Source organism: Desmodus rotundus, chromosome 3 (assembly GCF_022682495.2).
Source record: "Desmodus rotundus isolate HL8 chromosome 3, HLdesRot8A.1, whole genome shotgun sequence".
Classification (NCBI taxonomy): domain Eukaryota; kingdom Metazoa; phylum Chordata; class Mammalia; order Chiroptera; family Phyllostomidae; genus Desmodus; species Desmodus rotundus.
In genome coordinates, this window is record NC_071389.1 from 89,956,682 (window position 1) to 90,013,537 (window position 56,856).

Genomic DNA, 56,856 nt, shown 5'->3' on the forward strand with positions numbered 1-56,856 from the left:
CTAGTCCCTGAGTGCCAACCACTCAGTAGAGACCATGAACCTGACTCTCTATGCTCATCTTGATAAATCAGCATATTAAAACACACTTGGACAGCTGGCGAATATTCTACTGAGATCCTCCCCTCAGACATCCCCCCCCCCAAATTCCTGCTTTCGAAAACAGATAAAAGCCCTTAAGACAGAGGACCCAGTGCTTGTGCTCTCTCTTTAGAGAGCATCTCACACCTTCTCCCTGTAACAGGGTGCAGCCAAGATGGGGCATCCCAAATAGGAATTTGTAATGGGTTCCAGAACTCAAGGTGTCCAGGAAATATTAGAAAAATATATATAGGATGTCCTCACTCCCACAAGCCTGAGCTGGGGGAAGGGACACATGAAGCAGGGTCATTCGGAGCTGTTTTGTACAGCAACAGCTATGCAGCTAACGTCTGGCATGGTCATTTAACATATCTATAACCTTTAACTGGTTTCATAGATGTGTTAAATAGCTGTGGACATGCTTTGAGCCAGGGGGATGGGAGTGACTTCAACCCAAGATGTAATTGGGAGGCAACTCCCCCTGGTTACAGTGCCTGTGTGAGAGCTTGGAGAAGATTGGCTTCACGCCATGGGGCCACACCTGCCCAGACTTACTATGGCAGCCCAGTAAAGCTGGAAGAATACGGGAATGCTGGCAGGTGTAACTGACTGTAGGAGGAGTTGGAAATGGGACTGCAGAGGAAGACTGGCACTGGGATTTAAACCTAGGCGTGACAACCATACTCGAGAGTCAGGACCGCGCAGCTTTGGAAGTGCTCCCTTTTGCCATGTGGATGGTGCTGGGAGCCTGAATTACGGACTTCTATTTCTTTCCTGAGATACGGTACCCCAGACTGGGCAGAGGGAGAAGGAAGGACTATGTGTGTTTGTGGGTATTCTAAAGAACTTTAGTCTGCATAACTTTTAAATAAATAATTCCTTTCCTTTTCACCAATCTCTGGCATTGAGAGATGTCTTTCCCCTGGCGGCAGACAAAGCGAACCTAGTATGCGGGAGGAACCCCTGGAGAAAAAGGGGGGGTCTTTTATATCGTTCAGTCCCCCCACCCACATCTGTTCTGTAACATCCCTTCAGGTGCGTATCTTTGCTTTCTTTCTCCTAAGTTCTGAGGCAGGGGTGTCTAACCTCTTGGTGGTTCTGGGCCACACTGCAAGAAGACGACTTGTCTTGGGCCACACATTAAATACACAAACACTGTTGAAAACTGATGAGCAAAAAAAAGGTTTTAAGTAAATTTACGATTTTGTATTGGCCACATTCATAGCCATCCTGGGCTGTATGTGGCCTGTGGGCCACGGGTTGGACACCCCTGCAAGGTTTCCCACAAGATTTGCAACCAGGGGAGCAGTGGGCGGTGGTGACAGCTCCTTTTAGGTTAACCCTTTGAATCTATTTCCAAGAACCCCATTTTGCCTCTGTAACTTGTTTCCAGACTCCATTTAGCCCAGCTGGCTTACTACTTCTGCCTGAATGACTTTCTTTTTAAAAGGCTAGGGCAGCTCTCTGAGCAGCCTCCTTGAATATTATCTTTGAGTGTATTTTCACTTTGTGTGCTAAATAAACTTCCTTCTCTGCTAGAGTTCTTGGCTCTGAATTCTTTGCTGAGCTCAAAAACCAAGAGGCAACATCACCAATAACATACCTGTCACAGTCAAATGTTCTGGGTTATGAGAGGAGCAGCCTTTCTCCGCCTTTTGTATTAGAGCTGAAATCTCAGCAGAACAGAATGTACTGATTCAAGGTGATGTTTCAGTTGCTGTTCTTTAATCTGGCCATGGATGAGTTACTGTGAGCTTGGCTCAATTGGCAAAACCAACTTGTGCTAATTGAGCTGGATATGGATTGCAACATGCTTTTTAAATGTGTTTTTGTCAATTTATTATTTCAAACATTTAAAAGAGATTATTTTCAAAGTAAAACAGCAAAACAAAAATATTTACCTGTAACAATCCCAAATTTATAAGTAAAATGAACTGCGTTTAATACTCATTATTGAGATCCCCAGTTAATTTTTATTTCTAATTTGCTAATGGTAAATTCATATGGCTTCACAAACACCAAAAAGGCTCTATTTACTTTTTGTTTATAGGAATAATGCAGTCCTGTTAATCCAAAAATAAAAAGCCAAAGTGAGAGGCAACAAGCATTTGAAATCCAAAAGAATAGCTTTTTCAGAAGCACCAGTTCAGGAAGAAATCCCAATATCATTCTAACGAGGGGGTGAAAGCATGGGGTATTTACGAGAAAAGAAAGGAGAAAAATGACATAAGTGGAAGAAATTTTTATAGGTGTCAATAAGCTAACATAGTAATGCTATGAGGAAAGTCTTTAATTTTCAGTTTGTTAGTCAAAACAGACATTTGTTTGGGATCCAACACCTCTTTAGGCTCAGTCCTCGGTTACTTTGCCCCATTTTAATATTTCCACAGTTTGAGGACTAATGTGTGCAAGGTGGTTTCTCTGGGATGGCAGCTCCAACTCTATCTTAAAGCTGTTCTGTTTTATTTTATTTTTCACAGTCCTTTGAATCTCAAAATGAAGCCAGTCCCCCATCCAGGGAAGTTTGGGGGGGGAAGGTGAGAGTATTTTTATTCAGGGCAATAGCAGAAACCAATTAAACTGGGATTCAAACACAGGGAGGAGGGGGACATTCTGTGGAGTCAGATGTTTTGCAGACATTATTGCTATTTTTTTCCCTCACTTGACATTTTTTCATTGCTTTTAGAGTAAGAAGGATAGAGAGAGAAGCATCAATTGGCTGTCTTCTTGTATGTGCCCTGATTGAACCCGCAACCTAGGCATGTACCTGGAACAAGAATCAAAGCTGCAACCTTTCAGTCCATAGGATGATGTTCCAACCAACTGAGCCACACTGATTAGGGTGACATTATTGCTAATTTTGAAGTAAATTTTCTAAACATTAGACTCCAATGAATCACCAAGCACTATTGAACAACGTTTTGTGTGACCTTCTTCAAATGGTCTGGGGTACTCTTGCCTTCAACTTTTTACTGCTCTCTGACTGCAACTCTACCTTCTTTTCCTCCAGTCATCACCTGGGATTGAAATACCTTAGACGCCCCCAAACTCAGCTTCCAAGACAACTATGTTGGAACATTCTGTGAGTGAAGGCCAAAACACTGAAAAGCCTTGAGGAAAATTGAGTGCAGATGAGACAAAGCATTTTCTTGATTCATCTTGCTTCCCTTTCTACCCTCTCTCTGTGCCCTTGGTTTTAGAGAGAATGACACTCTTGATCAGGGAATCGGTACCGAAACTATATTTAATGACTGAAAAATAGGAATGAGGAAAAAAAGACAAAGAACACAGAAGATACTAAAAACTACAAAGAATTATTAAAAGAGATTTAAAAAGACACACACAAAAAAATGGAAAGATATTCCATGTTCATAAATTGGAGTAATCAACACAGTTGAAATGGCTATATTATTCAAAGCAATTTGCTGATAATGAAATAACCATCAAAGTTTCAATGTCATTAAAAAAAATAGAACACAAAGTTAACAGATTTGTATGAACTCACAAAAGTCCCTGAATTGTCAGAGCAATCCTGAGAAAAAAGAACAAAGCTGGGGGTATTATACTACCTGACTTTAAGTTATACTACAGAGCTATGATAATCAAAAGAGCACAGTGTTGGCAGAAAAACAGACACACAGACCAATGGAAAAGAGTTTAGAGCCCAGAAATAAAAAACACATGTATATAGGCAAATAATTTTTGTCAAAGGAGCCAAACACACACAACTGACAAAAGAAAGCCTCTTCAGTAAGGTGCTGGGAAAACTGAAAAGCCACATGCCAAAGAATGAAGCTACATTATAGTTTGTCCACATGCACAAAAATTAATTCAAAATGGATCAAAGACCTAAATATAAGATCTGAAATAATAAATTACATAAAAGAAAATATAGGCACTAAACTTATGGACCTTGATGATGGAGAACATTTTATGAATTTGACACCAAGGGCAAGGGAAGTCAAGGCAAAAATAAATGAGCAGGATTATATCAAACTAAAACTTTCTGTATAGCAAAAGAAACTGCAAACTAAAACAAAAAGTCAAGCAAATGAATGGGGGATTTTGCGAACAACAGCTTTGACAAGGGGTTAGTATCCAAAATATATAAAGAACTCATACAACTCAACACCAAGGAAACAAACAATCCAACTGAAAAATGGGCAGAGGACCTGAACAGACACTTCTCCCAAGAAGACATACAAATGGCCAACAGATATATAAAGAGACATTAAACTTCACCAGCTATTAGGGAAAAGCAAATCAAAACTACAATTAGATACTACCTCACACTTGTTAGAATGGCTATTATCAACAAGACAGGTAATAAGTGTTAGAGAAATTGTGGAGAAAAAGGAACCTTCATTCACTGCTGGTGGGAACATAAACTGGCATAACCACTATGGAAAACAATGTGCAGGCTACTTAAATTGAGAATAGAGTTACCTCCCTGGACAGGTGTCTTTGTTGGAGAGCTGTTCCATACACCAAAATGTTGCAAGTTCAAATTCTAGTCAGGGCACATACATAGGTTGCAGGTTCAATACCTGGTCAGAGTACATAACAGAGGCAAACAATCAATGTTTCTTGCTCACACTGATATTTCTCTCTCTCCTTTCCTCTTTCTTTGAAGTCAGTGAACACATCCTCAGTGAGGATTTAAAAAAAAAAAGAGTTACCACGTGACCCAGGAATTCCTCTTTCAGATATCAAAAAAATTGAAAACATTTATTTGCAAAGACATATGCACCCCAATATTCATTGCAGCAATATTGATGGTGGCCAACACCTGGAGAAAACCAAAGTGTCCTTCGATAGAGGGTTAAATACAGTGTGGTACACATGTACTATGAAATACTACTCAGTCATAGGAAAAAAATGAAATACTGCTATTTGTGACAACATGGATAGACCTTGAGAATATTATGCTAAGCAAAATCAGTAAAAAAAAAAAGGCTAAGAACCATATGATTTCACTCATATATGGGAAATAAAACTGAAACTTGTAGCCACAGACAACAGTATGTTGGCTACCAAAGGATAGGGAATGTGGGGGTAGTAAATGAGTAAAAGGAGCCAAATATATGGTGACAAAAGATGATTTGATTTTGGGTGGTGGGTACACAGTGCAATATATAGATCATGTATCATAGAAATGTACAACTGAAATTGATTTGATCTTATTAACCAATGTCACCCCAATAAAAGTGAGGAAAAAAGGGAAATAAATACAGAAGAGGTTTTCAGGACTTCTGGCCAAGATGGAGGCATAGGAAGACACACTGTGCTTCCTCACACAACCAAAAGAAGGACAACAACAATTTAAAAACAAAATCAACCAGAACTGACAGAAAATCCAACTGTATGGAAGTCCGACAACCAAGGAGTTAATGAAGAAACATTCATCCAGACCAGGAGGAGGGGTGGATACAAGCAGCTGGGCAGAGAGGACTTGCAGCAAGGGAGCAGCTGGTGGACCTGGTGAGGCGGCAGATTGTGGAGCGGGGCGGACAGGGCTTCACCTGGCCAGCAAGGCGGACCCAGTGAGATGGCAGCTGGTGGAGCGGGCAGTCCCACATTCGCATGCAGATAAACTGGGAGGAACAACTCCGGAGCAAGACAGAACGTGCAACCCAGGGTTCCAGTGCAGGGAAATAAAGCCTGAAAACCAGAAGGTGATTGAAAACACCTGTGGGGATTGAGGCAGTGGGAAAAATTCCCAGCCTCACAGGAGAGTTCATTGGAGAGACAAACAGGGTCCTAGAATGTACACAAGCCCACCTACCCGGGAATCAGCACCAGACGGGCCCAATTTGATTTTGGGTAGTGGGGAAAGTGACTGAAAACCAGCAGAGAGCGGAGCAAGTGTCATTGCCCCTCTGAGACTCCTCCGCTACATACAGTGTCACAACATAGCAATGTGGGTTGCCTCACCCTGGTGAACACCTAAGGCTCCACCCCTTATTACATAACAGGCATGCCGAGACAAAAACCAAAACAAAACAGGCACAAGTAAAAGAACAGATCAAAGCTCCAGGAAAAATACAACTAAGTGATGAAGAGATAGCCAACCTATCAGCTACAGAGTTCAAAATGCTGGTAATCAGGATGCTCACAGAATTGGTTGAATATGGTCACAAATTAGATGAAAAAATGAAGGCTATGTTAAGTGAAATAAAGAAAAATGTACAGGGGACCAATAGTGATGGGAAGGAAACTGAAACTCAAATCAACGGTGAGGACCAGAAGGAAGAAAGAAATATTCAACCACAACAGAATGAAGAAACAAGAATTCACAAAAATGAGGAGAGGCTTAGAAACCTCCGGGACACCTTTAAACGTTCCAACATCTGAATCATAGGGGTACCAGAAAAAGAACAGAAAGAGCAATAAATTGAAAACTTATTTCAACAAATAAAGAAGGAAAACTTCCCCAGTCTGGTGAAGAAATAGACATGCAAGTCAAGGAAGCTCAGAGAGTCCCGAAGAAGTTGGACCCAAGGAAGCACACACCAAGGCACATCATACTTAAATTACCCACGATTAGAGATAAGGAGAGAATCTTAAAGGCAGCAAGAGAAAAAGAGAGATTAAAGGAGTTCCCAGAAGACTATCAGCTGATTTCTCAAAAGAAACCTTACAGGCAAGAAGGGGCTAGAAAGAAGTATTCCAAGTCATGAAAGGCAAGGACCTACATCCAAAGTTACTCTATCCAGCAAAGCTTTCATTTAGAATGGAAAGGCAGATAAAGTGCTTCTCAGATAAGGTCAAGTTAAAGGAGTTCATCATGACCAAGCCCTTATTATATGAAATGTTAAAGGGATTTATTTAAGAAAAAGAAGATAAAAAATATGAACAGTAAAATGACAGCAAACTCACAGTTATTAACAACCACACTTAAAAGAAAAACAAAAACAAAAACAAAATAAGCAAACAACTAGGACAGGAACAGAATCCCAGAAATGGAGATCATATGGAGGGTTATCGGTAGGGGAATAGGAGGGGGAAAAGTTACAGGGAATAAGAAGCATAAATGGTAGGTAGAAAATAGAGAGGGGAAGGTTAAGAATAGTATATGAAATGGAGAAGCCCAAGAACTTAAATGTATGACCCATGGACATGAACTAAAGGAGGGGGGGAATGCTGAAGAGGGCATGCAAAGTAGAGGGAGATAAAGGTGAAAAGAAAATGGGACAACTGTAATAGCATAATCAATAAAATATACTTAAAAATTATAGGCCAATATTTCTGCTGAACAAAAATGCTAAAATTCTCAACAAATATTAGTAAACCAGATCCAGTAATACATTAAAAAGATCATACACCATGAACAAGTGGGATTTATTCCAAGGTTGCAAGTTTGATACAATATCTGCAAATTGATAAATGTGATATACTACATAATCAAAATGAAGCGTAAAACCACGTGATCATAACAATAGATGGAGGAAAAACTTTTGATAAAATCCAGCCATGGATTTTCATAAATCCATTCATGATAAAAATGCTCAGCAAAGTGTGAATAGAGGGAACATACCTCAATGTAATAAAGGTCATATATGACAAACCTACAGCCAACAGCATACTCAATGGGTAAAAAATAATGCATTTCCCTTAATATTAGGAACAAGATAGAGATGTCTGCTTTCACCACTGTTATTCAGCATAGTACTGGAAATCCTTGCTACAGCAGTCAGACAAGATTAAGAAACAAGAATCATTCAAGTTGGAAAAGAATAAGTAAAACTGTCATTATTTGCAGATAACATGATATTATAAATAGAAAACCCTAAAGATTCCACTAAAAAACTACCAGAACTGATGAATGAATTCAGCGTGTAGTAGGATACAAAATAAATATCCAGAAATCAGTGCATTTTTATACGCCAGTAATGAACTATCAGGATAAAGAAACTGGGAAAATCTCATTCACAATTTCTTCAAAAATATGTATAATAACTCGGAATAAATTTAACTAAGAATGTAAAGGAACTGCACTTAAAAAAGTAGGAGACACTGAAGTAGTAGAATGAAAAAGATACAAATAAGTGGAAGCATATACTGTGTTCATGGATAGGAAGAATTAGCATCATTACAATGTCCATATTACCCAAAACAATCTATAGATTGAATGCAATTCCTATCTAGATACCCATGGCATATTTCACAGCACTAGAACAAATATATTAAAAATTTTATGGAACCACACAAGACCCCGAATAGTCACAGCAATTTTGAGAAAGAAGAACAAAGTTGGAGGAATCACACTGCCTGATATCAAACTATACTAAAAGGACGTAGTAATTAACATATGCAATTAACATAGTAACAGCATGAAACTGGTATAAAAACAGATATTTAGATCAATGGAACAGAACAGAGAATCCAGAAATAAATCCATGCCTTTATAGACAATTAGTATTTGACAAAAGATCTAAAACATAATAGGGTAAAGATAGCCTATTCAATAAATCCTATTGTGAAAATTGGACACATATGTGGTAAAAAATAAAACTAGAACATTTTCTTACATCATACACAAGAATAAACCCAAAATGGATTAAAGACTTTAGTGTTAGACTCAAAACCATAAAAATTCTAGAGGAAAAATAGGAAGTAAAATCTTGGACATTTCTTGTAGCAATATTTTTTCCCGATATATCTCTTCAGGCAAGGGAAACAAAATAATTAAACAAATGGGACTACATCAAACTAAAAGTTTTTTCCAATGCAAAAGAAACCATCAACACAATGAAAAGAAAACCTAATCAATGAGAGAACATATTCACCAATACATCTGTTAAGGGCTTAATATCGAAAATTTATAAGGATGTTATAAACTCAACACCAAAACACAAACGATCCAATTAAAGAAATGAGCAAAGAACCTGAATAGATACTTCTCCAAAGAGGATATACAGATGGTAAATAGACATATGAAAAGATGCTCAACACCATTAATCATCAGAGAGATGCAAATTAAAACCATAATGAGATATCATCTCACACCTGTCAGAATGGCCATTATCAATAAATCCACAAACAACTGTTGGCAAGGGTGTGGAGAAAAGGGAACCCTCATGCACTGTTGGTGGGAATAAACACTGGTGCCGCTTCTGTGGAAAGCACTATAGAGTTACCTCAAAAAATTGAACGTAGAAATTCCTTATGACCCAGCAAGTCTACTTTTGGGAATATATCCAAAGAAACCCAAAACTTGAAGCATATATGCACCCTTATGTTCATTGTGGAGTTACTTACTATAGCCATGATTTGGAAGCAGCCCAAGTGCCCATCTAGATGACTGCATATAAAGGCTATGATAAAATTACACAATGGAATACTACTTGGCCATAAAAAGGAAGAAAACCTTACCTTTTGTGACAGCATTGATGGACCTGTAGGGTATGATTCTAAGAGAAATAAGTCAGTCAGAGAAAGACAAGCAACATATGATTTCACTTATATGTGGAATGTAGTGAACAAAATGAACTACCAAAAGTGGAGACAGACTCATAGATACAGAAAATAGACAGACAGCTGGCAGAGGGGAGGGTGTTGGGAAGGGTAAAAAGGGTAAAGGAATTAAGAAAAAAAAAGACTCAGACACAGAGAACAGTATGTTGGTTGCCAGAGGGAAAAGGGGGGTGGAGGGGGGTGTAAGAGTGCGATGGGGGGATAAATGGTAATGGAGACTTTTGTGGGTGGTAAACACACAAAACAATATACAGATGATGTGTTGTAGAATTGCATACCTGAAACCTATATAATTTTATTATCAATGTCACCACATTAAATTCAATTAAAAAAAAAAAGATTTCTAGCAACTTCCTCCCCTCTGTAAATCAGTGGCTCAAAGGAGAGGAGAACAGTCCTGGGAGCATTTCCAGTGATGCCACATCAAACTGGTGCTTTGTGTTTGGTTATAGACAACTAAAATCCAGGGCTGCGTCACGTGAACTGTGATCAGAGTAGTTAGTTTTTTAATTGTGTGTTCATATTACTTATTCTAAAATATCTGATTCTTTCAGTTTTGATTCTATTTTTAATTATAAGACTTTTAGGAAATTACTATAATCATGAAAATGTGAAAAACATGCATTCAACAGCCCCATGCTAAGATAAATATTTTTTGGAGAATCCTGAGCCTAGAATTACTAACCTATGTAATTTGGAACCAGTTCAACTTAATTTAAATCCAAGCAGAACGGTAAAGAATACTGGTCTACAGACCCTTGTCTATGCTTCCCTGCCAAGTAAACCTATTTTATTTAGAAAAAGCAAATGAGGTTAAGAATGGCTTGTTCCTTTGTGAAGCTGTGCTGGCTTCTTGTGCTCACTTTTTTTATTTTATAAGTATTAACATCACAACTGGTTAAGTAATTTACTCTCTTGGAGGTGTTAGCCAATGCAATCAAATAAGAGAAAACAAAGGTACGAAAATTGGAGGAAGAACTTCAGCTATTTGAATGTGCATGATATAACACTGCTTGCAGGACTCAAAAGAATCAAGGAACAAAAACCTAAAACAAATAGAAAATTCAACAAGGCACCAACCTATAAAGTAATACATAAAAACAGTTAATTTTTTTCATATACAAACAAAAGAAAGTATAATGGAAAAAGTTTCTACCTGTAATATCAACAGAAAGAAAATAAGTAGGAATAAGCTAAACATAAAATGTGCTAATCTTATATAAAGAAAACTTTATATTTATTTAAAAATATTTTCATTATTAATTTACAGAGAGAGGGAAAGGGAGGGAGAAAGAGAAGGAGAGTCCTGGTCGGTGTGGCTCAGTTTATTGTTGCATTGTTCCATACACCAAAAGGTTGTGAGTTCGATTCCTGGTCAGGGCATGTACCTAGGTTGATGTTCAATCCCCTGGTCAGGGTGTGTACAGGAGGCAACTAATTTGCCTCTTCTATGTGCCTCAACCAGGGATGGCAACCCAAGCAGGTGCCTTGACTGGGAATTGAACCCATGACCTTTTGTTTTGCCAGGATACCCAACTGAGCCATACAGGCCATGGCTATAAAGAAAACTTTAAAACAATGGTCAAAGGACCTGAATAGACACTTCTCCAAAGAGGACATACAGATGGCCAATAGACATACGAAAAGATGTTCAAGGTCACTAATCATCAGAGAGATGCAAATGAAAACCAGGATGAGATACCATCTCACACCTGCCAGAATGGCTACCATCAATAAATTAACAAACAAAAGGTACTGGTGAGGATGTGGAGAAAGGGGAACCCTTTTGCAATGTTGGTGGGAATGTAGACTGGTGTAGCCACTGCGGAAAGCAGTATGGAGATGCCTCAAAAAATTAAAAATGGATATGCCTTTTCACCCAGCAATCCCACTTCTGGGAATATATCAGAAGGAACCCAAGAGATGAATTTGAAAGAACATGAGCACCCCTATGTTCATTACAGTGTTATTTATAATTGCCAAGATGTGGAAGCAGCCCCAGTGTTCACCAATAGATGAGTGGATAAAACAACTATTGGACATTTACACAATGGAATTCTACTTGGCCATGAAAAAAAAAAAAAGATTTTACTTTTTGCAACAAGTATGGATGGAACTGGAGAACATCATGCTAAGTGAAATAAGCCAGTCAGAGAAAGACAAGTGCCATATGATTTCACTCATATGTGGAATCTAATGAACAAACTGAACTAACAGGCAAAACAAAGACAGACTCATAGATGGAGAAGAGATGACAGCTGGTTGGGTGGGGAGGTTAGGGAGTGGAGGGATTGAGCAGAAAGGACTCATGGACATGGACAACTGTGTGGTGACTGCTGGGGGTTAGGGAGGTACAAGGGGGCTAAATGGTAATGGGAAAAAAATACAATAAAGATTAAATTAAAAAATAAAACACTCCTGAAAAGGAAAAAATTGAGCAAATATTCAGCATGTTCTTGGATAGGACAACTAAATAAACATGCAGATGTTGATTCACCACAAGGTAAATGCAGTATGATCTGAAGGGAAGTAGAGTAGGCCTCCCAAAATTGTGCCACTTTGGCACACGGATTATTTTGTGCTAAAGGAAATGGAGACCCAGAAGATTTAGGGAAAAATCTTCCTTCTCCCTTACCTGCCTAAAAGAATTTAAGTAGAGTGCCTGGCCCAAAAGAGAGCAATTACCAGAGGTAACTTTTTTATTCAAAAGACTTACCAGCTCTGCAACGGGGCCAACATCTGATTATCAAATATCTGCTCTCCTTATCTCTGCCTTTGAATTTCCCTCCTCCCATTTGAAGGCCCAGGCCTCTAACCCATTCCTTTGCTCAGGATGGAAATAAGCCTCAATTGCCTGCCTGCCTTTAGTTAGATTCTTTGGTGGATATAATGACATTGACATCTTAACAGGAGAAATGAAATTTAATTTCAACCTATAGGAGCCCCAAAGATATGAGATTTAGGGCAAGTCAGGATTTCATAGTATTTGCATAATTTGTCAGTTCCCTGGAGTCTAATTCACAGGGTCCAGGGGAGTACTGGAGTCTTTGCATACACAAGAGGATCGCGTAGCCTTTACTGAGTTGAAATTTGTCTTCTGCACTGTCAAAACTTAAGTAAATGTACCAGGAGCCAACACTTTTCTGTTGAGGACATAATTTACAGTTTCTACAAAACCACCAAAACACGCTGGTAAAACCTCGGGGGAGGCAAGCTTTTGATTAGACTCTGTGGTCAGTGGGCGAGGTGACTACAACTACGACCTGAAAGGAGGTGCAGTCCCTCTGGCAGTGGGAGTGTGTCCGGAGCCTGCGGATCTGCCTAGCTCCTGGGTTGCTAGCAGTAGAAGGGCATTTGGCGCCCACCGGGTAACAACATTTCACCGCCCTCCCTGCTGCAGCAATCCTGGAGGGCGGTCCTGGACTCGGGCTTGGGTGGGGCTCTGGCTCACTGTCAGGACTCCGCCCGCCTCCCAGCCCCGCAAGTATTAGAGGCCCGGAGCGGCTCCAGTCTCCCCAGCTGCTGCTCCGCTCTCTCCCGCTGCTTTGCAGACACTCTGTTGTGGGACCCACCGCGAGGTAAGGCGAGCGCCGGAGTCGGGGAGGGGAGGCCGGGCTTCGCGGGTAGTCCTTGGACCGAGGGCTGGAGCCGGGGCGGAGGGCGGGGGGGCCTTCCGGCTCGGGTTCGCTTTAGGAGTCCTGTGGCAGCTGCGTACGGTGACGCCGCTTGGTGAGTTGTGCTTGGCGGCGGCAGGCCCCTGGACGCCGAGCATCCTACGGAACGAAACGATACGCTCAGCCTCTCGCCCGCTGGGGAGGCGGCCCGGGACATGGGGCCGGCGCCGAGCCTCCCTAGCTGCTGCGTGGGGCCCCTGAGCCACAGGTGACATCCGCCCATCCCCCCGGACACAAATTACCCAGCCAGCCCCTCCCTCGACTATAGTGACCCCGGCCGCCCCGCGGCTAGGAGGCCGGGGGCGCGCGCTATCCGAGCCTGTCGTTGGGAACCGGTGGCGTTTGTGGAGTGATGAGCAGTGGGCGTGGCTTGGGGGATCCCAGAGAAGCCGTGGGCTCCAGTCCCAACGCGGGGGCTCCCGGCTTCCGGCTCCTAGGCCCTAGTCTTGTGCACTGGGTGTGGCCTGTGTTCCGGAGGTTGGAAAATTCTGCACTGTTGAGGTCACTCAGGCCTGCGTAGATAAAAGTGAGGACCGTTCCAGGTCTTGTTACTTCTCTGCTTTTTATTAAACTTAACTGCAGGCAAAATATTACTTGATTGGTGTCTTCAGGGATAACAGTACCTGGGGAAACTTATAGTTATACTTGGGGTTTGTGGTGCTAGAAGTAATTGGTGCTTGAGCTTTCTTTCCCCTCTTCCCTCTCCGCACCAAGCTCATCTTTGGAAATGAGAGGTCTAACAAATTAAATTCAAATGCCGCCAGAAATACTCAGATGCTAAGGGTAAGCTGGATCAGTGCTGGGACTTCCTGGGCCCAGTTGTACCTGATGACAGGGATATGAGTCAAGCCTGCTTGCTTCCTCCTCTGTGTGGTTTAGAACTGATAGGGTGAGATGAGGATGTCAAAGGTCTTTGGATTAAAGTACCGCAGTGTTATGTTGCTGGGGCTAAGTAATGTGCACAGTGATAACACGAGTGAATGACTGCTGTTATTGCTAATATGGGGTGTGCTGCAGGGTTTCATGACTAACGAGTAATTACATCTTTCATTTTATGCCAACATAGGTAGAAAGGGTACACTTTTTGTTGTGTTTAAAATTATATGAGGCCAATTCCAATCCAAGTCATTTTATTACAATTTAGTACATTAGAGTTAACTACAGCCAGTAACAGTAGAGTGCAATTAGAATGAGTGTAATCACTATTCTTGTCTACTTACACCAGTGACTTTCAACCAGGTGTGCAGCAAGAATTTTTAAAACATGCAATATCTGACTATGAGGGGGATCCCCCCAAACCGGAATTATCTTCTGGAGAGCAGGCCCCTTTAGTCCAGGCTTCCCCCACTAGGTGAGTGTTCTAGACCATTAACCCATCTGTATTGGTGTACCAACAGGCATTGTTGTGAGAGGCTGTGTTTGGCTTCAGTGAATGTTTTTTGAAGATTCAGCGATGATTTACGAGTGCACCTACCCATGCCGTGCACAGTTTTCAGCAGTTTTTGACCAAAACAGCATGTCCAGTGTGCCCCACCCTCCCTATTCACCCAATCTGGCCCTTAGTGACTTTTTTGTGTGTGCCAATGTGGAAGAGATGAAACAAAAAACAGCAGCACTAAAAGACATTAAAATTTACGAATTCAAAAACTATTTTTAGCAGTGGAAAAAAGTCCCCAAAGGTGTACTGCATCAAATGGAGAGTGCTTTCAAGGTGACCAAAGTTTACACGTGTAAGAATAAATACACAATTTTTTATAAATAAATTTCCTTTCTGCCCCCCCCCCAATATTTAGTCAGGGAAACTGACCTCTTTTCCCTCAGATTGTCAAATAAAAAAAGACAACAGACAACAATACCCCTTCAGTGTGAATGTCCTGTCTTGAACCAAAATTGTATAGGTCATATAATAGAGTTGCATCTTACTGGTCACGTCTCATAATAAGGTTGTGTCTGATAGGTTGACTCTTGGTACCAGAAATCCTTTTATACAAATATAGGCACATGATCTTTTAAAAAGTCACTTTGGAGCGGAAAGGGCAGGTAATTATGGTTTCTTTCCTACATTGATCAAAATTATACCTATTTTTTCTCAGATTGGAAAAAATGTATATTATTTTTAGTAGTTTATGTGTGCCATGAGGTAAGAGAAGTTGAAAATCGCTGGCTGATACTAAGATCACCCTGTATCACACCACGCATATATTGCATGATCCAGGGGAGATCACACACCTGTTTGCTGGACCTGAAATTAGGCCTAGATGTCAGAAGAAAGAAAATAATGTATAATTTACCCACCATTTATTAACTACCCACTGCGTGCAAGGCATTAGTTTATTTAATGTTTATAGTAAACTTGTAAAGTAGAAGGAATTGTCCTCTGCTAACATGTTACATAACTGCTGCTTAGAGAAGTTACACACACACCCAGAAAACAAAGGTAGGGACAAAGCAGGAGCCTAAGTCTCCATTAAAGCAATCTTTAAATAGTTGAATTTTGTGGGAGATTAAGACGTCCTTAATGAAGGAAGGCAAGAGGCACAATTAGTAACACCTTTTAAAAAAATATATTTTATTTATTTTTAGACAGAGGGGAAGGGAGAAAGAGAGGGAAACATCAGTGTGTGGTGGCTTCTCACACACCACCTACTGGGGACCTGGCCTGCAACCCAGGCTTGTGCCCTGATCTGGGAATGGAACCTGCGATCCTTTGGTTCACTGGCTGGCGCTCAATCCATTGAGCCACACCAGCCAGGGTTTAGTAAGACCTTTTAAAAGTTAAGATTTGATCAGTTGGATAAAATGAATTATGAACATTAACTATTCCAAGTCATTAGTGATACTATAGGGAAAAATGGAGCTAAAATTTGTTAGACTTGTTATGTACATACACACACCTGCACACAGACACATATGAACTTGTGTACTAAGAAAAGGCCTTAATACATAGTTTTTCTGCTAGTGAATAAATATTTTTTTAAGGTTTTTTTAATGTGAGATGAGGGAGGAAGGAGTCTGGGATTTTAAAGGGAAAGCAGGCAATTTAAAGGTAGGTGAGATAGAGCAAATAACTGGTAAACAAACACAAATTCTTGCAGGGCCACCCAGAGACAATGGGGTATGAAGGGGAGCACCGGAGACAGGCTTTACTGGGTTTATTCCCCACCACTTTTAGTTTATATTTTGATGCTAAGATGATGCTACTTTCCTTTAGCAGGTTTTTGTGTCTGAATCACAGGCAGGTGAAGGGAGGGAATTGAACGGGTCTTTCTCAGTCATTTGTTTCTTAATAACCATCTTAAAAATCAATATCCTAAAAGGCATATTTTGTAAGGCAAAAATTTGGTCCTTCTCCACAGCATGATATTTTAGGTACTTGAAGGGAAACTTCTATCCAGCTTTGGGACTGGTGTGGCACATGAAACACACCAAAACTCTTAAGTTCTTTGAGGATTCAGATCTTGTACTTTACAACTCCTCTGGAGTGATTTGCTTTGTGTTGTTCAAGCTCTGGAGGAGCTACAGGATTGTAGCTGCTGGATGAATTGACAGCTCAGTATGGGATGGACAGGTGGACACTGGGCTGCATGGATGAACTGCAGCACTCGTGGGCTGTACTTAACTGTATCTCTTGCTACATTTTGTTGTTTGTTCTTTGTGTTGACTTTGTCCCTGGCATCATATTCCATTGTAAGTCAGAGGAGTCTCCTAAGTATTGTGTGTTAAAAAAAAAACCCCAAAACTTGGAGAGGGTCTGATACATGTGTGTTTGGACTGGTAAGAAATTCAGAATGTGCGTGTAAGACCTCATTGTTGCTGCAATGCAAGGATGTTTGAGATCACTGCATCCCGAGAAAAAGTAACCAATTTAAAGAGAACCCCACCATCCCAGTTATGACAGATACTCTGAGAACCGAGGAGAAAACAAACATCAGCTAATTGAAATACATTATTTGTAAAAAGCCATGAGTCCATTAATAAGTTCAGATGGGACAAACAAGATACGCATTAAAAGACACAAGATATGCTTCACAAATGGTTCAGGAAATGCTGTGTGATGATTCATCCATGATTGCTATGTAAGCAGTTTGGTTATTCCAGTTGCCTCGGCCAAGAGGCACAGTAGTTACACAAATGATCTGAATGGCCTAAAAATTAAAAGTGTTTAAGCCAAATTATATAACCAAGTTATACAACCCGGAGGAAAACTCAGACGACACTTCATTTTAAGGAAAGACACCGTGCTACGAGACACTGACATTTGGTGTTTGGCGGAGGCCTTGTAAAATCTCTGTGACTGGAATCATTAAACTGTCCCAAGTACTCATATGTCCTTAGCTCCCAACGAGTGCTGGGCTTGAGAAGCGCCTGGGGTAGCACAAAGACCCCAGAATGAGCCTTACTAACATCTTGGGAAAGGTATAAAAAGATATAACAAAGATATGGTAAATTAAACCCATGGTTTTAGTACCTTTGTGCTGGACTTAATAAGTACAGGTATAAAAATACGTTTTGTAATAATTGTACTTTTTTGTGTGTTTTTAAACGTGTTTGAAGGTGTTAGGTGATTCTTGCTTACTAGATTTGTGAGTTTTGATTTATTAGGTTTATAGAAGTTTAAATGTTTACTAAGATTGGTTGAATTTTTAAGTTTGATTTAAAAGGTGTTTACCGCATTAAAAAGTCTGATCCATTAATATATGTAACCAATGCTTAAATTTTTAAGAAAAAGTAATTTCTCTGTTGTGTAAGCAGTATGCTTTGTTTGAAAAAACAATATTTTCACCAGACTGACAATTGACCATTAACTAAAGTATTTTAATAGGAAATGCCATTTCCTGTTTATGAAAATTCCTCTGAAAATGAAAACCCCTGTGTTCACCAGCAGGGTGAGAGACTGGGAGAGGAGAAGGGGGCTGGTAGACTATTCCTTGTATCTGAGTACGTGAAGAAATTACCAAAAAGGTTCGACTGACATGTAGAACATTTGGGGGAAAGTTGCTATACGTACACAGAAAACTAGAGAAATGGGGTGGGGAGAGGCAATATTAACATAGTGATTAAGAGAGTGAACTCCAGAGTCACATACACCTGGTTTCCAACCCTCTCTCTGCGGACTTGTAGCCCTGTGCCCACAGGGATAAGGCACTCAAAGAACTAAGACTTGATTTCTTTGCTTGTCCAATGATGCTATTCTCAACTTGCCTCACAGGGTTGTAAGGATCTTTTAGGAAAAGTGCTAACATAGGACCTAGTGCATAATATATACTCAAAAAAGTATATTTTTCTGAAGTTAAAACTTTTAAATATAATTTTAGTTGTTTTCTTTTTAAAAATTATTTATTTTTAGAGAGAAGGGAAGAGAGGAAGAAGAAGAGGGAGAGAACATTGATGTGAGAGAGAAACATCAATCAGTTGCCTCTTACATGAGCCCTGACTGGGAACCAACCCCGCAACCCAGGCATGTGCCCTGACGCCCAACCAACTGAGCCACACTGGTCAAGGCTGTTTTTCTTTAGCTTTTTCCCCATTATTTATTTATTTATTTTTTGGTAAATGTTTTGCTACTATCCTTGGTACATATTTTTACTGCAGTCTTTTTTTGTTGGTTTGCTTAATAAACTTTTTGAAGCCCATTTTACTGCATTCTCTTATCAAATTTAAGAGTATTTCATGCTCTGGCTGGTGTGGCTCTGTGGATTGAGCATCTGCCTACGAACCGAAAGGTCACTGATTTGATTCCCAGTCAGGGCACATGCCTAGGTTGCAGGCCACATCCCCAGTTGGGGGCGTGCAATAGACAACCTGTTGATGTTACTTTCCCTCTCTGCCTCCTTCCTCTCTCTCTCTAAAAAATGAGTAAATAAAATCTTTAAAAAAGAAATAAAAAGTATTTCATTGGTTTTAGCTGCTGTTCAAATAGACCATTACATAGTTTGCTAATTATGCTTATTTTGTTTTATTGCTGATAAATTTCCTTCTAATTATGTTTCATGAGTTCTTTTTGGCCAGAACTATTAGAACAAAGTTACACAAGTATCAGGTAACAGATGTCTGTATCATGTATCTGTTTGGGAAACGAGAACCGCCTCTAATATTTTATCAGTGATGATGATGGCTGCTAAAGGAGGTAATCTTCGTCATGTTAAGGAAGTATAGGAAGTATTGTCTGTTTAAGGTCCTTTATCGTAAGAGGAATATCCAGTTATTTTATGGTGAATGTATTTTCTGCTAAATGGTTATCCTGCATATCTTGGATAAACCTCCAGGGCATTGTTGATTTATTGTTTCTTATTTATTTAGCAATTTTTATAGGACATGAATATAATTTTACCTTTAAAGGCTATATCAGCAGTCATCTTCAACTGAGAAGTGTGTGGGAGCTAAAAAAATTAATACTTCCCACCTTTTAAGTTCTTCTAGCTGGGCTAATACTTAAATTAACAAATTAACAGGAGAAAATAAAAGTTTTAATACATGTGTGTGGGAAACTCACATAGGTTTGAAAATCCCAAATATCGTGAGGCAACCGTGGGTATGTAAGATATTTTTGGACAAAGGAGAAAACGGAGGAATAGGGGCCTTAGATTTGAGAAGCGAGAGTGGGTGGATCACAGGTAGATGAGGAAGAGTGGAACACACGCGGCAGGAGAATTTTGCCAGGCAAATCAGAAACAGTGGGACACGTGGGTATCTAGCTATCTGCCCCTGCCTGAAGCCTTCCTGTTTACCATACTTAATTCAAATCGGGCTAAGCTGACATCCTCAACCTCCTTCCAGAAGCCAGTTTCTCTGTCTGACAGTTTCTCTGTCTGGGCAGGAAAGGAGGAGGGTCCATGGTTTCTTCTGAGTTTTGTTTCTTAACAGGTTAAATCAATATCCCCAAAAGGCACCTTAAGGGTGGCAAAACTTTGATTCCCTTAAATGTAATGCTGTTATGGACTTTTATGAACTCTGGAGATTGAGCTATTTTTGCTCCTCTTCTGCATTAATGTTAATAACTGTTGGATATTAAAGCCAGAAAGGAACACAGATTATGTGGTATATCCCCTTTCTCATACAGGGAATGGAAGTCAAGTACTTTATTCAGGCAGGATTCCAGAGCTGGGAATGTACACCCTGTCTCCCTCTTGACTCCTCCCTTTTCCTCTGAATGTCCTTGTTTTTCTTTCAGTTCATTGTTTTTTAAAAGGAGGCTGAACTGTTTTATACTGAGGAACAATTGATCTTTTAGTTTCAAATTCCCATGACAAAAAGAAACAAAAATGCACCGATTTCTTCTGGCAGCAGTTGGGCGCTGAGGGCTGGTCAGGCTAGTGCCTACCCTGTAGGAGAGGGAAGGCAGGTGTGCCTTTTTGGTATCAGTGACAGAAAGGTCAGAGTCTAAAACAGATTTGTTAGGGACATTACCAGAGACACAGTGCTTTATTAATGGTCTTTCTTAGGTTGGCATTTCCATTTGAATTAATATTCCTTCAATATTTAAGGGGAAAATGTGCGTAGATGGTAACAGTCTTGTGTGGGATAATGAGGGGGATCTTTCCTTGGCCAGTTGCACTGGGAACAAACCTAATATGCCCAGGGTCCTAAAACTGTGCTTTCTCAGTTCACCTAGAAGAGGCTGAGCGACTAGGGGCTATGTGACCCAGGAACCTCTCTACGTGGGCTGAGCCATTTTAGGGCCAAAGCCAGAGGTATTCCTGTCCCAGGCAAGAGATGACCAGTGTGGTGGAATGGGTCCACAGACACTTGTCTGAGTCTGACATTTGATTGTATTAGGAGTGCTCAGGATTGTGTGTCTTGCTCGGGGCATCTCCCTTTTCTAATTACCAATTCAGAAATTTCCCCATTTTGTTATTGCTGGAAAATAAGTTCTTGCAGTGCCTGGAGGAAAAGAATTTCCTGAGACCTGCATGGGAGGATGGGGCTCCATGGTGAGCTTTACAGATGATGTAAAATTAAGGGGGTTCCCCTCCTGACTTCCTGATGTCTCCATCTCCATCTGTTTTGCCATGGAAAAGGTCCAATCTTGTCTTCAATAGGGCCAGGACGAAGGTCACTGTGCAGAATTTTGGACTCCATATTAAAGTCCAGTCCAGTCCAGCATCTGGCCAGTTTAGGGTATGTTTCCAGCTGTAGTCCACTGCTGTGCTGCGGTATTCAGGCTCCTTCTGGGAGCCTACATTGGAGTCCCACTGCCATGGGCCATGTGGCTGTCAGGCTAGTGCAAGTGCATTACGGGATTAGGGGGTGGGGGGAGAGAGATTGAATTTTGTTCCCCTGGGATTCTATTAGCTTGGGTTTGGGACAGACCAGGTGTCTTTTCAAAATGGCTAATCAACTTCCTAGGTTTTCTTAGGCCTTGGATGGGTTTACACCCCCTACTTAGACTGACAGGCCTCTATTGCCCAGCACCTTCCCCTGCATTCCCCAACCATCCCTACCAGAGGTGGGAAGGGAGGGGTGTTAATCCCCTTGGAGGAGCAGTTCTGTAGTACCCTGGAGTGTGAAAAGCTGTAGCTTTCTGGTGAGGCAAACAGGCTCATGCTCCCTATTTTATTGAACTCAATGTCTAAGTCCCTTTGCTCCCCCTTTCTAGCTAAGTACTGATGGTAACAGTTTTACCAGCTGTTTCTCTGAAGATTGATAAGCAGACAGCTTTTGCTGATATAAAATCCAGATAACCAAAAATACATGTAATTTTGCATCAGTTTTGTATAGTGCCTACTTTTATTTATATCGCTTTTTCCAGGGCTCTGCAAAATCCTCAAGTTATTTCTGTATCATCAAAGCATCAGTTCTATGCAGAAGCATTTTAATAATGTATATGATCCATTGTATTTTCATTAAAATTACCTGTATTTTGTTGTGTATAATGCACACTTTTTGCCCAAATTTTTGCATTTTTAATTTTTAAAGATTCTATTTACTTATTTTTAGAGAGAGGGGAAGGGAGGGAGAGAAGGAGAGAAACACGAACATGTGGCTGCCTCTCGCTCACCCTCTACTTGGGGATTTGGCCAGCAACCCAGGCATGTGCTGTGACTGGGAATCAACCAGCGACCCTTTGGTTGGTACTCAATCCATTGAGCCACACCAGCCAGAGCTTTTGCCCAAATTTTTGAGGGAAAAATGAAGTTGCGCATTTTACATGGGTAGTACTAATTCCGTACCTATATAAATGTTTTTAATTCTTTTATTTACACTTATGCATTAAAAGTATAACTCTAGAAAGCAATAAAAATATCCATATGCAAAATAATACCCTAGAATACGGTCATCGGTTTGTTTCTAAATATAAATAAATAAATAATTAAATTAAAAAATTGAAACGAAAGATTTTTTTCTGGAAAGTTGGGCCAAAATGTGAGTGTGCATTATACATGGGAGCTCACCCTACATGACAAAATACAGTAGTGGTCTGAGATATGTATGAAAGTCTCAGCAAACCAGGTATAGTCAGTGCCCCGATACTTGGTATAACGAAAAAGAAAGAGTTTGAAAACAAAATGTTTAAACAAGGATAGTAAACAAATGTATCAGTCATATTAATTATATTAGTGTCCAGTGGCTCCTATAAGAAATTTCCACAGACTCCATTCGTTTATTCTCTCACAGTTCTGAAGGCCAGAAGTTTGAAATAGGTTTCACTGAGTGGCATTGAGGTGTTGGCACAGAGGGCCTCGCTCCCTCTGGAGGCTGAAGAGGAGAATCTATCTCCTTGAGCTTACAGCTCCTAGAGCTGCGTTCCTTGCACTCCTTGGTTGTCCCCCCTCCCTGGAGTTTCCAAGTCGACAGAGTAGCATCTCGCTTCAGTTCTCACAGTGCTTTCTTTTTCAGTGAAATCTCCCTCTGCCTCCCTCTTGTAAGGGTTCATGTGATTCCATTTAGGGACCACTTGAATGATCTTCCCCATCTCAGTGATCATCTCATCTCAAAGTCCTTAATTTAATCAAATCTGCGTTCTCTTTTGCTCTATAAATTAAGAATTACAGGTTCTAGGGATTTTAATGGGGACACCTTATTCAGCTTTGAGGTGTGAAAAAAATAATACTTTTTTTCCTACCTTCTAAGTTCTTCTAGCTGGGCTAATAATCAAATCAACAGAGACAGATTAACAGGAGAAAATCAAATTTTAATACAAGTGCATGGGGAATTCACATAAGCATGAAAATTCCAAAGACAATGAGGCAAAATTTGGTATATATTTTCATTTTGGACAAGGGAGAAGGGGTGGAAAAATGTGTTCTTAGATTTCAGAAGTGGGAATGGGCCACTTACTGGTCATTGAGGAACAGCCAGACACACATGGCCGGCAGATTTTTGCCTCAAGGGAACATGAGGTAATCTGGCTTCCAGGCCCCTGCTTGGTGCCTTCCTGTAAGTCATTCTTAATTCAAATTAGGCTAAAGTGAACATCCTTGGTTTTTTTCCTGAAGATGCAGTTTCCCTCTGCATCTCTTAGGCAGAAAAGGGGGAAGGTCAAAGGTTCTTTCTGAGTCTTTTGTTCCTTAATAACCAGCTTAAAATTAATATCCCCAAAGGCAGCTAGCTTCCGGGTGGCAAAACCTGGGTCCTCTTCATAGTTTGGGGCCATTATGTTATTCGGTGATCACAGTTACAAATGTAAGGGCGTGCTGGGGAAGAATGGGTGAGCTCCGCAGTCTTCACAGGTCTTTCAGTTAGATACCTCCCTTCATACCCCCGAACTGCTGCTCTTGCTTTCCCCTTTCTTGTTCTGTAGGTTCCCACTCACTGCTCAGATGAGTCATTTCCCCACTCTCTTAACTGGGAAATACTAGTTTGGTAAATGTTTTAAAAGATGATGTTCCCTCAGAGACCCCTCCTCCGGGGCCTGCTCTGCTGTATCTGCAGCTCCTGACTGACAGGCCCTTCACTGCCTTTGTCCTCTCTACTGATTCCACACATCCTGCAGGCTCTCTCTTGAGTAACGACTTTTAGGATAGCAGCCAAAGACAGGGCATTGGCCCCGGATTCAGCGTGTCTTGCTCCTTAGCTTGTGGCAAGAAAAATTTTGAGATGTTCTAAATTAAAATGACAGCAGTCATCGAATGAGAGAGACAGAACAGTTAGCCTGTTAATAGCCATGGACCAGCTCTGACAAAAGACTGTTCATTCTCCTGTGTATCCTGTGTTGGGATTTAGGATTAATTTCTAGGTTGCTATTTCCAAAATTAGCCAAAGAGATAATAGCCAGGAGCAGTCAAATCCCAGGAGCCTCTGCTATCTTGACCTCAGGAGCCTTGACTTGTTCTTTACACATGAACTTGCCAGTCCACAGCTAATCCACAGGTGCAGGCACTTCCTTGCTGACTCTGTGCCTACCCCAGAGCTGGCCCTGCTTTAGCTTCTCCTACCCCCTTAATCTATAGCTAATGTCATTTCTTTTACAGTGGCTTACAACTCTTTTATCTTAAGCCTTCAGGGTACCCTACAATGGAGTCTTCTCTTCTATGTTATAAAAACATTCAACCATCTTTTCTTATGTTACTTTGTGATTGAATTTATCATTAGGAATGATTTTTAAATTATAAAGTAATGCTTATAAGCCCATACAACACACCAAACAATACAGAAACGGAGCCAAAAGCAAATAACTCCTTTACTGATCTCTTCCCCCAGGAAGCTAACTAGGGTAAGTGGCTGAGTGTGTACCTTTCTCCCTTTTCTCTGGGCTCACAGACAAGTGTGCAGGTATAAGTCCTCCCCCTCTACCCCCACAAACCAGGATCATATTATAAACTGAACTTTAATTTTCTTTCTACGTAATATTAGAAGCACACAAAATAATTTTGAGGTTTGCCCCAAAGAAATAGAGTTTTGGATGTGCACGTGACCCAAAGGGTCAGTGGTAACTATGAACATAGTGAGTTGCAGTCACCGTGTAAGCCTGTATTTATGTGATACTGATTTTAAGTCCATTGTTTCAGACTCGCCATCATGGATGCTCTGTCAGAAGCAAATGGCACTTTTGCCTTAAACCTTTTGAGAAAGCTGGGTGAAGACAAGTCAAAAAATGTGTTTTTCTCTCCCATGAGCATCTCCTCTGCCCTGGCCATGGTCCTCCTGGGGGGAAAGGGAAACACCGCTGCCCAGATGGTCCAGGTACGTGTCTGATGCCATTTCTGGACAACAGTAAACACTATTAATTTGTCAGTTAACTGTTCCTCCACCTTTCAAATCCCAAAGGACTTACTCTCTGGTAGTGTGGCGGGGGTGTGGGTAAAATGTTGCCAGGGAGGGACATGCTAACCCTGTGCACGTGCCTTGGGGTGAGCACCCCAAGGGATGCTGATCTGTTAGGGATGGAGTAGCACCCTCTCTAGTCAGGAGAAGGAGTGATTTCACCAGCCTCTGGCAATGGTTTGTGTAGGAGGTTGTGAGCAGATACAAAGTCACAAGGTCCAGGTTGAGTCCTCTGGTAGTCTTTGGGTATTGTGAAATGCTTTTCAATTGTTAAAAAATTTACTTTAATTTTCTTATTTAAGTGTAAAGCCTTCCAGTGGTGTTTCAGTTATTTGTTGTTGAGTAACTACCACCCCAAAACTTAGCTTGGCTCTGCTGAGTCACTGGCGTGGGGCCTCAGACCTCTTCCACCCTGGTGGCTCTTCTGTGGGCTGCCTCGGCCCCTAGGCCTCCCATGTGGTGTCTCTTTGGTAGGGTACTTGGGCTTCTTCATAGGACTGCGTCTAGCTTACAAGAGGACAAGCTTAAATATACAAGTACTTATCAAGCCTCTGCTCTGTCACACTTTCTCATGCCCTACACACTGAAGCCAGTCACATGGCCAGAGTCCGCCCCCTGAGGGGCTGTTCAGGGCGTGAACACCGAAGACACAGCTTATTGGGGCCCCTCCCCGAGAGCCATGGTCTGCCTTCTGGCTCTTGATGGTTCACAGCCCTTGCAGAGGTAAGACACACTTAACCCTCCCAAGACCACAGAGTCTAATGTCATCATGGGGCCTCTACTTGGGCTTGACATTTAGGAGGAAGAGGACCATTGGGCTGCTCAATGTGGCTCCTGGGTGCAGAGCTTTGTGAACTACAGAAAAATTATTGCCCCCTCACCTCCCGATATGCAGTGGTGACACAGGGAGGGATAACTGCCGGGGACACGCCCTTCACATATTGTAAGGGGAGGTGTCTCAGATTGCTAGAGCTGCCATAACAAAGTACCACACACTAAGCGGTCTCAACAAGAGAAATTTGCCCTGGCTGGTGTTGCTCAGTGGATTGAGAACCAGCCTGTGAACCAACGGATCACCTGTTCAATTCCCAGTCAGGGCACATGCCTGGGTTGGGGGCCAGGTCCCCAGGAGAGGGTGCACAAGAGGCGACCAACTAAACATTGATGTTTTTCTCCCTCCCTTTCTCTAAAAATAAATAAATAAATAAAATCTTTCCCAAAAAACCCCAGAAATTTATTTCCTTTTAGTTCTGGAGGCTAAAGTGTAAGAAAAGGTGTCAGCAGGTATCCTAAACAGTTGTGGGATTTCTGTATAACTTAAATCTGCTTAATTGGACAAAAGCACATGTCCAATACTTGTCTGAGGAAGACTCTGCTCGGGGACAATGTCCTTAAGATGTTCAGAAGGCCTCTTTGCCTAGCAAGAGGGTCTGTGAGGCATTTCCTTAATTTTTCTAAGGTTTTAACAAAGTGGATCTTTGTCTTGCCCTTGGGGTCTGTGCCTTGGATTTGACTATTGCTCTGAGATCACTTCTTATTTTTAGAATCATTTGCCTACTGGAGAGGCTGGGAATAAGAAACATTAGACACATTTTCATTTTCTACCTAGAAAGTCCTAGGTTGGAAATATTTCTTTTAAATTCTGCTTGAAAATTCTTTAGCTCATGCTTATGTTCCCATACTTATCCCAGGGAGCTAAAAAACCCCACATGTTTTGTGGACATCCCCTTAACCAGATTCATGATTCATTGGCAAAATGTGTAACCTTTCCTTTCGTTGCAGGTGACAGTCCGTCCAGTTCTTCTGCCAGTACATGCATGATCTTTTCTCCAGCCTTCAGTAGGAATGTCTTCACTGTCCTCCCAGCCTCTATTCACAGTCTCCCCACCCCTTTCATTCGGCCTCTGTCAGCTGCCCGGATTTGAAGCGAGTGCTAGACACACTTTAGATTTTTGTTATGGCACAACTCTATGTCTAGATTGTTACATGGATATTCTGTGGCTGTGACGCAAAGTGACAATGATTGATTATTTTTCCGATTTTGTGGCCTGACCCCAGGGTGCCATCTGGGATCACTCATGGTCCAAGAAAGGCCTCTATCACATGTGTGGAGCCTTGGTGCTGGCTGTTGGCTGAGGCCGCCATTCTGCAAGTAGCTCTCACCCTGTGGTGTTGCTCTCCAGGGCCTTCTACATGACTTCCGCAGCACAGCTCGAACTTCCTTAGAGCATAATGGCTGGGTACAGGAGAATGACAGCCTTTCAAGGCCCAGTGTCACTTCTCTTGGATTCTGTGGTTAGAGCAACCACAGGGCCAGTCTGGACCCAGGACCAGGGGAGAGGCTGTACCTTTTGGTATCAGGAGTGGCCCGTCTTTACATAGAATGAAAAGCCACGTTGACAGCCTTACTTTTAGACAGACTACAAGTATTGAGCACCCAGAACCTGGGTTTGTGAGGGGCATTTTCTTCTCCCGCCAATGCAGACAGGACTTTGACTCCGAGCAGGAAGTATTATAGGGATAGAGTGGCTTTCAAGTTACTTTCTTTCTTTAATTGAGTGAATCTTCTTTTAAGCTGTAGCGAGGATCTGTACAATTCTTAGGCAGAGTTTAGTGTTGTATCTACTTTCCTGAAGTCCAAGAATTCTGAAGTTGAACATTTTTATTGTTTTTTATTTTAGGCACTTTGTTTAAATAAAAGTGGAGGCGGAGGTGAAGATGTCCACCAGGGTTTCCAATCACTTCTCACTGAAGTTAACAGGACGGGCACGCAGTACTTGCTTAGAACTGCCAACAGGCTCTTTGGAGAAAAGTCTTATGCTTTCAACTCAGTAAGTTATACTTGCCATTTTTCACCAAGAAATGAAAGACCACAATGTGGTGGGGAGAGGGGGTCACGTGGTACAGAGGAAAGCTGGTGGGCTACAGATTTGCACAGATTTACATGAGCTCAGGACTCACACACTTCCTTCAACTCTCAGTTTTACCCTCTGTGAAATGATCCTCGTAACAAATACTGTCCAAATACTTACGCAGCTTAAGTGAATTATTATTTTTTAAAAACTGACATATAGCACAGTACAATTCAAGATGACTTGGCCAAAACAAAGAAATGATCAAAATGGCATTTCTAATTATTATCTTTTACTTATTGGTAATTTTTTGTGCAGTGTGAGATGTTAAACTTTTTATACATGTAAATACTTTGTTTATTCCAACTCAGAATTCTTTTAAGCTCTTATTTGTCTAAGTATATTGGTTTTCTTTATAATGCTTTCCATTTTTCAAAAAACACTCATGTGGTATGTGAATATAGACTTCTTATTTAAAAACACAAAAAAGCAGACAAAGCAAGAGCCCTCAAATCTTCTTTTCCATACCCCATCATTCCTCTTCCCCATATAAGAGCTTTTATAGATTTGCAGTGTATATCCCCCATAAATATAGGAATTTGTTTTGTGGGGTTTTTCCCTATATAATGCCATTATACCATATGTATTCTTTTGTAATTTGTTTCTTTACAACCAACACTATGACTTAAATTCTTTGCATCTTAGTATATGTGGATTTACCTTATACTTTAATATTATTTGGTATTCTTTTTTTTCATTATTTTTTCTTAGTTTCTTTTTTTTCTCACAGGAGCATACTTTCACTCTTTTGGGGGAGGGAGAGGGGAGAGAAAGAAAGAGAATGAGAAGGAAAGAGGAAGAGAAACATCAGTGTGAGAAAGAAACATCCAATGGTTGCTTCCCTTATGTACTCTGACTGGGGATCGAACCAGCAACCATAGGATGTGCCGTAACAGGAATTGAACTGGCAACCTTTTGGTGTATAGGAAAGTACTCCAACCAACTGAGTCACCTGGCCAGGGCCATAGTTTTTGTTGTTGTTTGTTTGTTTGTTTAAATTTATTTTTGTTTTCTCTTTTTTGCTGTCTGGTATTCTTTGTTTTACTTTATTTTTGTTGTCACCACTAATACAGATGTCCCCACTTTTTCCCCTTTGCCCATATCCACCCAACCTCCAAAACCCTTTCCCTCTGGCCATCACCACACTGTTGTCTGTATTTGGGCATGCGTATATCCCTTCACCTTCTTTCATCCACTCAGTCCTCTCCGCTGACAGCTGTCAGCCTCTTCATGTGTCCATGTCTCTGTTTCTAACTTATTCATCAGTTTATTTTGTTAATTCCATTCCACATAACATTCCAGTGAGATCATATAGTATTTGTCTTTCTCTGACTGGCTTATTTCACTTAGCATAATAGTCCCCAGGTCATCCATTCTCCATTCTGTAAAAAAGATAAGATTTCCTTCTTTTTATGTCTGCATAGTATTCCATTGTGTAACTGTACCACACCTTTTAATCTACTCATCTACTGAAGGGCACTTGAGCTGTTTCCAGATCTTGGCTATGGTAAATAATCCTGCTATGAATTAAGGGTATCTATATTCTTTTGAACTGGTATTTCAGGATTCTTAAGATATATTTCCAGAAGTAGGATCTCTGGGTCAAAAGGCAGTTCAATTCTTCCATTTTTCCACAGCCACTGTGGAAAACTCTATACTGTTTTCCACAGCGGCTGTGCCAGTCTGCATTCCCACCAGCAGTGCACTGGCTTTCCTTCTCTCCACATCTTGCCAGCACTTGTTTGTTGAGTTATTGTTGGTAACCATTCTGGCAGGTGTGAGATGACGTCTCATTGGGATTTTAATTTGCATCTTTCTGATGATTAGTGACACTGATAATTTTTTCATATGTTTATTGGCTATCTTTATGTCCTTTTTGGAGAAGTGTCTGCTCAGGTCCTTTGTCCATTTTTAAATTGTATTGTTTGTCTTCCTGGTGTTGCTCTGTGTTAAGTTCTTTATATATTTTGGAAATCAACCCCTTTTCAAATGTGTCATTGGTAAATATGTTCTCCCCTACAGTGGATTCCCTTTTTATGTTGTTGGTTACTTTTGCTGTGCAGAAGCTTTTTCATTTGAAGTATTAAGTAGTTGTATTTGTTTATTTTTTCCTTTGTTTCCCTTACCCTAGGAGGCATATTGGAAAATATTGTTATGAGAATTGTCTGAGATTTTACTGCCTATGTTTTCGTCTAGGATTTTTATGGTTTCTTGAGTTATATTTAAGTCTTTTATTTATTTTGAATTTATTCCTGTGTATGGTATAAGTTGGTAGTCTAGTTTCCTTTTTTTTTATGTACCTGTGCAATTTTCCCAACACCATTAGTTGAAGAGACTGATTTTAGTCCATATTATGCTCTTGCCTCCTGTGTCAGATATTGACCACACACAGCCATGGTTGATTTCTGGGCTTTGTGTTCTGTTCCATTGATCTGTATGCCTGTTCTTATGCCAGTGCCAGGCTGTTCTGATTACAGTGGTCTTGTATAGTTTCATGTCAGGTATTGTGTTACCTCCAAGTTTGTTCTTTTTTCTCAAGATTACTGAGGCTCTTTGGGGTCTTTTTTGATTTCATATACACTTTTGGAATTTTTTTCTAGATCTGTGAAATATGCTATTGATATTTTAGTAGGAATTGTGTTGAATCTTTAGATAGTATGGAATCTTTAGATAGTATGGATATTTTAATGATGTTAATTCTTCTAATCCACGAACATGATATATGCTTCTACTTATTTGTATCTTCCTCAATTTCTTTCTTCAATGTCCTATAGTTTTCCAAATACAGGCCTTTTACCTCCTTGGTTAAATTTATTCCTACGTTTCTTATTTTTATTGTTGCAATAGTAAATTGAATTATTTTCTTAGTTTCTCTTTCTTATAGTTTGTTATTGGTGTGTAGAAATGCCAGCAATTTCTGAATAATAATTTTGTATCTTGCTACTTTGCCAACTTTGTTTATTAGATCTAGTAGCTTTTTTGTGGAGTTTTTAGGACTTTCTATATGCAAAATGATGTCATCTGTGAATAATGACAGTTGTACTTCCTCCTTTCCAATTTGGATGCCATTTATTTTTTCTTCTTGTCTGATTGCTGTGGCTAAAACTTCCAGGACTATGTTGAATAACAGTGGTGAGAGCAGACATCTGTGTCTTGTTCCTGGTTTTAAGGGAAACACTTTTGGATTTTACCCATTGAGTATGATGTTGTCTGTGGGTTTGTCATGTATGACCTTCATTTTGTTGAGGTATGTCATCTAGTTTTTTTAAGTATGGGTGTACCGTAATCATTCTTCCACTGATGTGCATTTAGGTTGTATACCCAACCTGGCTGTATGTGTGCTACTCCAACATGGACTTGTAAAAGAAAGGAAGGGAGTGAAGTTTTTAAGTGAATATTAGAGAATATTGTGAAATTACTATCCAAAATGCTCTAGCCACACCACAGTATGATACTTTTTTTTTTTTACAACTTGCTTTACTTATTTTTATCAGTCTTAGAGATTTTCTAGTTGATTATCATCTTTTTTATAAGCCTTATAAAAAAGAACAGAACTTTCAATCATCACAAAGGGTTTCAGGATCACGTGTGATTACAACAACAAATTAAGGAATACACACAAACATACAATCAAAAGAAGTAAAAATAATGACAAAAACATAAATATAAAGGGCTTGAGTAAAAATTGTAGTGATTTTAGAATGTATTAGAATATAAGCAACCATCAACTTAAAATAGACTGATATCAACATAGTGATATGTATGAAGCACATCATAACCACAAACCAAAAATCTAGAAGAGATATACAAGCAATAAAGAGAAAGGAATCCAAACACACTGTAGAAAGTCATCAGTGTTGAAGAGAAGAGATCAAGACAAAAGAAGAGAACAGAGAACTACAAAAACAATCAGAAAACAGTAAAATGGTGATAACGACATACCTATGAATTGTTACTTTAAATGTAAATGGACTAAACACACCAATTAAGAGACATAGGGTGGCTTAATGGCTAAAAAAAAAAAAAGATCTGTACATAGGTCACCTATAAGAGATCTGGCTCAGATTGAAACATACGTATAGACTGAAAGTAAATGGATTGGTAAAAAAATTGAAAAATGATAAAATATAAAATGAAAGTAAAAGATAGGGCATCAATACTTGTATGAGACAAAATAGACTTTAAAACAAAGACTGTGAAAAGAAACAAAGGAGGGCATTTCATAGTGATAAAGGGATTAATCCAACAAGGGGTTATAACTCTTTTAAACATTTATGCACCTAAAATAGGAGCACCTACATGTGTAAGTCAAATAGTGACAGACCTAAAGGGAGAGATAGACAGTAACACAGTCGTAGTGGGGGACTCTACCACCTCATTGACGTCAAGGGATAGTTCAGCCAGATAGAAAATCAATAAGGAAACAGGAGCCATAAATGACACATTAGACCAGATGAACTTAATAGATATCTTTGGAACATTTCAGCTAAAAGCAAAAGAATATACATTCTTTTCAAGTGTTCATGGAACATTTTTTAGGATAGAATACATGTTAGGCCACAAAAAAAATCTCATTAAATTAAGAAAATTGAAATCATGTCAAACATCTTCTCTGATCATAATGGTATGAAATCAGAAATCAAGTATAAAAATTAAACTGCAAAATATGCAAACAGGTGGAGGACAAATAACATGTTACTAAATAATCGGTTAACCACAATATCAAGGAAGAAATCAAAGTATGTATATCTTGAGACAATGAAAATGAAAACACAATGACCCAAAGTCCTAGTCAGAGCAGTTGGGCAAGAAAAAGAAACAAAAGACATCCAAACAGTAAAGAAAGAATTAAAATTGTCACTATTTTCAGGTAACATGATACTATATATAGAAAACCCTAGATTCCACCAAAATACTATTAAAACTAATGAAGAATTCAATAAAGCTGCAGGATATAAAATTAATATACAAAAATCTATTGTATCTCTATACACGAATAATGACTGGAAAGAGAAATTAAGAAACAATTTCATGTATAAAAGCATCAAAATGAACAAATTACCTACAGTAAATGGTGTTGGGATACATGCAAAAAGTGAAACTAGGTCTCTTTCTTACAAGACCTGTAAGAATAAACTCAAAATTGGTTAATGACTTATATGTAAGACCTGAAGCCCAAACAATCCTAGAAAAAAACTTAGGCAGTGAACTTTTTGAAGTCACTCTTAACAATATTTTTTTGGACATGTCTTCTAGAGCAGGGGAAGCAAAAGAAAAGATGAACAAATGGGACTACATCAAAGTAAAAAGCTTCTGCACAGTGAAAGAAACAGCTAGCAAAACGAAAAGACAACTTACTGAATGGGAAAAGATATTTGCCAGTGATACGTCTGATTAGGGGTTAATATCCATAATATATAAGGACCTCAGACAACTTAACACCAAAAATAAGGAAACCCAAAACAAAACAAAAAAGAATCTAATTAAAATGGGCAGAGGGTCTGAATAGACATATCTCCAAAGAGGACATACAGATGGCCAATAGACATATGAAAAGGTGTCAACATCACTAATCATCAGCAAAATGCAAATTGACACCACTGTGAGATGTTACCTCACACCTGTCAGAATGGCCATCATCAGTACATCCACAAACAACCAGTGCTGGTGAGGATGTGGAGAAAAGGGATCCTTTGTGCACTGTTGGTGGGATAATAAATTGGTGCAGCCACTATGGAAAAGAGTATGGAGGGTACTCAAAAAATTAAAAATAGAACTACCATATGACCCAGCAATTTTACTTGTAGGTATTTATCTGAGGAAATTTAGAACTTTAATTTGAAAAGATACATGCACCCTTATGTTCACTGCAGCATTATTTACAATAGCCAAGGTATGGAAGCAACCTAAGTGTCCATCAATAGATGAGTGGATAAAGAAGAGGTAATACATATATACTGTGGAACATTACTCAGCCATCAAAAATCAAACCTGGCCATTTGTGACAACATGAGTGGACCTTAAAGGGTATAATACTAAGTGAAATAAGTCAGACAGAGAAAGACAAATGCTGTATCTTGCCATGTGTAATGCACACCCATATCTTTGGCCCAAACTTTAAGGGAAAAAAATCTTTTGTTTTGATTTTTTAATCTAATTTTTTATTTATTTGTATTTAGATCCTTGTTTTTTGTATTATAAAGGAATTTTATAATTCTTTTATTTTTTAACATACTATGGTATGAGAAATTTTATGTAAAAAGTAATTACAGAACTAGAATTACACTTTTAAGGCATAAGCATAGATAAAAGAGTTAAAAACATTTATCTAGATATAGAATTAGTATTACCCATGTATAATGCGCATCTTTATTTTTCCCTTAAAAATTTGGGCAAAAAGATGCGCATTATACATGGCAAAATATGGTACTACGATTTCACTTATATGTAGAATCTAAAGAAAAAGTAAATGAATGAACAAAACAAAAACAAACATATAGATACAGAGAACAAAGTGATAATTGCCAGGTGGGTCAGGGTTGGAGGAATAGGGGAAATAGTTGAAGAGATTAAAAAATACAGATTAGATGTTACAAAATAATCACAAGGATGTAAGGTACAGAATAAGGGCTGTAGTCAGTTATATTGTATAACTATGTATGGTGTCAAATAGGTCGTAGACTTATGGGGGCATTTAATTTGTAAGTTGTATAAATCTCTAGACACTATGTTGGATACCTGAAACTAATGTAATATTGAATGTCAGCTATAATTGAAAAGTGAAAAATAAAAACAACAAAAAAATAGCAGAAAAATTAGCAGAGCACTAACTGCCTGAATATTAAATAAATGATATAACTAGATCATTTAGTACATCGGGTCCAACATGCTGACAATTGAGATGTTACGTAAAACAGTACTAATGATAACTCACCTGGTCCTCAACGTAACACTCTGAGATGCAGGTACTGCTGTATCATCATTGATACACAGCTACTCCCTTAAGGATCTAGCAGTTTGTGATGTTTATTTGATATTCAGATCACTATTGTACTTAGTTTATAAACTAAGATCAAATGCAGCTAAAAACTGATAAACTGGATTTCAGGTTAATTCCTTATTTATTTATCTTTCAATTTATTTATTTATTATCCAACATTTTACTCCACATATTTATTTATTCCTCATATTACATGTAAATCATAAAATTATCTATGTTCTATTTGTCACAATGAGGACTTAAGCTCTGGCTGGTGCGGCTCACTGGATTGAGTGCTGGCCTGCAAACCAAAGTGTCACCAGTTCGATTCCCAGTCACAGCACATGCATGGTTGTGGGCCAGGTCCTCAGTAGGGGGTGTGTGAGAGGCAACCACACTTTGCTGTTTTTCTCCCTCTCTTTCTCCCTTTCCCTCTCTATAAATAAATAAAATCTTTTCAAAAAAGGCTTAAGTGTGTGCTGTTGCTTGTTTTTGTGACCATGTCATTATGTTGCCTCTCTCCCAGTCTTTCAAAGATTCCTGCCACAAGTTCTACCAAGCAGAGATGGAAGAGGTCGACTTCCTCAAAGCTACAGAGGAGGCCAGGACACACATAAACTCCTGGGTAGCAAACAAGACGGAAGGTGAAAATATATTGTTATTCTATTTTAATAGTATTTTAATCAATTTTACTGTCAGTTTCTTCAGAAGAACATCAAATGTAAATGAATAATTTTTTTTTCTTGAAATAATTTTAAACTGCCCTGGTCGGGTAGATCATTTGATAAGAGCATCATCCTGAGATGCCAGAGTTTTGGGTTTAATCCTGGTCAGGGCACATACAAGAATCAACCAATGACTGCGTAAGTAAGTGGAAGAACAAATCAATGTCTGTCTGTCTGTCTCCCCCTCCCCTCTCCCTCCTCTCCCTACTTCTCCCCCTCCCTCTCCCCCTCTTCTCTCTCTTTGTGATCCATAAATAATTATAATATAAACTTTTAAACTCCACTGACAATGTATAATTATTTTTTCTATCATTTTCTGTTCTTATCAAAATAAGATGTCTCTTAAGTATCCAGTACACCTCTTCCAGAACAACCCACACTTTGATTTTTGTTGTTGTTAATGTTAATCTGGTTTTTCTTTTCACAAATAGTGCGAAGAAGCACTTGGAGACAGGTCTCAGGCTGTCTTCCTGTGACAGCCTGGCTCATGCCCTGCGGAGTCCTGTGCAGAATGTTCAATGCGCCCTCACCTCACTGTGATTCTTCCTGCAAACCATTCTTTACACTTGCTACAAACTTGCACCTTTCTTTAGGCACTAGGCATTCCTATCTCACTTGTGATGAATTCGTCCTACATATATTACTTTGCTAATTTTCCATGTTTTATTCACGTGGTGGTATTTTTAAAGTATCCCTTTACATGGTGATATTTGGGGGACCATGAACTCCTTTATCTGAGTACTTGTCTGTGCAAGGAGACGGCCCAATCTGAACATTATTCCTGAAGTGTACTCAGGACACTCTTAGCTAACTGATTCTGTAATTCTTCTTTAAAGGTAAAATTATAGAGTTGCTGTCTCCAGATTCAGTTAATCCGGCTACTTGTCTGGTTCTCGTGAATGCCATCTACTTCAAAGGAAACTGGGATATTCAGTTTAACAAAGAGCACACCAAGGAAAGATCATTTAAAATCAGCAAGGTGAGTATCTTGGAATAACAACAGAGATTCTTGGAAACAGTCCCTGTGTTCAAGGGCGTGTGCTCTCAGTCTTGGGGACAAGCTTGCGGGGCCTGGTTTGCCTGTAGCACCATCAGGGGGCTCCTGTGGCTCTAGCAGATGAAGGGAGATGGGAACAGAGGACTTAGGGGAACGAGCTTTTGTCACAATTACAGGTTGCTTTTAGGACTTTAGTTTTCACTCCCTTGGAGTGGAGGAGGGGCCATGGAAAGGTGTTTAGTCAAAAAGTGATGTGGTCTTATTTAATATGGATTTATCAGATCCCTCTGGCCACTGGGTGAGCAAATCAGAAGGGGGAAAGACACTTGGGGGTCTCTTAGGAGGTCATCCCGGTGACCAGGCTTAGGCTGATAGCCATGGAGGTAGAAAGAGCAAGTCAGATTGTTGTTATATTTTAAATGCAGAGCCAAGATGATTTGCGAATGATTCCGATGTGGATTGTGAATGACAGGAGACAGAAATACGGCAGGGATTTTGACAATAGGACTAATGGTGTAGGCATCAACGGAGATGGGGAAAATTGTAGATGGAGCAGACTTGGAAGGGAATATGAGGAGCCCAGTGTGACATGTGGCATTGGAAGTTTCTTTTATGTCCACATGCAGGTGTCAAGTACGCAGTGTTATATGTGTCTCGAGTATGGGGTCCCAGCTAGAAGTGTAAATTTGAGAATGCTACTGAAAGTCACAAGACTGGATGATGTCACCAAGGGAGAAGCAGTGTAAGGAGTGAGCCCTGGATACCCCAGTGTCCAGAGGTTGAGGCAATGAATTCACACCTGCACAAGAGGGGGCTGATGGTTTGTGGAAGCCAAGAAAGTACTTCTAGGGGCCTAGAGTAGCCAGCTTTGTTGATTTGTTCAATATGTAAACTGAGTCTTGTTTCAACTTAATGTTTATCCTTTTTATTTTTTTAATAGAATGAGGAGAAGCCTGTCCAAATGATGTTTAAGAAATCTACCTTTAATATGACTTACATAGGAGAAATATTCACCAAAATTCTGGTGCTGCCTTATGTTGGCAAGGAGCTGAATATGATCATCATGCTTCCTGATGAAAATGTCAATCTGGAAACGGTAATGAACGCGAAGGAACAATTGTGCTGTTACGGCAAGGAAATTACACTTGCATTTCTGCTTAACAGTTTTCCACATTTCCCATTAACATTTCTAAAGTAGTATAACTTCCCATTACTGCCGTCTCGTACCGCACAGCATAGAGCGCTCACTTTGTAGCATAGGTTCTGCTGGGCAGCACTGTTCTAGATCATAAAATCTTCAACCCTCCTCTTCTAGGTGGAAAAAAACCTTACTTATCAGAAATTCATAGAATGGACCGCGCCAGATATGATGGACAAAGAGGAGGTGGATGTGTTCCTGCCTAGATTTAAACTGGAGGAGAATTACGACATGGAGGATGTACTTCGCTCTCTGGGCATGACTGATGCCTTCGAGCAGGCCACAGCAGACTTTACTGGAATGTCATCTGCGAGAGACCTGTTTCTGTCCAAGGTCATGCACAAGTCCTTTGTGGAGGTCAACGAGGAAGGCACGGAGGCTGCAGCCACCACTGCCGCCATCATGAAGCTTCGATGTGCAAGAATCACCCCCAGGTTCTGTGCTGACCACCCCTTCCTTTTCTTTATTCAGCACAGCAAAACCAACAGTATTCTGTTCTGCGGCCGATTCTCCTCCCCTTAAGGAAATGGTCAGCACTGCCTGTAGCCCTACTTCTGTCTCCTACTGACCCACTTTTCCTCTGACACGTTACAATGTGCCTGAACCCCAAGTGACCTTTGATGACAATCCAAAAATAAAGGGCCTGATTTTGAAGTTCCATGTTTAGAACTCTGTGTATTTGTGTGTTCACATGTCAGTGCTTTCTAGGATCTGAAATTGCCATTCAGGAGGGCTGTGGTCACACTAGCAGGGCAGCACTGGCTGCTTAGGAAGTACTCGACCCCCGCTGTGAGAGGGGTACCCCCCATCCTCACACCTGCGCAAGGCCTCGGGGCTTCACTTGCGGGCAGAGTGCTGTGCTCACAGGGCTGTGCAGCTTTTCTCCAGGCTCAAGGGGATCCGTGGTCCTTCTCTCTTTTCTCTACACAATGGCACTGTTAGTGAGATAATAGTGTGCAACGGGGAATATGAGGAACGGTGGGAAGCAGGTCCCAGAGACCCACAGCAGGGGGAGCTCTGTTGCAAAACTTGTGGCGAGCTCTCCTGAAGCCAGCACTGTAGCAGGGAGAACAGTTACCTTAAGCTTGCAATAAATCAGTCCCATTTCTCACGTGTTTCTGCTTTATTGTAGCTTGCTTTCGTGATCTGTTGTCACATGCCTTTGCAAATGCACAACTATCCCTTTCCCCTGAAAAAGTTAAATTGCTAGCAGGGGCCAGACATAGGTCTGTTCACAGAAATGTAATTTAAGACACTTCATGAGTACACACCAGATGATTTTCTATTTTACTGCAAGTATTAGAAAAAAAGAGGTGGCTAAGGTTTCTGCAGCCACTTGGGTTACTTGCTAGAAATGTGATCGCTGTGCTCAGTGATACAGGAACCAAATGAAGTATGAAGTTTAAGTGGCAGAGCTGTGCGGTGTTCTTGGGGACAGCAGCAAGGACTGCCCCACTGACTTATTTGCAGTCATCCAGAGCCTGGATTCTGTGTAACTTAACTAACATGATGGATATTTTCATTCTGTCACTGGTGCCCTTTCCCAGGTATAGTCAAGTGAGCAACTTAGGTGTGGGGAGTGACTGGGCCTGAAGAAACGTTGATATGAATGCGATGAGGAGGGAAGGGTTATGAGGGGTGGCTGGTTTTGTCACCACCCTCTGCTCAGCACTGAGTGGATTTGCCATGTGTAGTACAATAGTCCCTAACCTTTCAGGTCTCAAGGTGTCTTCCCTTTCCTTGGATGAGAACCTTCAGGCACATCAGGAGTAAGCTATGAAAGCTATGACTATGAAAGCTATGTAAGCTATGACTTTGCTGTGAAAAAAGTCATAATGTACACAGAATAAACAACATGCATTCTGCTCTAAGGGGCTCTTTTTAAAAATCCTTTTTTTTAGATTTTATTTACTTATGTTTAGATGGGAAGGAAGGGAGAAAGGGAGGGAGAGAAACATCAATGTGTGGTTGCCTCTCACGTGCCCCCTACTGGGGACCTGGCCTGCAACCCAGGCATGTGCCCTGACTGGGAATCAAACTGGTGACACTTTGGTTTGCAGGCCAGCACTCAATCCAGTGAGCCACACCTACCAGGCCTGTATTTCTCAATTTTAATTACAGTTGATATATATTATCATATTAGTCTCAGGTGTGCACCCTAGTGATTAGACATTATATAACTTATAAGTGATCGTCCTGATAAATCTCTCACCCATATCGCACCTTACATGGTTAGGCTATAATACTGGTTTGGTGGTGATGAACTCCTTTAGTGTTTTCTTGTCCAGGAAGCTGTTCATTTGTCTTTCCATTCTAAACGATGACTTTGCTGGGTAAGTAATCTTGGTTGTAGGTCCTTGCTTTTCATCACTTTGAATATTTCTTGCCAATCCCTTCTGGCCTTCAAAATTTCTTTTGAGAAGTCAACTGACGTATTTATGGGAGCTCCCTAGCAGATAACTAACTGCTTTTCTCTTGCTGCTTTTAAGATTTTGTCCTTGTCTTTAACCTTTGGTATTTTAATTTTGATGTGTCTTGTTGTGGGCCTCTTTGGGTTCATCTTGTTTGGGACTCTCTGTGCTTCCTGGACTTGTATGTCTTTTCCTTCACCCAGTTAGGGAAGTTTTCTTCATTATTTTTTCAAATAGGTTTTCAATTTCTGGCTCTCTCCCTTCTCCCTCTGGCACCCCCATGATGCAAGTGTAGGCATGCTTGAAGTTTTCCCAGAGGCTCCTTACACTATCCCTATTTTTCTTTCTCTTCTTTTTAAAATATATTTTATTGATTATGCTATTAAAGTTGCCCCATTTTTTCTCCCCTTTATTTCCCTCCACCCTGTACCACCCCTCCCACAAACATTCCCCCACCTTAGTTCATTTCCATGGGTCATACGTATAAGTTCTTTGTTTTCTCTATTTCCCATACTATTCTTAACCTCCCCCTGTTTATTTTGTACCTACCATTTATACTTCTGATTCCTTGTACCTTTTCCCCCATTCTCCACCTTCTTCCTCCCCTCTAATAACCCTCCATGTGATCTCCATTTCTGTGATTCTTTTCCCGTTCCAGTTTGCGTAGTTTTGTTTTTTAGGTTCAGATGTTGATGTTTGTAAGGTTGTTGTCATTTTACTGTTCATAGTTTTTGATCTTCTTTTTCTTAGGTAAGTCCCTTTAACATTTCATATAATAATGGCTTGGTGATGATGAACTCCTTTAGTTTTACCTTGTCTGGGGAGCTCTTTATCTGCCCTTCCATTTTAAATGATAGCTTTGCTGGGTAGAGTAATATCAGATGTAGGTCCTTGCCTTTCATGACTTGGAATATTTCTTTTCAGCCCCTTCTTGCCTGCAAGATTTCTTTTGAGAAATCAGCTGATGGTCTTATGGGAATTCTTTGTAAGTAACTGTCTCCTTTTCTTTTGCTGCTTTTAAGACTTTCTCCTTATCTTTAATCTTGGATAACGTAATTATGTGCCTTGGTGTATGCTTCCTTGGGTCCAAGTTTTTTGGGACTCTGAACTTCCTGGACTTCTTGGAAGTCTATTTCTTTTGCCAAATTAGAGAATTTCTCTTTCACTATGTTTTCGAATAATTTTTCAATTTCTTGGTCTTCCTCTTCTCCTTCTGGCACCCCTATGATTCGGATGTTGGAACATTTAAAATTGTCCCAGAGGTTCCTAAGCCTCTCCTCATTTTATTGAATTCTTGTTTCTTCATCCTGTTCTAGTTGGATGTTTATTTCTTCCTTCTGCTCCAAATAGTTGATTTGAATCCCATTTCCTTCCCATCACTGTTGGTTTCCTGTATATTTCCCTTTATTTCACTTTTCATAGCCTTCACTTTTTCCTAATTTCTGTGAGCATCCTGCTTACCAGTGTTTTGAACTCTGCATCTGATAGGTTGGCTATCTCCTTGTCACTTAGTTCTTCTGGAGTTTTGATCTGTTCTTTCATTTGGGCCATATTTCTTTGTCTCTGAGCACCTGTTCCATCATAAGGGGCAGAGCCTTAGGTATTTGCCAGGGTAGGGCAACCCACTTCTCTGTGTTGTGGTGCTCTATAGGGGGGGTGGGTCAGAGAGAGAACAATGCTGCTTGCTTAGCTCTTGCCCCACTTTTAGTCACTTCCTCCACTACCCACAAGCAAACTGGGCCTTTCAGGTGCCGATTCTCAGGTGGATGGGTTTGTGTACATTCCAGGACCCCGTGGGTCTCTCCAGTGAACTCTCCTGTGAGGCTGGGAGTTTCTCTTGCTGCCATAACCTCCACAAGTTTTTGTAGCCAGGGGTTTTGAGGCTTTACTTTCTCACTCTGCAAACCTGGGTTGTGCAGTCTGACTTGCTCTTCGGTTGTTCCCCTCACGTGCTTTACCTGCACGTGAATGTGGAATTGCCCCATCCACCAGCTGCCACCTCACCCAAAGTCTGCCAGCCGCCGCCTTGCCGCACGTTTTCTCCACCCCAGCTGCCCATCCCCACCACTCCTACTGGTTTCCATGAATGTTTCTTTTCTAACTCCTTGGTTCTCTGGCTTCCATACAGTTTGATTTTCTGGCAATTCTGTTTGTTTATTGTTTTTAAATTTGTTGTCCTTCTTTTGGTTGTGCAAGGAAGCAAAGTGTATCTACCCACACCTCCATCTTAACCAGAATTCCCTGTTTCTTCTTCTTAAAGCAGTCTTTTTAACATCTATTGCAATGCTCATTTGGTTGTAATAATCTCTTTTTGTCTTTTTTTTTTGGTCTGGGAATCTCTTTATTTCACTTTCTATTTTAAATTATACTCTTGCTGGATAGAATAGTCTTGGTTGCCGGTATCTGCTTTTCAATACTTTAAATGTTCATGCCCTCTGGCCTGTAGTGTTTCTGTGGAGAAATCAGCTGATATTCTTATGGAAACTCCCTTGTAAGTAACTAACTGTTTCTTGCTGCATTTAAGATTTTCTCTTTGTCTTTAAACTTTGCCATTTTAATTACGTTGTCTCTTTGGGTTCATCTTAACTGGGACTCTCTGCTTCTTAAACTTGTGTTACTCTTTACTAGGTTAGGGCACTTTTCTGTCATAACTCTTCAAAGAGGTTTTCTGTCCCTTGCTCACTTTCTTCTCCTTCTGGTATCCCTATGATGTGGATATTGTTATATTTCACATTCTCCAAAAGTTCCCTTAAACTCTCCGTATTCTTTTTAAGTCTTTTTTTGTTGTTGATATGAAATGGGTGTTTTTTTCTACTTTATCTTCCAAATTGCTGACTTGATCCTCTGTTTCATCTAGCTGGCTTTCAATTCCTCTTAGTGTATTCTTCATTCCAGATATTGCATTCTTCATTTCCGGCTGGTTCTTATTCATAGTTTCTGTGTCTTTTTTCATGCTGATGTAGTTTTCACTAAGTTCTTTATGATTCTCCCTAAGTTCCTTGAGCATTGTTATAACTGTTATTTTGAGCTCATAAACTGCTTGCTTCAATTCATTTAGCTCTTTTTGGGATGGTTTTATCTTTTCTTTTATTTTGGAATTGTTTCTTTGTCATCCAGTTTTAGCTGCCTCTTTTTGTTTGTTTCTATGTGTTGATAGATCTACTTCAACTCCCTGTCTTTGGGAGTGGCCTTTTTTGGTAGGAGTCCTGTGGGACCCAGTGGTGTAGTCTTCTTGATCTTCTGAGCTGGATACTTTAGGAATGCCCCTTGTGTGGGTTATGTGAGCTGTCCTGTTGTACTTGGGTCGTGATTTTTATTGGCCCATTTGTTGGTAGGATCTCCTCTCTTGCTGGCCTACTGAGAGGTTCAACCCCAACCATGTCTTGTATGCTCTTGTACAGTACAAAACAAAACAACTCAAAAAACACAAGAAAAACAAACAACAATCTTCTAAAGAAAATATCAAAATCAATAATAAAAGAGCAAAGAATAAGAAAAGAGAAAAGTGAAACAGAACAGTGAAAAGAAAAAAGTATACGAGAAGACCAGAAGAAAAAAGAAAATTGATTATAAGAGGAGACGAGGAAGAGAAACAATAAGAGTAAGGAATAAAAAGAGTAATGTGGCAAAAAAGAATAAAAGAAGAGAAAGAATAAAAGACAAAAAAGGAAAAAGAAGGAAAATAATAGAGTATGAAAAGGAAAGAGGAAAATATGAGATATGAAAGAAAGTAAAGGAAAAAATAGAGGAAACAGGAAACAACAATAAAAAGGCTATGAAAAAGAAAAAAATAACACAAATAATGAAATAAAAACCAAGGCAGAATTAATATCAGCAGAGTTTAATGCTTGCCAGCTTCGTTCCGGCTTTGGATACAGCTCTGATGTTGTCTAAAGCTGCTGTGAGCCAATATCAGATGCTGTCCATGTCTAGCCATTGGCCTCCTGTTGAAAGCTACCAGCAAATCAGAGTCTATGGCTGTCTCCTGCAGGCTTCACTGCACAGGATGGGCCCAGCTGCACCGCTAACCTAGCTTTTATGAGCACAGGGCCCAGGGTAGGTCAGCAAACATCCCAAGGCACTGCAGGCTCTGCCTCTGCCTGCCTCTGCCTGCAGTCCTGCTGTCAGTCTTAGTTGCTGACCCAACAGTTTCTGAGAGAGTTTTTGGCAGAATCGGGGGGTGGGGGATATGGGACTTCTGGATCTCTCATGGCAGGTGCCTTTCAGACTTCAGGGAAGATGGTATATGTGTTTCTCTGTCTCTGAGCCACTAGTTTGAGTCTGTCCCAGATTATTTCCCTTAACTCCGCAGGGTGGAGCCCCTAGTAGGAAAGTGGGTGGGGCCTCCAGGGCCCAAAGTTTGGGTCTGTTGGAAACCAGGAGGGTGTTACTATGGCTCTTCCCATGAGGTGAAAGCACCAATCTGGTTCCCGGGAAAGTGTATGGAATGGCCATGCCCGAAAGCCAGTCTCTGACACCCCCTGAGTCTGCCTATATTGCTGTCTCCTCAGCAGGTGTTAAGATACATGGTGGAGAAAAAAAGAAAGAAAAAGAAAAAAAAGATTCAGGATGGGGCGAGCAGGATTCTAGAGGGTGGGGAAAGCAGTATTTCACAGGGTGGGGATTTTCCCCTGGGAGGAGCTTGCTCTTCTCAAGAAAAATGGCTGCCAAAGTGTCAGGGGATGTCCTGGCACTGGGATCCCAGCAGCTGCTCTACCATATCTCCCCCAAGTGCCTCCCACTCCAGACTCTGCTCAGGCAACTCCAGTCAGCTCCGCCTTTCCTTTGCTGAAGTCCAAGATGCATGGCTGTGAACAAAAAAAAAATCTGTGCTTTGGCTCCTTTAAAAAACTAGCGGCTTTGTCTCCAGTGGGCTCTGTCCCTCCCAACAGACAAACCTTGCTCCCTTTTATTGCCGGATGCTACATGGGTGGCTGATTCCAGCACTTGCGCCCTGTGTTTGGGAGCCAACCCAGTTTGGATTCCAGTCTTCACTCCTCCCAGGGGGAAGCTCCCACATCTGGACTGTAGCCTTGGCTTGTCACCTGTGGGAGGGGGGCCAACACTTTTCCTTCCGCCAACCCTTCCTACTGGTCTCAAGGTGGTTCCTGCTTGTCTTTGGTTAAAAGTGTCCTCTTCAGGTAGCCTTTGGTTGGTTATTTCAGGTGGCTGTTCCTCTATTTAGTTTTATTTCCAGTTTGGTTCTCAAAGGAAGTGCGAGAAAGATCCTCCTACTCTGCCACCATCTCGCAAGCCCCCACTGAACTTCAATATTTTATTGCATAGTAGCCCAGCCAATACAATAACTCCAGCTTTATTAAGTAAGGTTTAAAAAAATAAACACTTAATGCTAGACTTATAGTAACTTGCTAAAATTATAATAATCAATTGCAAACACTAATAGTTTTTGACTTAGTCATAAAGCTTTTTTCAGGGACATCTTTTCTTCTCTCTTCCTGCTCTCCAGGGTGCATATGGATGAATCCTGCTGCTCCTTTCCTGGGAGATTGTGTCTTAGAGCAGCCGTGAGACCCTTAGAGCAGGGTCAACAGGTGTTGACCCTGATCAACACCTGTGGGGCAAAATGCCCACCCAAAGGCTATAGACTCCAGCTTATTTGTAGAATATTGTTGATAAATTATAGTAGACACACAACAAACACTTAGAGGGAACTAGCAGCATTAGGGGGGTTTTATGTAATGATTAAGTTCTGCAATCAAACTGTCGGTTCCAGTCCTGACTTTATCGATGGTAACTGTCTGTTGGATCTGGAATAAGCTCAGCCTTCTCACCTCTAAGGCGAGGTAACTGCACTGACCCCAGCATGTGGTTGTGAGGGTTACATGAGATAATGTGTGTGAATTGCTGTAAGGCAGTGCCTGGCACAGAGAAGGACTGGCCATTGTTGCACAAAGCCGGGTACAGGAGGCAGGTCCTGGAGCGTGTCTGCGTGCCTGCTGTGGTAGTATTGCTCAGGGCCACCAGTCATGAGCCCAGGCAGCCAGGATTGGCTTCTCTGTGAGCAAATCAGTGTATTAGTTTTTCATTGTAGCTATAACAAATTACCACAGAGTCAGTGGCTGAGAACAATTAAGTTTATTATCTTACAATTCTGGAGGTCAGAAGTCTAGGAACAAGTAGGAGAGCTGGTTCTTTCTGGAGGTTCTGGGGCAAAATTCATTTCCTTGCCTTTATCAGCTTAGAGGCCACCTGAATTCCTTAGCTTGTGGCCCTCCATCACTCTGACTTTTCTGCTGTCATCCCATCTTTTTCTCTGATTCTGACCCTTGTGCTTCTGTTTTATAAAAACCTTATGATTACATTGAGCCCACCCAGATAGATAACCTAGGGTAATCTCCCCAACTCAAGATCCTGAACTTATTTCATTTGTAAAGTCTCTTTTGACATGTCACAGTCTCAGGATTCAGGGATTAGGATGTGGCCATCTTTGCAGGGCCATTATTCTGTTGAGCACACCCAGTGTCTACTGACAGCGGCATCAACAACTAGGTGGCTAAAAGAGGGCCTGGTTGGTGTGCTTCTGGGTTAAGACTCTGTACACCGCAGTCTTGCCTGTATAGCAGGAAATGTGTTTTACTTGACCCTGAGCCTCTCCTCTGCCCTGGCCACAAGAACAAAAGGAAACACTGCTGCCCAGATGACCCAGGTATGCATGGCCCTTACATAGGAAGAACAGTGGCATGTTTTCTTCTCTTATTTCACAGAGCTGATCTTTTCACACCTTCACACCAGCTGATGAAAGTCCATGTGGCCCCTAGGTGGCACAAGGGGCATCGTGCTGATAGACAAAGGGCAGACATGGGCAGAGAGGTGACTTTCTAGACCAGGGAATTACCCATAGTGTTTGCAGAAGAAATTAAATAATACGGTTATTTTCTCTATACAAAAGCATTAATATATTATAGTAAAATTATATCTTTGATTAAGTAAGGCAAAACTACAACACTATTTCACAAAATGTCGAAGGATTTAAAATTTGTTTGATTTTAAATTTTTACTAAAACTATATTTAAAACTGAAAGTGCAGCTATTGAAATAAACTTCTTATAAAATGGGTCATTTTTAGTATGTGGTTATGCATAGTGAAAGAAAAATAGAACACCAATGAGAACTATCTTCTGAAATTATTTAGTGGGAATATATAATGAACACTCTCAAATGGGTCAGGTGTGACCTTATGTATGAATAAGGTAGTGGGTAGTACTTTAGGGAAGTATTGTGTTTTAGGTTTCTTTGACAATCTGCTAAAAGTTTCCTAAAATTTCCATATGCACAACATTTTGCAAGTAATATCAGGAAGTTCAGGGATGTTACGTTGAAGTGCATCCACGGACCCCAATGGGGGTTCCCCTGGTTCTTTCTTCCAGTTCACAGGAAGTGGGAGGTGGTGGGCTGGGGTGGGAGGGAGATACAGAACAACCTTAACTGTCATTCTGACTTGACATTTAAGTCACTATCTGTTCTGGAGAACTGTAAAATTGGAGATACAACACTTTCATTGTTATTTCTGCTCTTTCTTGTATTTCTTGGGATTATGTTAGGTAAAATCTCAAAGAATAATTGTTTTTTGTTGGTCTCCTATCATCATGTTTTCCTAGCATAAATACATCTGCTACACTGGTTTTCAGCTGCGGCAGTTGTACCCCTCCAAAGACCTTTGTCAGAATCAGCAGACGTTTGTGGTTGCCATAACTGAGGAAATGCTACTGGCATCTGGTGGGTAAAGGCCAGGGATGCTGCTAATCATCCTTCAATGCACAGGACTGCCCCCTCAGTGAGGGGTCACCTGGCCCCAAATGTCAGTAGTGATACAGTTGAGAATCCCCGTGTTACAATTAAAGTCCATTTTCATATAGAACCCATATAACATTTAATACAGGCATTTGTTTGGAGGTTATTTTGGGGGGCAATAGAAGGAGACATTGGAAACTAGTGGTGGTGTTTTCTGTTAACAGGCACTTTTTGTAATCACAGATGGGAATGCTCACCAAGGTTTCCAGTCATTTCTCAAAGAAGTTAACAAACACAACATGTAATGTATCCTTAGACCTGCTGACAAACTCCTTGAGGAAAAAGTATTCAAATTTCTCTTCAGGAAGTATTCTTCATATTTTGATGAAAAGGGAAATAAAAAAAGAAACTAAAGAAGAGCAGACAGGGAAGTATAACTTTGCTGCCTTAAAAACAGGCTTAGAAATACATTTATGAAATTAACTTTTAATTTTAATATAACTTCTGAATTATGTGTTTTTTATTGTCTCTGACATATCTCTTCATGGTGTCAGTCTCAATGTGTACACACTATTACACCCTAACCTGCTTCTTTCTATTGATTCACTATTTCTCACCGTGATGTAGAATGCAGAAGTTCAGCCATCCTGGGTTCTTTCCAGTCTTACTTCTGGTTGTGGGGTTGGTTTTCTCTTTAGGTATCTTAACTTTTCTGTCTCTTCTGAGTAATACTCTTATTGCCTGGGTTCAGTGTCTCACCAGATTTTCTTCATTGTTATTTAAATTGCTTTTTAACTGGTCTCTCCAAGTCCAGTCTAGTTTCCCCCTTTGTCTCAGAAATCCACACTACTGAAAGAGTAGTATTTCTAAATAAAAATCAGTTTGGGAAACTCAGGCTTTAAGTTTGAATAGCTTTTACAAATTTTTTAGTCCAGAAAAACCCTTGCATAATGCATTCAGTAATTCCAAAAAATTTCTGTTATGTAGTGTTGGGGCCCACTTTGTATGGTATCAGAGACTGTAGCCCTGCACAAGCTAGGCCTTGAAAGAGGCCTATAAGACTTGACTGGAAAACCAGGAATGCAGGAGGCAGGCATGACCCAATGCTAGCACTGAGGGTTCCTGTGGGAAATCAGGCCTGAAGAATACATTGTATCCTTTGAAGCTTGCTTTGCTTTGATAAAAACCAGATGTGTAAATTCAAAGCATAAGGAGTGAACTCCTTATCTCATGAAACACGCCTTATGGACCATCTGGCATCAGCATGTCTAACAGACACTTACCTGAAGCAGATCTCTGTGTTTCTTCAATTGTTGTCTATAGTTATCTGTTTTCTATAACTGTAGCCTTTGGACATTGATTGATGGGTTATACATGCATGCTGTGTACCCCTACACATACTAATCCCAATAAAAGCCATTTTGGAGAAGGGCTCTGGGCATTCTTCACTAGAGGGAATCACTACCCCCTCTCCCACCAGATGGATTATGTCTGGGCCAACTCATTTCATCTGTGACTGGGAGAACTCTGTGGGACGGGGTTCCCCTCAGTGTAGTGTGCAAACACATTGATGTTTCTCCCCCTCTTTTTCTCCCTTCCTTTCTCTTTAAAAATAAATAAATACAAATCATTAAAAAATAAAATAACAAGGGAAAGATAACTTATTTTAGAATCTCTCCTCTTGGCCATGTGTATCTTTTGTTGACCGTAGGGGGGAAAAGCACTACAACCATTTTCATAATGCGAGCTCTGTTTTTTCATTCTTGGTCAAGTACATCTTTCACTCCTGGTGAAATTAGCTGGATTGGAGGGAGGTTTCTGCCTAGCCTTGGAGTAAAGAGGCAGTCTGTACATTCACATTATTCCATCATGCATAACCTTCATTTACTCAGACACCTTCTTGCAATGTCAATGTCAACCAGGCCTATTCGTTGCTTTAAAATTTATGGTTCTACCACTCAGAACACAAGAAAAAAGTGTTACCAGTTGTGAAGGCTAACTGTAAACACCTTTCCCAGTCCTTTTTGAATGGGATTATGGTAGCGATCAATAGCATGGATTTGGGCTCCCACAACCTGATAATAGCACATTGCTCAAATAGCACATTTCTGTATATGGTTGATATTTAAGGGTCCATAAAACTATGTTACATTTGATGCAAGCTTTCAAAATAGCTTATCCTACACATTTTGTACAAGTTCCTTCCCCCAAAAAACCAAAGATATAAAATCAATGATATAACTGGGCAACTGGATAAAAGTATGCGTCCCTTTGTCCTATAATATTTTTTCTAAATAAAGCCTTCCCTCCAAAGACTTGAATATTACTTGATGCTCTTTTAAACACAGAGCAATAATTATAAGGACCATGATAGTGTTTCTCTACACAACTTCTCAAAAGAATCCCCACCACTACCACAAGTTCTCCTAAAAGTGGTATTGAGAGTTTATACCTCCATTTTCAAACTTATTTTCTCTAATCTGGTAATATTTCATCTGTGGGAACAATAACATGTTGTACTGAACACTAGAGTGTACTAATGAAGATTTTATATTTATCAGTCTATAGACACAAAACCTCCCTTACCTGTACCTTATGGGTTCTTCCATATAGATGTATTATTTTACAGTAAACTGAGGTCATTTTTCAGTAATCTAATTTTAATTTCCCAATCATTAAGAGAAAGAGACAGTTCATATGATATTTAAGCAATGTAAGTTTAAAATAGGGTGCATTTGCTGGTACACACTCAGTACTTGTCTGTGGAGGACCTGCGCATGGTCACTATGCTTCCCAGTGACAACACCCATCTGGCCACACTGAGTGAGCCCTGGATATTGAGCCTGAGCTCGTTTCTTTAAATTCATTGGCTGGGTAACATTGGAGAACTTTCCAACTTTGGGTTATTAGAAATCGTACTAAATGAACACTACTGTGTGTTTTCGTGTGGACATGTGTCTATTGGGTATCCAAGAGTGGGATTGCTTGTAAGGACAAATTTTGATACCCAAAATTGTAAGGACATTATTCATTATTTGAAGGAAAGGCATATTTGAAGGCTTAATATTTCCTGAACAAGAGTCTCAAACAATGCAATAGGTTTTGATCTAGGAAATGTTTCTCCAACATTAATGTGTATAATTGTTATGGGCTAAGTTGTGTTTCCCCCAAATTCATATGTTGAAGTCCTAACTCCAGGAACTCAATGTTCCTGAACTTGACACAGGAGTAAAAATGTTAGTAAGGTGGACCCTAATCCAATGAATGATGTTCTTAGAAGAAATTTGAACACATATGGTGGTAGGACCATGGGAGGACTATAGGAAATGACACCCATCTAAAAGCCAAAGACAGAGACCTCAGAAGAAACCAACACTACTGACACCTTGATCTTGGATTTCTAGCCTCCAGAATTATGAGAAATAAATTTGTTGGTTAAGCCACTTATCTCTGCTTCTTTGTAAATGACAGTTTGAGCAATTAATACCAGAATCTCCTGGGATCTTTTTAAATGGAGATGCTGTACAGTAGGTGTGGATGTGGCCTGAGAGTTTTTATTTCTAGCAAGACTCCACATAGAGCAGATGCCGCTGGACTGTGGACCAGACTTTGAGTAGCAAGGATCTAACTACAGGGGAGGAATTTACCTTAGACAGGAGCGAGTCCTCTTCCCACAACACAAGAGTAGAGAGGAGCAAATAAACACCTAGGTGGGTGGAGTAGGATCAAGGTTGCTGGCAAATGGCTTTGCCAACCCAGAGGTGGTGGTGGTATGCCTTTGGGGTGGAAAAGAGGAAGCCCTGATTCATACCATTTTCTGGTATGGTGGTGTAAATACTCTCACCACAACTGACTTTAGGTTACTGGGACTTCAACAAGTGGCTTGCAAAGTCTTGGAAGTTGAAGAATGGACTCTCACTGCAGGTAGGAGCCTGCTCCAGCTCCCTGCACAGAATGCTGTGGTGGACCTGCCTGATTTTCTGTCTTCCCTCATGGGATGTGAAGGAGCTTTCCTCATGGAATCACAAATAAGATCTGTTGTAGCTACTTAAGAAGGAAATTATAACTGAGGATAGAGAAAATGTCCAAACAGCTGTCACACACCTGGACTCTAGGTGGTAAAGAGAAGATCAAGTGCAATTGAAGCCTCCTCTCCCACCCTCCTCTCTTTCTTCCTTATAGACACATTGAGAGAGTGCTGGCTCCTAGAGGGCTAGAAGCTAAGTCCAGGGCAGGCAGCTAGTGTGGTGCATGAGGGCAAACGGGGATCCCAAAATAAAAACCCTGTGATTTTCATTTCTGTTGTCCCCTTTTCCATGCACACCATTCTTCCTGTGCAGACCATCCCTGATCCCCTCCTGTCCTGGCAGTCAGAGCTCTGAGCCATTATCTTTGTGTTTCCTTTGTCAGACCATCTTCTGATGAGCAGTTATGTATGGGCATTGCACAAATATTCCAATTGGTTATGAGAATTTTTAAATTAAAAATATTTAAAAGGATTTTAGAGCAAATAGTTCTTTCATAAAATTCTGCTTGTTTCAGATGTTTTCTAGGTATTTTCATCTTGTGTCTAGGACAGGGAAAACTAGACAAACTGGTGTGGTTTATAAGAAAGAAACAAATCTGTGGATTGTCTTTAATGAGCACTTACCACCTAGTCCACAGGTGGCAAATACAAGGCCCGCGGGCTGAATCTTTCCCTCCACCTTGTTTTATCCAGCCTGGCACCTTGTTTCTACCTGGCGGCAGCACCGAGCTTTCACTTAACTGTTAAGGAGTAGTTGCATTTATACAGACCTAAAATTACATTCGTCCCTTTGAAGGCAATCATGAGGCTGATGTGGCCCCTGGTGAAAATGAGTTTGACCCCCCTGACCTAGTTGATCAGGAGTGTGGGTATTGGAGGTAGGTGGTGAGGAAATAAATGTGTAGGTGGGCATGTGCTGCTGTATTTAAATTGTAAAATTTGGCTCTGTTTTGCCAGGTGGAAAAAAAACTTACATATGAGAAGTTCAGAGCCTGAAAAAATCCAGAAAAGCCAGCTCAGTAAAATTCAAGGTATTCTCCCCAGATTAAAGCTGGCTGAGAGCTATGGCTTTGGGTTGGTTCTCTGAAGTCTAGGAAAACTGGTGCATTTAGGAAAGCAAAAGTGGCTTGGGCTGTTGTAGCTCAGTGGATTGAGTGGGGGCTGTGAACCAAAGGGTCGCCAGTTGGATTCCCAGTCAGGGTACATGCCTGGGTTGCAGGCCAGGTCCCCAGTGGGGGCCACATGAGAGTCAACTACAGATTGGTGTTTCCCTCTCTTTCTCCCTTCCTTCCCCTTTCTAAAAATAAGTAAATAAAATCTTTAAAAAAAGAAAGCAAAGGTGAACTTTTCTGGAATGTTGACTGAAAAGTATGTGTCCAAGGTCAAGCACAACCACTTTGTAGAGGCCAGTGAAGGAGGTGGGGAGGTATCCACAGCGCTCAGGACTGCCTGGTGCATGCAGCACAACACTACCAAGACTTTGCAAACCACCCTTTCGTTCTGTTCACCAGGCACTGCAAAACCAGCAGCATTTTGTTCTGTAGCAGGTGCTTTTCTACATTAAGAGGTACATTGCTGTCTGTGCACCCTTTTCCCTTCTGCCTAACTTGCCTTAATTTAAAACTCGGAGGACCAAATTCTGCAGAGGTTCGAATGAAAAGAAAGCATATACATCTTGTGGTTATGAATATTGACAGTGAGTATTTCACAGCTCCTGAGAATAACTGAAGCTTCAGATTTATGCAGTTTGGGGCTGAGAAGAGTGTGCTTGTTTTGGAGTGTTTGGAGTGCCCCTTAGTGTTCTGCTCTCCCTGCATCCCCTGGGACAGCTCCCCTCCCAGGCAGTGCCCATTGTTTTGGGGTGTGCTTGGGGCATCTCAGGTATTTATGAACTAGCCCTCTGCTTTTCTGTCTTGGGATCAACGCAAAGTCCTTCCACCACTACCAAACTCCTGAGGAGATGTCAGCACCCAGGACCTTTGGCTCACAAGGCCAGAGATCTCAACATGTTAATCCTGCAGCCACCGAGGGTCTGCATTACACCTTCTTCAGCTCCTATTTCCATTAGCCTCTGATCCTGGGCCAGGGGGTTAGCAATGAGATTTAGGACTGGGTTAGGGGGCAGAACTTTACAATCCTACCTGCAGACCTCTCCATCCCATCTCCCTGTTCCCCTCCCCTCCAGCACTCTCAATATCCTGCCTAGTTCTCCTGAAACCCTCAAATGAACCCCCAAACACTCAACAATTTCTGGGAACAGTGGTCCTCTAGTTTATCATACATGTTCACATGTGGCTCAAGCACATTCCCTGCTTTGAGCTTCATACATTGATATGTTTCTGTTGACAAAAATAATATGTGTTGTGGTAAAAATTTGAAAACTATAAAAAATCTGAAGAAAGCTTAAGTTGTCCACAGGGCTACTACCCACTGAAACCACTAGTAATCATGATACATATACCCTTCCCTATTCTACATACACAAATACAAACTTATGAACATACTTTCATACAAGTTAATTACAGACTGTGGTAACCCCTCCCTCAAAATAATAATAATCTTCCCACATCATCAATTTTTATATGCATACTATTCTGTTGTATAACTGTCAATATTTTCTGCAATGTATTTAGTTGTAGACAATTTGGGTAATTAAGATTATTTCTATTATATAGTCTACTGGCATAATTGTCTTAAACATTTGCTCCTGTTCTTGATATTGTGAGGAAATATTTCTAATTGTAAAATTTGGGCATACTTTGAGGGTTCTCCCAAATTGGTCTCCAAAGCATGACACTGATTCACACTCCCACTTATAGTACCATTTATACCACCAGCAACTGCTGGCCAGCTTATTTTTATGACTTGGACAGAAGAGTGCTCACTCCTGACTCTGTTTTGCAGTCACAGTTTGTCAGCCTGTCATAGGAACCATTGAGATTATGGCTCTTACTAAAATTTTCCAAGCCAGCCTGGGTTGTCTGTTAGACCACATTCATTTCAGAGAGCTTGTTTAAGTCTGTCATCTCACTGTTTGCTTTCTACTTTTATCTTTTGTTGTTTCTTTTCCTTCCTTCCTAAAAAATAGTGGACTCTTTGGTGTTTTTCTAATTTTTTTTTTTGGCTTGGTAGCTATATCTCTTTGATTTGTTAAGCTAGTGTTTAGAGTATACAACTTTAGATTACCACTTAGTTTCAAATGCTGTCACATAATTTCACATGTAGTAAATGGACTCATTCTTTCCTTTTCCCTCTGCTGGCCTTCATGCTATTTTCATATGTGTTATGAAACTCACTATATGTATGTATTTTTTATACAGTTATCTCTTAAATTTATTTAAAAAACAAGAAAATAGTCTTAGGTATTTACCTGACAATTACGATTTCCACTGCTCTTCTTCCTTTGTGTAGATCCTTATTTCCTTATCATTTTTTGCAACTTATGAATAAAATTACCTTAACATATCTTGAAGTGCATTTCTGTTAGTGATAAAATCTTTCAGTTTTTGTATGTCTGTAAAGCCTTTATTTCACCTTCATCATTCAAAAGTATTTCTGAAGGGAATAGAACTGTAGGTCAGTGGTTTCTACTTTTGTTGCAATATTTTAAAGATGCTTTCCACTGTACTCTTGCTCATAGTGCTTCCAAAGAGAAGTCTGATGTCATCTTTACATTTATTTTGCTGTACCTAACATTTTCCTTTGATCAGTTTTAACATTTTCTCTTTATCATTGGTTTTTAGTAATTTGATTATGATGGTGATGAAGAAAAACAGGACTCAGTATGTTAAAGTTCAACAATAAAGAGGAAAACATTTATATAAAATATTTATTTAACTATATATATACACACATATATAAACAAAAAACCCAGAATTTATTATAAAAATTGTGTATTTATTCTTACATGTTTCAACTTCAGTCACCTTCAAAGTTCTGTCCATTTGATGCAATACACCTATCGAGACTTTTTTCCACTGCTCAAAACAGTTTTTGAATTCATGGATTTTGAGGCCTTTTAGTGCTTCCGCTGTTTTTTTTTTGTTTCACCTCTCCCACACAGCAAAACATTTCCCTTGGGGACTTTTTTTCATCCAAGGAAACAAAAAGAAAGTCGCTCAGGGTGAGATCTGATATATAGGGAATTTGGGGCACAGGAGCATGCCCTTTTGGGATGCCATTTTTGGTCAAAAACTGCTGAACACTCAGCATGGTGTGGGCAGGTACACTCGTAAATCACCCATCGTGAAATGGGCAAACACGCTGAAAGAGTCTTCAAAAAAATGTTCACTGAAGCTGATCACAGCCTCTCATAACAATGCCAGCTAGTACACTGAGACAGATGGGTTTCTAGAACACTCACCTAGCAGGGGCCTGCTAGTGGTACTTGTACCCTGTACTGCAAGGGGCCTACCCTCCAAA

General features: G+C 40.4%; 1 protein-coding gene across 1 annotated transcript; it reads left to right on the forward strand.

Moving 5' to 3' along the window:
• The first annotated feature begins 12,979 nt into the window (after positions 1-12,979).
• Positions 12,980-38,913, forward strand: SERPINB6 (serpin family B member 6). The gene is made up of 7 exons (XM_024552325.3): positions 12,980-13,133; positions 25,178-25,352; positions 28,115-28,264; positions 35,851-35,968; positions 36,886-37,028; positions 37,987-38,142; positions 38,362-38,913. Exons 2-7 carry the CDS (start codon positions 25,188-25,190, stop codon positions 38,764-38,766), a joined length of 1,137 nt encoding a protein of 378 aa, XP_024408093.1. The 5' UTR covers positions 12,980-13,133; positions 25,178-25,187; the 3' UTR covers positions 38,767-38,913.
• Positions 38,914-56,856: the final 17,943 nt, after the last annotated feature.

Coding starts and splice junctions, on each gene's coding strand:
- SERPINB6 (XM_024552325.3), top strand. CDS start 25,188: ATGGATGCTCTGTCAGAAGCAAATGGCACTTTTGCCTTAAACCTTTTG. Junction 28,265..35,850: donor AGTCTTATGCTTTCAACTCA/GTAAGTTATACT, acceptor CCTCTCTCCCAG/TCTTTCAAAGATTCCTGCCA. Junction 38,143..38,361: donor AAAATGTCAATCTGGAAACG/GTAATGAACGCG, acceptor CTCCTCTTCTAG/GTGGAAAAAAACCTTACTTA.